Source organism: Prosopis cineraria, unplaced genomic scaffold (assembly GCF_029017545.1).
Source record: "Prosopis cineraria cultivar Desert tree isolate PC_DT_omini unplaced genomic scaffold, ASM2901754v1 PC3, whole genome shotgun sequence".
In the NCBI taxonomy this organism is placed as follows: domain Eukaryota; kingdom Viridiplantae; phylum Streptophyta; class Magnoliopsida; order Fabales; family Fabaceae; genus Prosopis; species Prosopis cineraria.
In genome coordinates this window covers 41,388,702-41,452,559 of record NW_026555334.1, presented here as the reverse complement: position 1 = coordinate 41,452,559, position 63,858 = coordinate 41,388,702, and the positions used below count along the sequence as shown (strand labels likewise).

General features: G+C 34.3%; 9 protein-coding genes across 13 annotated transcripts; 5 read left to right on the top strand and 4 right to left on the bottom strand.

Annotated features, from left to right (window-relative positions):
• Nucleotides 1-3,493: 3,493 nt before the first annotated feature.
• On the top strand, nucleotides 3,494-9,760 carry LOC129304801 (protein PTST homolog 3, chloroplastic). The gene is given in 14 exon segments (XM_054944599.1): nucleotides 3,494-3,818; nucleotides 3,900-4,019; nucleotides 4,670-4,824; nucleotides 4,915-5,295; nucleotides 5,298-5,615; nucleotides 5,999-6,188; nucleotides 6,415-6,475; nucleotides 6,561-6,611; nucleotides 6,714-6,767; nucleotides 6,857-6,976; nucleotides 7,153-7,277; nucleotides 7,688-7,739; nucleotides 8,294-8,433; nucleotides 9,217-9,760. Coding segments are annotated over 13 exon segments (1,878 nt in total). The 5' UTR covers nucleotides 3,494-3,666; the 3' UTR covers nucleotides 8,393-8,433; nucleotides 9,217-9,760.
• Nucleotides 9,761-11,441: 1,681 nt separating this feature from the next.
• LOC129304799 (uncharacterized) lies at nucleotides 11,442-13,188 on the top strand. Its single transcript, XM_054944597.1, has 6 exons — nucleotides 11,442-11,916; nucleotides 12,056-12,153; nucleotides 12,249-12,320; nucleotides 12,434-12,558; nucleotides 12,756-12,828; nucleotides 12,926-13,188. The coding sequence occupies exons 1-6, from the start codon at nucleotides 11,625-11,627 to the stop codon at nucleotides 13,028-13,030; spliced, it is 765 nt and encodes a 254-aa protein (XP_054800572.1). The 5' UTR covers nucleotides 11,442-11,624; the 3' UTR covers nucleotides 13,031-13,188.
• Nucleotides 13,189-13,336: 148 nt separating this feature from the next.
• Nucleotides 13,337-16,367, top strand: LOC129304797 (S-adenosylmethionine synthase 1). 2 transcript variants are annotated; one of them, XM_054944595.1, is made up of 2 exons: nucleotides 13,337-13,713; nucleotides 14,869-16,367. In XM_054944595.1, the coding sequence occupies exons 1-2, from the start codon at nucleotides 13,710-13,712 to the stop codon at nucleotides 16,041-16,043; spliced, it is 1,179 nt and encodes a 392-aa protein (XP_054800570.1). In that variant the 5' UTR covers nucleotides 13,337-13,709; the 3' UTR covers nucleotides 16,044-16,367. The 2 variants fall into 2 exon arrangements, with proteins under 2 accessions (XP_054800570.1, XP_054800571.1); XM_054944596.1 differs by having other exon boundaries at nucleotides 13,337-13,834.
• LOC129304800 (thioredoxin-like 3-3) lies at nucleotides 16,334-17,388 on the bottom strand. The gene is made up of 3 exons (XM_054944598.1): nucleotides 17,171-17,388; nucleotides 17,047-17,072; nucleotides 16,334-16,743 (listed from the first exon to the last, which is right to left on the bottom strand). Exons 1-3 carry the CDS (start codon nucleotides 17,321-17,323, stop codon nucleotides 16,524-16,526), a joined length of 399 nt encoding a protein of 132 aa, XP_054800573.1. The 5' UTR covers nucleotides 17,324-17,388; the 3' UTR covers nucleotides 16,334-16,523.
• A 4,056-nt stretch (nucleotides 17,389-21,444) lies between these two features.
• On the top strand, nucleotides 21,445-22,466 carry LOC129305616 (L10-interacting MYB domain-containing protein-like). Its single transcript, XM_054945601.1, has 2 exons — nucleotides 21,445-21,762; nucleotides 21,843-22,466. Exons 1-2 carry the CDS (start codon nucleotides 21,445-21,447, stop codon nucleotides 22,464-22,466), a joined length of 942 nt encoding a protein of 313 aa, XP_054801576.1.
• A 679-nt stretch (nucleotides 22,467-23,145) lies between these two features.
• On the top strand, nucleotides 23,146-23,963 carry LOC129305615 (uncharacterized). The gene is made up of 2 exons (XM_054945600.1): nucleotides 23,146-23,431; nucleotides 23,506-23,963. The coding sequence occupies exons 1-2, from the start codon at nucleotides 23,302-23,304 to the stop codon at nucleotides 23,961-23,963; spliced, it is 588 nt and encodes a 195-aa protein (XP_054801575.1). The 5' UTR covers nucleotides 23,146-23,301.
• A 1,186-nt stretch (nucleotides 23,964-25,149) lies between these two features.
• LOC129306097 (uncharacterized) lies at nucleotides 25,150-33,161 on the bottom strand. The gene is given in 17 exon segments (XM_054946453.1): nucleotides 25,150-25,532; nucleotides 25,626-25,678; nucleotides 25,759-25,816; nucleotides 26,225-26,377; nucleotides 26,579-26,641; nucleotides 27,101-27,172; nucleotides 27,397-27,477; nucleotides 27,564-27,614; nucleotides 27,791-27,887; nucleotides 28,085-28,330; nucleotides 28,676-28,735; nucleotides 29,600-29,682; nucleotides 29,837-29,954; nucleotides 31,426-31,537; nucleotides 31,540-31,582; nucleotides 31,657-31,702; nucleotides 32,619-33,161. Coding segments are annotated over 17 exon segments (1,515 nt in total). The 5' UTR covers nucleotides 32,720-33,161; the 3' UTR covers nucleotides 25,150-25,454.
• Nucleotides 33,162-35,199: 2,038 nt separating this feature from the next.
• On the bottom strand, nucleotides 35,200-37,674 carry LOC129305062 (pentatricopeptide repeat-containing protein At2g22410, mitochondrial-like). Its single transcript, XM_054944976.1, has one exon. It carries the CDS (start codon nucleotides 37,368-37,370, stop codon nucleotides 35,397-35,399), a length of 1,974 nt encoding a protein of 657 aa, XP_054800951.1. The 5' UTR covers nucleotides 37,371-37,674; the 3' UTR covers nucleotides 35,200-35,396.
• Nucleotides 37,675-39,645: 1,971 nt separating this feature from the next.
• On the bottom strand, nucleotides 39,646-45,431 carry LOC129305998 (uncharacterized). Of its 4 annotated transcripts, XR_008592092.1 has the most exons (6): nucleotides 44,616-45,431; nucleotides 44,320-44,453; nucleotides 43,708-43,795; nucleotides 42,615-42,839; nucleotides 41,644-41,710; nucleotides 39,646-39,841 (listed from the first exon to the last, which is right to left on the bottom strand). XR_008592092.1 is itself a non-coding variant. In XM_054946276.1 (5 exons), exons 1-5 carry the CDS (start codon nucleotides 44,744-44,746, stop codon nucleotides 39,788-39,790), a joined length of 507 nt encoding a protein of 168 aa, XP_054802251.1. In that variant the 5' UTR covers nucleotides 44,747-45,431; the 3' UTR covers nucleotides 39,646-39,787. The 4 variants fall into 4 exon arrangements, 3 of the variants coding, with proteins under 3 accessions (XP_054802251.1, XP_054802252.1, XP_054802253.1); XM_054946276.1 differs by lacking the exon at nucleotides 42,615-42,839 and having other exon boundaries at nucleotides 41,644-41,743; XM_054946277.1 differs by lacking the exon at nucleotides 42,615-42,839 and having other exon boundaries at nucleotides 44,616-45,428.
• Between the last annotated feature and the right edge of the window lie 18,427 nt (nucleotides 45,432-63,858).

The window sequence follows — 63,858 nt, the reverse complement described above, 5'->3', positions numbered from 1 at the left end:
TGGTTTTTTTTTATAAAAGACGAGGACAGAGTCTAAAATTACAGAGAGCTAGACAGAAAGAAAATTTGGGGACTGAAGTCCCATACAATCATTCAGCACAAGGTCCCTCAAAAAATGGGGAGTCAAATCGAAAAGAGAAGTGTTCGAAATTTCTTCTCTAGCTAGAGAGTCAGCAACCAAATTTTGTTCCCTTGGAATAAAAATTACCTGCACACACCAGTTGTATTGTAGTAGGCTTTTGATTTCCATAAAGACCAAGTTACCATTAACTGGGCCTTCATTTTTATTGTTGATCAGCTCTACTAGGTTCTTACAATCAGACTCTATAATCACTTTCTTGAAACCCATGTCCCATGCTAGACGAAGACCACGAAAGATAGCCTATTCCTCAGCTTTAATGGGTTACAACTTCCAATAGAAAAGGAAAAGCCCACGATCCAGGTTCCTTCATGATCTCTAAGAACACCACCACAGCTAGCTCTATTTGATATAGTAGAAACCGCACCATCTGTATTAAATTTGATCCAATCTTTAGGAGGAGGCTTCCAGACTTTGGCAGTCACACAAGGTGTATTAGTATTGATGATCAAAACCTGTCACATGATGTAAGATTCCCAAGAATTCAGCACTTCATCTATAGGATGAGTTGGTTTGAGATAATCATTTTAGAAGGTATAGCAGTTCCTCCATTTCCACAATTTCCAGATTGTAACTCCCTATATCAAGTCCCAATTAGCAGACAAGTCAAAATTAGAGGGAGGTTTCAAATTCTAAATCATCCAATCCTTAAGATTCAAGGAAAAGAAACATCGATGGTGTTTCAAAGATAACAATTTAGACTAAATCTGCTTTGCATATTCACAATCCTGAAGAATATGAAGAGAATCCTCTTCTACTTTCCCACACCAATTACATATAGGAGAACAGTTAGCCCATAGGCTTCTCCAGCTATTGGTAGGTAATCTATTGTGGTAGGTAATCTATAAGAAAACTCGAATTCTCTCTACCCCTTTCCATTTCCAGATCATATTGAAAATAGGGTCAAGTAAGCTTGGTGGGGGGTTTCAATCATAAAGTAAGCACTTTTAATAGTAAAGGAACCATCATTAGTGTCATTCCACAACATAATGTCATTTCCCGCAGATTAGGAAGGGGGTAAGACTGAGATAAGTTTTGTGGTTACCTCATTCGACACTACAAAATCTGACAAAATCCCAACTACCAAAGCGCGTCTAATCAGCAACTTTGGTGTTTTTTTCCTCCTCCAAGAGAGGTCTCAACACTAGATTTTTTATTTTCTTATCAGGAAAGAGCTAAAGATCTTCAAAGAAATTAATGGATTCTCCATTACATAGTTGCCAATGAGTTCCTTCCTCCACATAACTCTTATGCTAATAAATAAATTTCCACAGCCTTGAGTCAGACTGTTTGGTGTTCAAAAGATTATCCTCAGAGCGTAACATGTATTTATTCAGTAATAGATCAGCCCACAGGTCATTATTTCTAGACACAAGATTCCAAGCAAGTTTTGTACCGCAAGCTTTGTTGACAGAGGAGAGCTTCCTAAAACCGAGTCCTCCATATGCTTTTGGCAATGTTATCATTTGTCAGTTGAGAGGATGAAAACCTCTGGATATTAAAGAACCCCAAATAAAGTTTCTCTGAAGTTTCTCAATTTTATTGCAAACTTTATTAGGGATTTTTGACACCTACATTGGGTACAAAGGAATTACACTCAGAACTGATTTAGCAAGCACAATTCGTCTTGCAGTTGACAGACAATTTGATTTCCACCCAGCCAGCTTGGTGTTGATTTTGTCAATTAAGTACTGGAACTTTGTAGTTGACTTTCGTTCATCAGTTAAAGGAAAACCTAGATACCTGCCAATTTCTGAGGAGATGTTCATTCTCGCAATCCTCTTGATTTTTCCTTTTAAATCTGGCCTTACATTCTTGGAGAAGAAGAGTGAAGATTTTGACTTATTCACTTTTTCTCCTGAGGCTTTGCAAAATTTGTTGAGACAATCCATCATGACAAATGCTTGCTGCTCAGACGCTTCTCCAAAGAGTAGGAGGTCATCCGCAAACATTAGATGTGAGATTGAAGGCCCTTGTTTAGTAACATAGATAAGTAGCCAAGATCCAGAATCTACTGCATCACTGATAAGATGAGAAATTCTATCCATACACAAAATAAATAAAAAAGGTGAGATTGGGTCTCCTTAATGGAGACCTCTTTGGGGGGAAAAATTCAGATTGTGACCCATTCCATAAAAAATTATAAGAAGGTGTAGAAATACAATTCATGATTAGTTTTATGAGATCAGAACTCATACCAGTATCAATCAATACATGCTCAAGAAAATCCCACCTAATACGGTCATAGGTTATATCAATTTTCATAGCAAAGAAACCTTTTCCTCTTCTAGCCTTCTTCATGATATGCATAATTTCCTGTCCGATAATAATGTTGTCCTAGATTTGTCATCTCGGGACAAAGCTGGGTTGAAAAGGAGAGATTAGATTATCCATACTCTTCTTCAGTCTACCATTAATAATCTTTGTGATGCTCTTGTAGTGGACAGTACATAATGAGATTGGTCTAAAATGACTGACCAAATCAGGCTTTTCTCTCTTCGGGATAAGTGAAAGAAGAGTTTTGTTAGCTTCAGTAATAGAGATAGAGCCTTCAAAGACATCCTGTACAAATTTGCAAAAAGAGTCACCCATTGTCTCCCAGTTAGATCTAAAGAAGATAGGGGACAAACCATCGTAGCCCGGTGCTTTATAGGGTCCCATAGAGAAAACAGCTTGCTTAATCTCTTCTTTATATGGGGTAGAAGCTAGATCAATAGAAACTTCTTGACTGATGGCAGGGAAGTTTACTTTTGTATTTAGCCTGAACACATTTACATCCTCAACTGAAAAGAGCCGTTTATAGTATTGCGTAATCAGCTCTTTAATCTGTAATTCATCTTCCACAAGCTGGCCAAAATCATCTTTGAGGGCTAAAACTCTATTCCTTCTTCTTCTCATTATGGTTTTTAAGTGATAATATCTTGTATTCCTATCACCACTATTAATCCACTCAGTACGAGCTTTTTGAAACCACTTGGTCTCTTCTAATTTCAAGATTTCCTCTAAGTCACGTTGTAAGGAGACTTCCAAATTACATAAGAACTTGGAAAAGGGGTAGGCACTAGCATTTTGAATACCCTTAAGTCTGGCAATAATATTCCTTTTTTCTTTTCAACCAGCATGGTTGCTTACGTTGGGTCGATAACCTTGTTAACATCAAGAGAGCCGGCCCATGTACAGCCCAACTGGATGAAGGTTTGCAAAAATTAAGATTGCATAAGAACTACGCTTCCCTGGCCCAGAAACGAGAACTGGGCTTCCCTCCAGCTGCCAAAAAAAAAAAGGTTGAGTATCGAGGGAAAATATTAAAATAGTGATGTTATTCTGTTATGTACAATGTTCAAAGGATGGGGGTTATATCCATATTTTCACTCTGTATGTCGTGTGAGTGCACAAAAAATCCGCGAACACTATCATCCTCGCCCCGTTGCTACTCTCTTCCAATTCCAGGCTCCAACGTTCGAGCCTACCACCGCCAGAATTGTTTCTTGAAATTCCTCAGCCAACAATTCTCAATAGTTCTCTCTCATGGCGACCGTCTGCTATTTTCCGAGTTGTGTTTCTGCTTCTTCTCACAACCTCTCCTTAACGCACCATCAACAGCTTCTGCAGCCAATAAGAGATCCGCATCCGCTTCCCAAGCATTTCCAAATACGCGCTTCCGCAAATACGACGTCCAGGTTTTCTCTCAATTTATTGGATCGGTGAATTCCCGTGTTTCTTTCACTTTATGTTCTCAAATGGATGAGTCCGCCGTTCAGGAGAAGTAGAAAGCTAAAAAGCGACGCGGATCTATGCAATGACATCCGCGAATTCGTTGCCGCAGCTGGACTTCCGGAGGATCACGTTCCGTCAACCAAGGAGCTTCTGCAACACGGAAGGTTCTTTAGTCTATTTTTTTCCCACTCGCTTCTAATGGGAACTTATTTTATTTTCTTCTTCGTTGCTATCCTTTTCTTTTAACTTTATCTAGTCGTATCAACGTGTTTGCACATGGGATCTTTCATGGACTAACGGATAAGTAAGAAAAATATATTGCAGCGCTGTGAAACGGCATTTTGCTCAAGATTTTTTTAAGTATCATGAAAATCATATCACAATTACATGAACATCATGTGAAGAACTTTCTTATTTGTAGAAATTGTAAGCGAATGCTTAAAGTATGGTGAAATCAGAAGGTGAACTGGTTTAGTTGCTGAGGGACTGGTTCGATTGTGGAGGGATGAGTGTCGTATTTTTTTTTTTAATACAATTAAAACTGAACTATCAATAATAATGAGTTGGGCATGGTTTGAGTTCAATTATTGCATCATCACGGCAAGAATCTAATTTCAAAGGGAAAAAACTGTTCTATCAGTGATACTTAGGCAGATAAATAGAACACCTGGTTAATAACGATCATTCTCATTTTATTACCATTAGTTTCCTGGTTGCCACAGTGAATTATGACCTTGGTTTTGAAGAAATGCTACTTTTATAAAATATTTTTATCTTGATTTCTCTTTTTCTAACATAATCCTTATGTTTGCAGGAATGACCTAGCTAACATTGTCAGACGGAGAGGACATAAACTGCTTCGAAAGCTTCTGACAAGCTCATTAGATTCTGACATTGATGTATTTCATGCAGATAAAAACTTAGACGGCAATTTGGATGGATCAGATGATTGCAAAGATGTTTTAACAGGTCAACTAATTTTCTTCTCTATTAATGCACATTTGTTTTATAATCTTTTGTAAAACAATACTAATGAACTAGTAGAATATTATTTTATAGGGCAGAATTTGAGAGAGGGCACTACGCCTGATGACATCACAGCATCAACTGAAGTTTCTTCGGGGAACAATTCTTCCTGTTTAAATACTGACTTAGCTCCAAATGCAAGTGACTACACTTGCATCTCTAGCGAATCCTCAACTAATTCATCATCCATGGCAGAAATTGACCTAAATGAGCTCCAACATCATGCTAATGAGGTAAAGTATGTGGCTGAGGGACATTGCTCCTCAACTGAAGCATCTATTGTGGATGATGGTTGCAGTAGTTCAAGAGAAGGTCCTGATCCCACCTTTGAGAATGAAAGTTCAATAGCTGCAGAAACTTCTGGGGAATCATATATTGAGGAAAAGCCCTCTCAAAATTTGGGGTATGGTGATAAATGATGAGCAAAATGACTGGAGATACATTGTCATCCACAATTCGCTTAACAGAAAGCCAGTCCAGCACTTCTTTTGCTGATTCAGATCTTGCCACTCAGTACTGGTGTAAATTGGGATTTCCAGATGATAGCAATAATGATGTTGCTGAAAATGTACCCTCAAGCACAGATATAGAATATATATCTGGAGGCATAGAAATTGATTATTTAACTCATTCTGCTGATAATAGTTGCATAAACGTCAACTGTACATCCAATTTGTCTTTGGAGGAGAAGGTTGCAAAATTTATTCAAAGTGGAGATTTAGATCCTGTTGAAGGTACATCAAAATTTTAGTTTTAAAACACCAACATGAATTCCTAAAGTTATATCTTTGACAAAAGTATCATATGATTTGATTTTCAGTATATTGAGAAAAACAAGGAAAAACGAGAAAGTAGAAGCTGTATTATCCTTCTGTCACGTATCAGAGTAATTTTGCAGTCTTGAGATTACCACAATACCATAAATATATTGAGAAATATTTATGTTGCCTCAACTAAGACTTTTTGCTGGAGTGTTTTTGTTATAGTATCCATACTATCCGAATTAAGCTGGTCTTTGGCTCTTCATCAAATACTTACTATCTACAGAATAATCTTAAAGATCTTTGTCCTTTTGTTACCTTTGGAGATGCTTATAAATGTGACTTTTTCGTTTCAGATCATGCCTTTGGGATATTAAATGGAAATGACGGGGAGGACAGCGAAGAGGATATTGAATCAGGATCTGCTGGGGAGATGAAGAAGCACTTTAAACATGCATGTAAAGAAAATACTGCTATGTCATTTTATGGAAGCTCATCAACATCCAAGCAAGTTGTTCCGTCTGCAACAGCCAATCACCTAGTTTGGTTAGTTTTTTATGGAACTTGACTATTCAATTAATGAAATGAAACTGAGGGACTGGCCACAACTCTCTCAAACAGTAACAAGAGAGTAATACATGACAAAATTACTGATCCCTTGATGCTGCAGCTAACCCAGTTGTTCAGCTCTGAATTTCTGGAAGTTTTGCTGTGTATTATTGGGATTTACGTTTGAACTAACATTTTTCTGTGGTATTAAAATTGCATACAGTGAGGATCATTGGCAAGATGAGGATCAAACTGCTCATTTTGATGAAGTTTTTGATGTTGAGGTCATTATGCATCTTCTTAGAAATTTTGTATTGATCAATTTTTCATGACCGTAACTTTTGTTTCTTGCATATTATCATGATGCAGGCTACTAAAAGGCAAAATGAAAGTGAGATAAATAATCTCAAATTCATGCTGGTAGTTATTTTTAAGTTCCTTTTATGCTTTTGCAAATTCTTCCAATGTTTATTTAGGGCGGTTGTGAAACTTATTATATTTTAAATGCTGTTTCATGCATAGTATCAGAAGGAGTTAGAATTGTCTCAGCTGAAGGAACAGATTGAGAAGGAAAAGGTAGATGGTTTCTCTTCTTTTCTCCCTGTATATAATTTTATACTGTTCTTGGTAACCAATCCCTTATGCAAAATTGTTCTTGCATTCAGCTAGCTTTGTATGCCTTACAAACCAAGGCAGAGGAAGAAATCAACAAAGCCAGAAAACTTATCTCTGAAAAGGATGCAGAGTTACATGTTGCTGAAGAAAGTCTTTCAGGATTAAAGGAGGTACAACATCTACCTTTCTTGTGGACTTTTATTTTACTGGTGCAGTAAGGGCATTTTTCAGTAACTCGGTCATGTGGTTTACCTTTATTACCTTGTGAATGAAAATTAGATTAACTGTCTATGAAACATTTGAATTATATACCTGCTGATGGCACTATATGCCCTTATACTTCCAGGTTGGGATTGAGTTCTTTGGTGATGGTGACAATGTGGAGGTGGCTGGCAGCTTCAATGGTTGGCATCACAGAATCAAAATGGATCCTCAACCATCAACAAGTGTCATGGACTCGACTGCATCAAGGTTCTGGATATTACCTTCATCTGATTGTATGTCTCTTTCCATTGTTTGATTCCCCCTGTCTTTTGCTTGGATAACCATGTGCACAAGTTGCCACATTATTTCTAGATTTAAGAGTTAAAAACTATGCTTGTTGATGATTTTCCGTGGTCCCAAATGGTGGTTGGTCTTGTGCTAATCATAGTACCAATAGAAATTAGGCAATTGGTTAACATAGGTTCAGGGACGAAAGTATCATTTCATTGAGTTGAAACTGATTATCAGAGTTTGCCAATGCCTTTTGGGATGCAGAGCAACCCAGTTCTCTGCATATCATAAAATATGACAACATAACAACGTTAGACTACTATTTGAACCAGTTAACCTGTCTTAAAGATAATGATGATATCTTCTGATCGTTGTAATATGTCCAGGAGATCTAGACTTTGGTCAACAGTGCTGTGGCTTTATCCTGGTGTGTATGAGGTGCGTGTATATTCTACCTGTGAGGTTAAGATGCTGGTATCTTTCATATTCAGAATTGGCTATAATTAATTAGTTCAATGATGGTATAGTTTTGATAAATTTTTAGGAGGTATACTTCTTCATGCCTGAATTTGAGAACATTTCCCATTAAATGGTTGGCTTTTCAATATTCTTAAACAAATGTTAATTTTTCTTTGGCCAATTAAAGGTGCATGTATCAAGAAGCTTGTTGAGTGTGAACGCATGGAATCAAGCTTGCCTATATGCTCTAACGGAGGGTTCATTCTCTTAGCATTGTTTCAAAATGTATCTAATTGCATTCTCCAACACGCAAATCCCTAACTTCTTATCATCTCTAAAAACCCCAGATTTTACGTTTTTCCAATTTGAGCTTCCATTATTCAAATTGGGATTAAACTTTACCTTATAGAACTGGGAATCAGAAATTGAAGTGCGAGTGTGGCATTTTGGAAGTTCACCGATTAAAACGTCAAATTTGAGGTGAAGAGCATGACTATTGGCCGGTTTAAAGTTTTAGTAACTGTTTGTTGCAGATAAAATTTATTGTTGATGGCTACTGGAGAATAGATTCTCAAAGGGAGTCAGTTACAAGAGGTCATATATGCAACAATATACTGAGAGTAGATAGATAACATCTGGCTGTGGTCTCAAATCTGCTCGCAGGATAGAAGAGGTAACATCATTATCGCCATCTTGACTCCTTAAATGCAATTTAGATATTGATTATTGACAATAAACTTTAGGAATTGAGTTGTAGGTTTAAATTACAATCAAAGATCCCAATTCTGTACCACATTTTAATTGATGTATTAGTCTTGTAGATGTAGGGTGTAGTAAATTATCAAAACTGATAGTGAAGCCGTTTTTGACAATTGACAAGGGTTGGATGGGCAACTTTCACATGAACTATAGTTTTTCTTTCACATGAACTCCGCTAATGTTTATAACTGGTTCCAAGCACAAGTAAAGGAGGATGGTTGTGTTAGATCCTGAATAGCTATTGTAAAATTTTGTTGAATCTCACACCTTGTTAAGAGAGGTATAGGAAAGTCAGAGAGAATATTTATGGAAATTGTTGACTGAGACCTCTTTGTTAACGATATTTCAAAAAGCTTGGTAAATAAAAGAGTGCAATGGCATCATACGATCCTTATAGCCGGTCCTACCTGATGGGATAAGGCTTGTTGTTGTTGTTGTTTTAGACAAGAAGGAATGATCTTGATCTCAACTGTGTCTCTAATTTGGTACTAGAATGGTGTCTTAGCTCAGTTATGGATAACTATTGGTGTTATTATAGTTTGTGTTTCTGGACTGATGGAATTTTGTTCCCAAGATAATTCCATCCCTGTATAACGTTAGGTTGAAATGGTTGATATATTCACCTCCTCATTATCCAATCTACGCGAAGGTTGTGTGCTAAAGGTCCGATTAACTTATTTGTTTCGTATTGTTATAGGCTGCAGAAGAGTACAATGGTTGATTGCTGGGAATTTCTACTCAATGCCATTCAATGAACGAGTCATGTTGGACAAAATTGTGGACGGTATTGGAGCATGGAATGCAAGAGCGAGCGTAATCTAGACGAGGATGCCTTCTGGTACTATTCTGTTTGTTGTGCAAAAAATTTACGCAAATGAGATTCAGAGATCGTTGAAGACTGTACAGGTAGCTAGAAAATAGGGTGAAAATGAGTTCCTTTGTTTTTGTTTTTTCATTTTCAGTATTAATTATTATTTATCCGTTTCTTTTTGGCGATTTTAAAAGTCACAACAACCATATCAAAAATAAAGTTCATAATGCTGTGCTATGCAAATTTTTTTTTGTGGGGGCCACTGCTGTGCCATGTAAATTTATGGAGGTGGTATTCTTTCCCAAAATAGTTTCGAGGGGCACTACTCTTGGAATTACTTAATTTTATATTTTTAAGGTGCTTGTAATTAAATTTAAGCATATGTATTTTTATAGATTATTTATTCTATAGCAATTTATTGTTGTTAATATTATTAACACATTTAAATTTTTGATTTGATTGGATAAAAGTATATTATTAAATATATGATGCCAAGGGAAAAAATTTATATACCTAATTTTATATGCTTAAAGTACTTGTTTTCAATCATATCAAGATATGTGAATTTTTTATATATAATTTATTTTATAATAATCTCGTCATTAATAATATTAATATATTAAAATTTATTTGTCTTGATTTAATTGAATAAAAATATATTAAGCTTATGGGGTTAAGTATATCAGTTTTTTTTTTTTTATAATAATTACACAAGTCTTGTCCTGAAAAATATACTTGATCGTTACCGCGAGGTATGTCGGAATCCAATTGTCTATGTAAAATTATGAACATGATTCATTTCGTGCCACCCAGAAAGTATGGAGCTACATTCTCGTTTCTTTGAATAAGGGGGAGAAATAAAAAATAATTAAGCGTAATAGCATATGTAAAAATGCCTTTGATATTTCTCTTTCTTTGAATAAAGGGGAGAGGAAGGAGGGAGGGAGAAGCGGGAAGCTGGAGAAGGGATGAAAATGGTGCAGAGAGAGAGAGAGAGAGAGAGAGAGGTGCTTCAGGTTGAAGAAGAAGATCAAAAGTTGCAATGTCCACGTAGCTTAGGTTGGAAAGAAGGGAAAAGAAAAATTTAATCAATAAAAAATGACATGAACTTACACATGGCAGCTAGGAAACATTTGAATCTGTTAACCTAGGGCAACATTATACTTGAAAAAAAATATGTCAAGGTGCAATTACATCAAAAGAATAGTGTAGGATATGGAGTGTGTTTGGAGAGAAATATCAATGACATTTTTGTATCTTAACCCTACTTATGCCTCTTATACAGCCAACTTCCATGCTCTGGTACATCTCTTAAAATAATTAAAGTTTTACATTCTAAAAGTTTAGGTGAATGATACAGAGTTGAAGGCCTATTATGAGTGTATTTAAATTTCAGTTGAGTATAATTGATTATAAAAAAATTAATTGATATAATTGATTTTAATTTTTAAATATAATTAATTATGTTATGTAGTATATAATTGATTAATAATAAGATAGATTTTAACCAAATTTAAAAAGTAGAATTGGAAATTAGGTAAAACTATAATTTTGTAAAAAATATATCCAAACACCATATTATATGTTAGAATTAATTACGAATTTAAAATTATGTTTCAAAAAAAAAAGTCCAAACACTCATTATATATGCCAAATTCAATTACAAACTCAAAATAATAATTTTTTTAAAAAATATCCAAACACGTCCATACATGCCAACATCAATTATGAACTTAAGATCATCTATATTTCATAAACTACTATTACTTGCTTTTTAATTCAATTGTTCAATTATACATTTCTAAAAATTTATTCAAAAATCATATAAATTATTTTGTAAATAACATTTTTTAATTCATAATTAATTTTAACAAAGTAAAAGGTGATGAGCTATTTTAAAAAAAATTATAATTTTAAATTCATAATTATTTTTAGCATGTATAATAGATATTTAAATATTTTTAAAATATAATTTTGAATTTATAATTAATTTTAATGTATAATATGAATATTTATATATATTTTTATAAAATTATAGTTTTGACCTTCAAGATTGATTCTAAATGTCACCTAAGCACAAAGATTGGGCTGGACCGAGGAGCGTGTTGAAACCACGTGGAAACCTGGAAAGGTGTATTTTGCTTGTAGGCGTGTCTCTTTCCTCACCGCTCCACACTCGTCTTTCTCTATTGCGAGCCTTTCCACCTTCACTAGCTAGGATCCCTTTGCGGTCCTCAACTAAGCTCGGGAACCACCTGCACATATCCTCTTTTTGCTGCATTCTTTGTTCACTCATGGCGATGGTTAGTGCTTCTGCTGCTTGTATTAGTCTAAGAATTCAACATCCTCTATTGCCATCATCATTTCTCAAGGTGCCGTCTCAATCCAATTGTTCCTTGGCATTAGCTCCTGCGACCACAAGAACTAGAAGACCTCTTCACAGCAAGTGTTTTGTGGTAAAGGAGGAATTTCCCGAGCCTGTTGGCCAGGCCGAGGAAGGAGTAGAGTTGAGGGAGAACAGCGAAACTCTTCTCTACTCTTTCTCTCCCCTGCCATTGTTGTACGCCGCTGCACTGCTACCTGGAGGTATTTTGATTGTCTCTGTTATTCTGTAAAATTTAAGTTAATCTGATGCCTGCTTGGTTCAGTTTGGCTGAGAATGCCAAAGATGAGAGTACGGTATAAATATAATATTACTTTGTTATGATAAGTCCAATGTTAACAGCTGGGGCTGTGCGATCTGTATTTGGGCCTTTTGTTGAGCTTGTCAAATCATGGAATCTCCCAGATTGGCTCGTGCATTGGGGTCACCCTGCCAACATGGTATTTCTACAGGCTCTTAACTACTGTAGAAACTTTAAATCTTTCTGATTACCACAAATTTCACAACAATCTTTTCCACGCTAATTCACTTGCAGGCAGTTGTGCTCTTTGCCATGGGTGGCTATGGAACTTATCTAGGTTTCCGTATACGTTATTCTGATGATGTGGTAAGATATCTGATGCCAGTTTTGCCACATCTGAGTTCTGTTTTCCGTCATTGTTGCCGTGTGATCTCAATTAGCTCGAACTATTTGGTTTTTATTTTCTTGAATAATTTCAGGACGAGAAGGCTAAGGCCAAGGACTTACACCCAAAGCTTTTAGGTGGTATGTTTATCTTCTTTGCGCTAGGTGCTACTGGTGGAATAACGTCTTTGCTAACGTCAGATAAACCTATCTTTGAGAGGTAGTCGGCAAATATTGTTTCCTTTACTTTAGTCATGGTTGATATTAATATTACTGATTGTTCGTTGGTTCAAAGTTGTCGTTTCAGATTTTTTTTTTTTTTGAATTCACCTCCACACACACACACACACAAGCTTATCTTTCAAAGTACATAATCATCATGTCATCTCATGTAGTTGTTTATTTTTCCGTATGTAGTCCTCATGCTGTTACAGGCGTCACTGGCCTTGCTCTGTTGACAATACAAACTATATTGCCTTCACTATTTGAGGTAATTGCTATTTTCTGGTATCGCTGTTATCATTTCCAAGAACCAAATCGTCATCCAATGAGAATGTGAGAGCAGCTAACGTGCATCTAATATGCAGGGGAATCCTGCCCTAAGGAATGTTCACGGTATCTTGGGTAGCGGTATCATGACGCTCTTTCTTATTCATGCTGCTCTGGGACTTCAATTAGGCCTTAGTTACTAATTGTAACACGGATTGATCCTGCATTAGTATTCTGAGCGATTATTCTTTTTTTTTTCATTATGGTGTACATTCTTTCCTGGACGTGGCTCTTAACTTCAATCTGAAATGAGACCCCCAAGTACGAGGATGGTTGATTCTCCTCTAACATTTTGTTTAAATTGAAGCCAACCTTGTTTACATATCTATACATTCAATGATAAATAATCATCCTTCATGCGGTTTCGTCTCAGGAATAAAATTCGGGTACATTATATGGTTGAATTAGATTCCGATCGCAGTTTCTGAGTTGTCGGGTCAACTCGTAGTTAAGAACTTATTATTCGTTAATGATCAGGTGAACAACCAATAGAGTCCAGAGATAAAAAATAGTATATATAAATGGTACAAATTTGTTCCTGGCCTGTGCTTTTGTATGCTGCATTGCTCCCGGCATATTTTATGTCGTGTTTGACTATCTGCCGTCATGTAATAGTATAGTAAATGGCGGAGTCATTTGATAATTAACATTAGCAATGCTGCAGATATATAATTATAATAGCCATTATCTTGGATCGGACGTGGAAGGGCATATGTACGAGTTTGAAAAAGAAGACCAGACGGATCGCACGAGATGTCATGTGACTGAGAATAAAGATAAAAGCAGCAAAACACAAACCACAAAAGGCAGAGGGAGCGAGTCATGCGTCGGTTTTCTCTCCCTTCCAAATCTTTTAAGTTATATATATTCACATACAAAACTATTACCCCTCCCTCTTGTTCTAATTCCTCACGTTTCGCACTCTCTGTCTTGATCAAAATCACTCGGTACGTACCTCACCCCCCCACCCCCCTCTTCGCCATATTCTAGTTTCTTAATTCAACCTATCATATCCAAAGTGCATCGTTGTCATGATATTTGGGATTTAGATCTCCATAATTCAATATATCATATCCAAAATGCATCTTTGTCCTGATATTTTGGATTTAGATCTCCATTATCTCTTGTCTGTAAAATCCAATTCTCCGTATTCTATTAACTTGTAGGTCTAGCATTTTTTTTTTTAATTCTTTCGGAATATTCTCTTCTTCCTAGTTCTTGTTTCATCTGCATTGTCGATGTCAATTTGTACATGCCGCTTAGATTTCCTATGCTTGTAGTTAGTTGCAACGTGCAGATCTAGCTTATATCTAGCTTATCTATTATCTACTTGTGTTGTTTGTGAATATCACAATTTTATATGGGGACCCTGAAACCGTGATGACAAATATTAGAGCCTCAATTCATAATTACAAATTGCATAAATAAAACAGTTATTTTTCAGTTTCTTTTTTATATTAATTATAATTCAATTACTTATAAAAGTTTAATAAATACTTCATAACTTTTTCGCTTTTATATTTTATCAATAAAATCTCTAAATTAGAAAATTAGCAATTCTTTTCTGATTTTTTCGCCAAGAGGTTGTATTGACTACTGAATGGAAAGTTGGTAATGTCTAAACTTATCTGTATATTCATCAATCCTTTCATTGTAGCTATTTTTTGTAAAGAGGTAATATTGTTAAAATGTTACAAGTGATTTTTTAAATTTGTTGCAAGTAACGTCTTGTATAAATATAATAATTCGTGTTATCATATTTTGTTGCTTTCATTTTAAAATTCAATTTTACTTGGTTTTATTTCAATATAAATTTAGCTTTTGTGGCCTTTGATTACAAAATCGATTATAGTTGGAGCTGCTGCTTTTGTGATCATTTGATACTTCGATATTCTATGTTCTGTTTTATCGATCATATTATAACCGGATCAAATAGGCGACTGATATAAATTCTGTCCCCTTTTTGTTTTGGCACACTCAGAGATGGACACCTTCCTTTTCACCTCTGAATCAGTAAACGAAGGCCACCCTGACAAGATCTGCGATCAGGTCTCAGATGCCATCCTAGATGCTTGCCTGGAGCAAGACCCGGAGAGCAAAGTTGCATGCGAGACCTGTACAAAAACTAACATGGTAATGGTGTTTGGTGAGATTACAACCAAGGCTAAAGTGGATTATGAGAAAATAGTTCGTGACACTTGCAGAGGCATTGGATTCGTATCAGCTGATGTTGGGCTTGACGCCGATAGATGCAAAGTTCTTGTCAACATCGAGCAGCAGAGCCCTGATATAGCTCAAGGAGTTCATGGTCACATGACCAAAAAACCTGAGGAAATTGGAGCTGGTGACCAAGGTCACATGTTTGGCTACGCCACAGATGAAACACCTGAGCTAATGCCACTTACTCATGTTCTTGCAACCAAACTGGGTGCCAAGCTCACAGAGGTCAGAAAGAACAAAACATGCCCGTGGCTGAGGCCCGATGGTAAAACCCAAGTGACTGTTGAGTACAGGAATGATAATGGAGCCATGGTTCCTATCCGCGTGCACACTGTGCTCATCTCAACTCAACATGATGAGAGTGTCACGAATGAGAAGATCGCTGCAGATTTGAAAGAGCATGTAATCAAACCTGTGATCCCGGCTGAATATCTTGACGACAAAACTATCTTCCACCTCAACCCCTCTGGTCGATTTGTGATAGGTGGCCCTCACGGAGATGCAGGACTCACCGGCAGGAAGATTATCATTGATACCTATGGCGGGTGGGGTGCACATGGTGGAGGTGCCTTCTCCGGCAAGGATCCGACTAAGGTTGATCGGAGTGGTGCATACATAGTTAGGCAGGCAGCGAAGAGTGTGGTGGCTTCTGGGCTTGCCCGACGCTGCATAGTGCAGGTTTCTTATGCAATTGGAGTGCCAGAACCACTGTCTGTTTTTGTGGACACTTACAAAACTGGAAAGATACCAGATCATGATATCTTGGCTCTGATTAAGGAGAATTTTGACTTTAGGCCAGGAATGATTTCCATCAATCTTGACCTCAAACGAGGAGGCAAATTCAGGTTCCAGAAAACTGCTGCTTATGGTCACTTTGGAAGAGACGACCCCGATTTCACTTGGGAGACCGTGAAGCTGCTTAAGCCCGAAGCTTGAGGTAGCCATGGCATTTTCACAGGCGGTTAAAATGGTAGCCATCTTTTGGTTTTGTATTTAGGGGGAAAAGAAATAAAGGAGCTTCAGTGCGTGCATCGATTCATGAAGACACATTACCCAGCTTTGATGAGAAATTGAAGCAGAGACAAATACTTGGCTTTCGCACAATAGGAGCTTGTAGAATTAGTTGGTTTTTGTTTTTACCCCTTTAAAGTTTCTTTGCTGTACCGATCATTTTTATCCTCTTTTAAGCCATTGATTGTTGTGCAAACTTTGAGTGATTCTAGTGATACCATTTATATGACTTTTCCAAATTCCAATTCACCACTTACATGACGCATAATGAGAGAAATTGCCAACAAATTCTCCACTGACAGAAGATTAAAGAATTGTGACAATAATCTTCAGAAAAAGCTGCTTCTTCTAATCACAGTTTAAATGATACAAACAAATATGTTGTAGAACGACTGTCTTATTTTTTTACGAGTGCAACCACAGGCGATCATGCAATCTCTCCTCTCCAGCACCAAACATCTCATCGACCTTTTCACCATCTCGGAAGAATTGGAAGGTCGGGGTGTATCGAATGTGTTGAGTTGTTTCCGGGCATTCATCAATATCCGCGTATATGAAAGAAAGCTTCGGGAAATTATTGCTCAGTCTACAGAAAGCAGGCAGGATTTGACTGCACACGCGACACCTACAAGAAGGGCGTAACTATGAGCATCAGCAATCGTGTTTTTCTGCATCCCATGATGCAAATAATAACATGTTCAAGAAATTATTGCTAGACCCATTTTACTGTAACTTCCTAACATTATGTATCCCCATCTTCAGCAAGAACCGACTAGAGTTCCATGAAACCACCATGGTTCAAATGTTCAAAGAGTTCCAACATCAAACACCTTGTGCTCATTCTTAAACACGCAGAATAAACGGATTCACAAATTGGGAAGATGCAAAGGAAACAAAACGTTGGTAAAAGAAATAATCAGAGACGTACCAAGACGCGCCATAATTGATAACAGCCTGCAAAGAATTTGGCAACAGAGAAATCAATGCCACGCATAAAACTAGAGGTTTTCCTAAAAAATACGAGAAAGGAAGAAAAAGGAGTCGACGGTTACAGGAGTTTTGGAGGATTTGATGTGAAGAAGAAAGTCGGTGAGTTGTTGGTCGGTGGAAGCGATTTTCAAGTTGCCGCGAGGATCGAGGGGTAAATCTGAAGCAGTGCCGTTATTATTCAAACCTTCCTTACTCTCTTCGCTGCCCCTTTCCATTGTTTGGACTTTGGACAACACTAGTAGGATTCCAGGTTCGAGGTTGCTGGCTCAAGCAGCCACATATTCCCTCTAATCCCCCAATAAAGTAAAATAAATTACTTGATTTTAAATTAACATTATTTTTTTAATATTTATTTTTATTTAATAAAATACATTATTTTACAATAAATATAAAATAATTTATTTATTAAAAATATTAAAAATAATATAATGATTATATCTCGAAATATTTAAAATATCTCATATTTTTAATTTCTAAAAAGAATGCATCCTTAGATTCGATTTCAGTGCGAGGGCCCCAAATGGCTAACGCTACGTGGCACAATTATTGGCGTTCGATTAAATTGGCATAGTGATTTGCTGAAATGAAAAAATTACAGAATCAAGCTTTCAGATTGAGGCCTCGATAATGAGAGAGGTCTTTTAGGTTGGAGAGAGATTTCTTCCTCTCGACCACGATATCAAGATCGAGTTGATAAGAACATGTAAAAGTGTACAAAATCAAACTGAAGCATGAACAGAGAAGCAAGAACCTAGGAGCGAAAGTCAAAACTTAATGTCGTCACGATTGGACAAAACAGCTTTGGCATTTCAGCCAAAATTTCATAATACTATTGGAAAAAGCTTCACAAAGCAAGTTCCCTAGGATATTTTGTTTGGATATGTCTGTTGGGATGTATGGTGTGACAAGTGTAAGAAGGCGTCCACTAATGAGGAGGAGGAATGAATAGGCACGGCCATAGCGACTTTGTACAAAGCAAATCATGATCTACAACTAGTTAGATCATCTTTTCCTTCAAAGAAACAAGTAGGTTTTATAAATTATTGATGGAGCAAACCTGATGTTGGATATGTAAGATTAGATGTGGATGGTTCAGTAGTAAATGGAATAGGAAAATGTTGTTTAAGATTGTAATGCTAATTGAGTGAGTGGCTTTAACGTCTGTATTAACTTTTATCTTGTTCTTGTAACTAAGTTGCTTGAAATTATTTATGAGCTTCAATTTTGTTGAGATATGGGTTTGCAGAAAGTTAAAGTGTTTATTGACTATATTGATGCGATGAACCTCATTCTCAAATGTCATTAGGATTATCACCCGTACATGAATATTATCACATAGGCTCATTTTGTGATCTAACAAAACTAGATATATCTTTGAATCTCATGTTTAGGGTGGTTAATTATGATGCTCACTTTTTGACTAAATTTGCCATAAATAAAATAGGTGAGTTTTAACCTTTCAATCAACCTTCACCTTTTTATTTGCTACTTTCATGACTTGCTTTTGTAATTCAAAAAAAAAAAAGAAAAAAGAAAAAAAAAGACGTTGCATTGAAATGGGTACCAGACCCGAGGTGTACGAGAAAAGGACAAGAAAGCAAGGATTGGCCGCAAGCGAAAGCTACCAATTGCTTATGTCGTAAGTCCTAACGACGCATGCACCGTTGATGACATCTCTTGGCTTTGGTATTGCCACGTCGGGAAGACACTGAGGCATGATGAATTAATCCTCGAACGGGACCCACTTTCTAATCGGGTCGGTCATCTACTTTCCAAACATCTCGAATTATTTGCACTTGACATTTTTGGCCTAGCAAACAAAAAAAAAAAAAAGCAGCTTTAGGCACAGACATTTAATTTACAAATTATAAAAATAACTCAAATGTTGATTAATAAATTACCTGTCGAGTAAATAAATCTTTCACATTTAGTTTTTTTTTATATAATCACGTTTAAGCTACAATAATAAATCTATTTTGCAATCTTCTTGACCAAAGCCCAAAACGATTGATTCTAATATGAACTGATTTAATCACAATTATAGAGATGTTCTAATGACAATTTTTTTACTATATATTCAAATGTATTTGACTTTCAAACAAACTCAAGGGCATATTTGGTTGGAGGAGAGATGTCTCACTCCCTCATTTGATTTAAAAAATTTGGAGGAGAGGGGAGTCAAAATGTCCCCTCCCCTTCCCTTCTTTCATTTTGGCCTCCTTCAAATTGAGAATTTTTGAAGAGGAGCCAAAATTTTTAACTATTTTAGCTTCATCCAATTTTTTATATTTCATATATGTCCTAAGCCCAAAAAAAATTGAAAAAAAAAAACTTTTTTTCATTCAAGTGTGTAATTTCTCCTGCTAACTGTTTCCCATTCACAACCCTAATAATTTTCTTTCTTTCTTTTCATTTTTTTTAATATCTCCCTTATATATACATTTTTTAACTTTTCTATCACTCATAACTTTTATAATGTTCCTTATTGAAAGCTTTTTATGATGTGAGTCTGACATAAGAAAAAGACTTTGTTGCCAATGGCCAACATATATAATATTTTTCATTAAAATTTTTCATAAGGCATTACTTTTTTTATATAATTGTTGATGAAGGTTACTTATGTGGGCAGAAAAAGTAAGAAAAAGTTAAAAAAATTAATAAGATGTTTTTTTAAAATAATATACATATAAAATTGATTTGTACAAGAAGAAGTTAAATAAATAAAAATTTTTTGCATAAGAATATAATGATAACTTAATTATTATCTCCCCTCCCCTCATCTCCCTTTCCAAACAAAATAAATGATCATTAAAAATTTCTTTCCTCCTCTTCGTTCCATCCCCTCAAACCACCCACATCCTAAGAGTTAAGACTATCCATCTAATTCAGATAATAATACTGAGTTAACTTCTACCACCCAAAAAAAAAAACCAAGTTACCAACCCACCCAGTGGAGATGTCTATTGTCCAATCTTCCATAGTTTCGCCAAAGGCTGGTTTTCCCAATATCAGGTAAACGTACGATTCTCACAGAGGCAAGGATCTTTCGACTATCTTCCAACTCTGTGCAGATCTTGTCCTCGTCGCGTCACCTCCTCCGTCCACCGTCTCTGAGTTGCTTCCAGTGGTGGTGATCTCCTGCTATGGTCGAGGAAGGCAGTAAGCTTTATCTATACTCTGTTTCCTCGATCTGCTCATGGTCCTCCGTCTGTCGCTGATCTGCTCGTTGTCCTCCGTCCGTCGCTGATCTGCTCGTGGTCCTCCGTCCGTCGCTGATCTGCTCGTGGTCCTCCGTCCGTCGCTGATCTGCTCGTGGTCCTCCGTCGGTCGCTGATCTGCTCGTGGTCCTCCGTCGGTCGCTGATCTGCTCGTGGTCCTCCGTCGGTCGCTGATCTGCTCGTGGTCCTCCGTCGGTCGCTGATCTGCTCGTGGTCCTCCGTCGGTCGCTGATCTGCTCGTGGTCCTCCGTCGGTCGCTGATCTGCTCGTGGTCCTCCGTCGGTCGCTGATCTGCTCGTGGTCCTCCGTCGGTCGCTGATCTGCTCGTGGTCCTCCATCCATCGCTGATCTGCTCGTGGTCCTCCGTCGGTCGCTGATCTGCTCGTGGTCCTCCATCCATCGCTGATCTGCTCGTGGTCCTCCGTCGGTCGCTGATCTGCTCGTGGTCCTCCGTCCATCGCTGATCTGCTCGTGGTCCTCCGTCCATCGCTGCTCTGCTCGTGGTCCTCCGTCCGTCGCTGCTCTACTCGTGGTCTTCTTCAGTCGGTCTAACTCAGAGGTAAGTGATCTTCTCTTTCTGGACGATCTTGTTCAGGTTTGATCTTGGTCAAATTTTGTTTTCCTCTCCACTCTGATCTATGCATGGATGGATTTGTTCTCGGGATTGCTGGCTTAGTTTTGTGTGGCTTGAACCATTTACAACTCTTGAACATTTGCAAATAATAAGATGGGTGAAAGTTGATTTTTTATGCTATTTCTGTGTTAGTTTTGTGCCTAGTTGAACTCTGTGCTGAACATGGGAGATCTGTTAAAAGTTAATTTTGTAGCTATTGAAACTTGATTTTAGTCAAAATCTATGCATTTGCAAATTGTGGGAAAGCTGGTGAAAGTTAATTTTGTGCCAAGTCGAACTCTTTGCTGGTTTTGGTTTGTGATCACTGATTACTGGAGCTTTATTCTCAAACATTATGTTTTGCATATATAGGGGTCATTTAGTCGAATTTTTTGCTGTGTGAGTCTCTGTTGAATTTGGCTCCTCTGAAAATTGCCAAGTTTTTATCATGTAATATTTTAATTATAATTTCTATAATTAATATGTTAGTTTTTTACATAGTATAATGAGTAACAATAAGTCAAAAGCTTCATGGGATCGAAGAAATACTAGAATCTTTATTGACATTTGTTTGGAACAAGCTCGAAAATCGCAAAGAAATGGTGGTAGTTTTACCAAAGCAGGATGGCTCAGCATAATTTCTACCTTCAATGAGAAGACTGGACAGAAATATGACAGACAACAATTCAAGAATAAGTGGGATAATATGAGAAAAAAGTGGGTACTATGGGATAAGTTAGTTTCAAGTGAGACAGGATTGGGTTGGGATTATGCAAACAATACTGTGGATGCTTCAGACGATTGGTGGGAGAAGAAGATATTGGTATGATGTTATTATATGAGGCTTTATATTTATTTTATTTATTTGTGTATTATGTAATATTATTGATAATTTATGTGCAGGAAAATCCTTTATATGAGAAATTCAGACATAAAGGATTACCATTTGCCAATGAATTAACCGAGTTGTTCCAAGGTACTATCGCTAATGGACCTAGAGCATGGGCACCTTCAAGTGGAGTTTTGCCTAACATTTACAATAGGAATGAAGGTGAGGATGAAGAGGTGTATCGGCCTGATATGGCAAATGAGGGTATTAATTTGGAGGAAGGTTCAGGAGATAGTGATGAGATCTTAGGAACTACTGGAGTAAGCGGTGAATTTAATAGAGTAATTCTAAATGCTTCTCAAGGAACCTTAAGTGGAAGCAGTGGTAAGAGGAAGAGGGGCGAAAGCAGTAACGGTAGAAAGAAGAACAAGTTACCTAGTACAAGTCAAATAGCAGATGCAATGAGTGTGATAGCTCAGACAACAAAGGAAGAATCTCAACAGGCCAAGGAAACATCAATTCCCGAAGTCATGTCTATAGTCAAACAATGGGAAGAAGTTGCAACTGATAAACATTGGGTTTCACGATGCATGTCACTCTTCATGTCCCGAGAGGCTAGGGTGATGTTTTTGACGATGAAGGATGATAAAGAAAGCGTTTTGGAGTGGTTGAGATATGAATGTTACAAAAATGGTTGATTATTGGAGTTTTAAAACTTATTATGAGTATATGATCTTACTTAAAAAGTAATCTAACATGTTTGTATTATATTGTAGAATTTAACTTATGTAGCCTCTTGAACTACTTATGTACTTTTTATGTATGGTAATTGAGTATTACAATGTTGTGGAAAAGTCATTGGTATTTCTATAGATGACTTATTTAGATGTATCTATAATTGAAATTAAGTGCACGTATTATTTATGTGTTTGGCTACAGATAGCAAGACATATGGAAGAGTCATCTAAAAAAAGGCTAAATAGAGCCCAAAAAGTTAGTGCTCTCATTGGGTTGTATGCAACAAGACATTTGTGCAAAGAGCCACGAAGAAATAGTGAATATACAGGTCATTTGTGGGTGAATGAAATTTTAGAAGGACACCCAGTTCGTTGCTATGAAATGTTTAGAATGGAACCACATGTGTTCCATCAATTATGTAGTGAATTGACACGACATGGATTGAAGGATACTAGGCGAATGAGAGTACAGGAGATGGTTGCAATTTTTTTAAATACAATTGGATATGGGTTGGGAAATAGGATGGCACAAGAAAGATTTTAACATTCAGGAGAGACTATTCATAGACATTTTCATAAAGTTTTAATGGCTTCCTCGAAACTTGCAATGGAATATATTAAACCACAAGACAAGTCCTTTCGTCATGTATCAAACAAAATAGAAAATGATAAGCGATATTGGCCATTCTTTAAAAATGCCATTGGAGCAATTGATGGCACACATATTCCATGTGTAGTCCCTGCTAGTGAAAAATCAAAATATATTGGAAGAAAAGGAATCCCTACGCAAAATGTAATGGCTGTGTGTGATTGGGACATGTGCTTTACTTTTGTCTTGGCTGGATGGGAGGGCACTGCACATGATGCTCGCATTTTTCAACATGCCCTGACAGCTCGATCCATGAACTTTCCACACCCGCCTTCAGGTATTTTTATTTGTTCAATTTATTTGTGTTAGACTTTCCACCTTACAGGCATTGATAGTAATTTTTTTTACAAGGTAAATATTATTTGGTGGATGCTGGTTATCCAACACCAAATGGATATCTTGGTCCGTATAGACGGGAACGCTACCATCTTCCTGATTTTAGAAGATCAACTGGATTTGCAAATAATAACGAGGTCTTTAATTATTTTCATTCAAGTTTACGGTGCACAATAGAAAGAACATTTGGAGTTTGGAAGAAGAGGTTTGCAATTTTACGCAACATGCCTAGCTATGACTACGATATACAAGTTCAAATCGTTGTTGCATCAATGGCGATACATAATTTTATTAGAAGACACTCTAACTCTGACGCTGATTTTATGCATCATGAGATGGAAGATCAGGAAGATTATGAGGACCAAGAAGACCATGGCGTTGATGGATATTCATCCATGACATCTTCTTCATCAGCTATGACTAGTATTCGTGATATTATTAGGGACCAACTTGTATATTATCATCTTCATTAGTTGTTGTAAAATTACTGTTTTATATTTAAGAATTTAATTTTCTTGTCTTTTATTGAATTTATTTTAAGCAAGATATATTTAGTTATTTATTTACATAAATTTAAATGTTAATATTAATATAATTTAAATTTTTAATTAATTATATATGTAGTTTAAATAATATATTTTGCTTTTTAAATAAAATGTAACAACTTTAATACTATTACATACAAATCTATCATTAATTTAAATTTAAAAAACAATGTCCTTTATGGTAAGTTAAACAGCTAAAATTGATTCTAAAAAAATTATCCAAACATCTTCAGTTCTGTTAAAATCAATTTTAGAAAAACAGCATCCAAACATATTGCGTTCTAACATAATCAATTATGATTAAAATCTACCACTTAATCAATTATTTTCATAATCTATTATGCCCAACTGAAATCCAAACGGAGCCTATAATGTTCCTTATTGAAAGCTTTTTATGATGTGAGTCTGACATAAGAAAAAGACTTTGTTGCCAATGGCCAACATATATAATATTTTTCATTAAAAATTTTTCATAAGGCATTACTTTTTTTATATAATTGTTGATGAAGGTTACTTATGTGGGCATAAAAAGTAAGAAAAAGTTAAAAAAATTGATAAGATGTTTTTTTAAAATAATTATACATATAAAATTGATTTGTACGAGAAGTTAAATAAATAAAAATTTTTCGCATAAGAATATAATGATAACTTAATTATTATCTCCCCTTCCCTCCCCTCATCTCCCCTTCCAAACAAAACAAATAATCATTAAAGATCTCTCCCCTCCTCTTCGTTCCATCCCCTCAAACCACCCACATCCTAAGAGTTAAGACTATCCATCTAATTCAGATAAATAATACTGAGTTAACTTCTACCACCCAAAAAAAAAAAAAAAAAAACCAAGTTACCAACCCACCCAGTGGAGATGTCTATTGTCCAATCTTCCATAGTTTCGCCAAAGGCTGGTTTCCCAATATCAGGTAAACGTACGATCTCAACAAGCAGAGCCATAGACCGTTGAATGTCCCCCACAGTAAACGAGCTTTCTGCTTTTCACGAGGTAGATTATAATAAAACTAAAAATATGCCAATTAGCAAAGCTAATGACTTAATACAAGATGCTACTTAAAAGCATGGATTTCCAACCCCCCCCCCCCCAAAATGAAAGTGTAAATGGAGTTATGAATTAAGCTAATCTTATTCAGTAATGGTCTAGGTTGAAGTCCCCTGAGGAATAAATAATGCTCTGAAATACATTCACTGTTGCCAAAAGAATTGAAGCTTCTGTGATCTTTTGTGCCGGTTTTCCCTTCTCTTCTACCAAGACAAGCAGCCTTGATTTTCTTCCTACGTACTTGGTTCAATGGAGCAAGCATAACCTGTATCTGGATCACTATGATCACGAGATGATCCAACGCCCAAAACCATGATCATTTGGTTCAAATCCATTACAAGGATCAAGAAGAATAGAATATCAACCTAGTTTGTTTCCATGAAAGTATCTGGACGAAACTTTTTGCCTAACGCATTTACAGCCGCTTCAAGGCGTGCTTGGTCCTGCAACAAAATCCCCAGATTAGTCTTACTAGAGATTACATATTACACATGACACAATAAAGAAGTGCTCATAATACCACAGTTAGGCTGTACCTTTCCTTCGAAACTTATTATCAGAGATCCATGTCTGGATTTGCGGTAACAACCTTGATGTTACAAAGAAAAGAAAAAGATGAACATCATGTCATAAACAGCTGGAATTTAAAATAGTTCACTAAATACACACCAATAAAAAGGTCAGGAAATTCAAGACAAAGCTTCGATAGAGGTTGCGCAATTTCAACCTGCAGTTTAGAGTTCCCCAGATGAAAAATTGTAAACAAGACGATCCCGTGAGTGAAGAAAATGAGAAGGCGTACAAAGCACAGATAGCATGTCCATGTCACATGCCATGAAAAATTACATATCTACAAACTTCTGATCTTAAACATACCATATTAAAAGCATTTAGAAAACTACTGTACACATTATCTCTAGTTGCGATAATAAATTTTTATTCAAGCAGGTGAAAAATCAAAAGCTGCCTGGTTTGAGGCCCCGTGTCCCCTCCCCTCTGAAAAAATATCAAAATTTGGTCCTTCAAAACAACAGATAACAAGTAGCTCCTGAATGTGAATATTCATGTTTCTCCTGATTATAATGGATATCAGTTGACCGAAATTCCAGCTGTAGTAAATAGAGTTACCACATACATCTGAAAGATTTGTTGTAATGTGCTTCGATACATATGGTTCCAGCAATGGTAACAGGTCAACAGATTCTCCCAACTCAATCAAACAATCCCACTGCTTTTCCAGCTCCGAAACGTTTGTTACACTAAGAATTATCACATTTTGACACTTGATCTACAAGAAACAAACATCAGATATCAAACATTTAAAACCAGAAAGCACACCATCACATGTTCCGCAGCTAAGAGTTGGTCACAACAGACCAATGTACATTAGACCAATTTCTGCCATCGCTCCTCAATGTGAAATTGAATATCCAGTAAATATGACATGTAAAGAAACATAATCATGGCTAATGAATTTCCCAGAACGTACCAAGGGCACAGACAACTTGTCATGATGCAATAATTCTGTGATGCCTTCAGGCAATTGAGCCATCTGAAAGGTAAATGACTAATGGATCAATTCGTGCTATAAGTATCATCACAAAGAATGGTAATGTGAAATGTCGATCTAAATCTGAGTCCGCAAGTTGGAGCCATATTTGGGAGTAGAGAAGAAAGTTCTTCGGATAAGCCAGAGGTCAAGCCCTCTCACTGACCCTAAAAAATACAAAACACTAGAATGCAGTAACCAGATGAGACCAGTGGGACAAGCTCTTGAATGAAGTGGTAAAGGTTGGGCCTCCAAAGTTCAGCTTTTGGTATTCATGCATCGATAAGGAGAAACTATTGTATACACCACCCATAAGCACCTATTAGTGGGTCCACCTTTGACATGTACACGTGTGTGCAAATGTTTCTCAGAAAAATGCCCTTTCCAATCAGAATAGAATGCATTGAAATATTAAAACACAAACATTAAGATGATCAAGTAACTTCTTGTACGCTAAGCTACCTCATTTCGGTCACCAGTACATTGATAACCAATAATATTCCCAAGATATTCTTCAAATTCTTCGTCAGGAGCCTGCATCACGCTCAAATGACCAAATGATAAGAAGTTAATCTTATTATAAATTAATAAGGAAAGCTATGCTCACACACACTATTTAGTCAATTAAGTCAGGAGAAACTAAAGTCAAATTTATCTTTGCCGCATAGCTTAACAACCAACATAATAAGGCAGCACATCCAGGCAATGATTTAGTGGCCTTTAATGGAAAAACACAACAATCAGATGAAACAACCCACCAAACGAACACTAAAAGCCTTTGCAACTCCTGCTAATGTAACATCTGAATGCAGTGGACCTACACCTCCATATATAAAGACCTACAATAATCAGGTCAGTTTAAACCTAAACTTTCATTTCATCAAGAAAGCCATATGCACAATTTTAGTAGAATTTTTAAATTTACCAAATCATTAGTAGATTTCTGTCGCTCAACTTCTTCAGCCACAGAGTCTATCTGGTATAAAAGATGCATGCCACAAAGCATTAAATTAACAGATGAGGTAACGAATGATTGTATCTGGGATTAGATGTAACGTGTTTTCAACATGCTCATAATAACAAATTCAAGTACAGATACCTGCCAACTAGAACACTAAAATAACTACAGGGAGGATGCAAATATGAACTCACATTGTTGTGAACAACAGAAAGTTCTGACACAGACCAACCAATAGAATACAACTTCCTCAGCAAACAAGGTCCCAAATGATCCTCAATAGTGCCAAACCTGAGCTATGAAACAGAGGGGAAAAAGGAAATTCTATTAAAAAAATTACAAGGATGATAAAAATCATGTGGACTTCATGAATTGATAGATAGCACAATAAATTAGTGAAATCCCCAAGAGGTGAATTAAAAAATAAAGCGTGCAAGTTCATTAAAGATACATTTTTTGATATAACCATGTAATCCACAAGTACTTACAGAATCTCATCTCCCACAGCAATAACGGATGCTGTAAGCATACTGTTTTTATGCAAACCCAAGCCAGTCAAGCCATTGCTATCAGTAGGATGGTTTCCACTAGCAGCAGATGTCTTTCTAACCCTCCCTGCCCTCTCTAATCTTCCATCAGCAAGCAAGTATGCTGGCTTATATTGGTTTGAGGAGTTGCTAACGGATAATAATGCATTGGGAACTGTATCATGAATGCTCCCAATTGAAGTATAACTGCACAAATAAAGAAAATCTCTCACACAAAATTCCTCAACTAAACTTCAACAACTAGAACTTAACTTGAAGCGGTGAACTACAATAGACTAGTTCTAGCACACTGCATCAAAGAGGAAGCAACACAGACCAAATAGCCTGAATAATTCAGCAAAGCTATTTGATCAAATCTTGTTTGAAATTTCAGAAAAAGATGATAAAACTAAATGTAGGTCCTTTATGAAACCTTCGTCAAATAACTCTAGGTTTTGGATCTCAGGAAAGGGTAGATATTAAAAGGTTAAAGCATAGCATGCAATTACATTAAATACAACAATAAAGTCCAGCAAATCAATAGAGTATTACCCTTGATCATAAAGAGTGCAATATTTCACCTTGCAATTTAAAAGGAAGGCCCACACATCTCTGCCATAGAAATATAAACGAGTAAAACCATCAAAATGATAGCAAATTGAAACAAAATAAAGTTGTAAAATAATGAAATGATGACAATTCCCTCAATCAAAAGAAAATAATGTTCTCGCGTCTTAAGAGAAATGAAATAAACAATTATGTGAGAGAACATACAACACATATTTACAAGTAACAACACTTTATAAAGAGAAAACCTAATAAGCATCCCAATTAATTGAGCTATTTCGTTTTTCAAACTCTCAAAAGTTGGCAAGCCTTGAGGAAAACAAGTTAAAAGTGAGGGATCAATAGCAATTTAATCCTTTGAAATTCTGATTATGGAATAAAACATAGAAACAATGAAAAAAGACAATAAAATAAAATATCTCTTCCATATATCAAATAGCATCCAGCTGATAGATATCCTTCATTTTTTACGAATTACTGGTACTACCTAATTATCTTCAAGTATTCAAGTATAACTAGAGCAAAAAGTTAAAAGAAAGCTTGGAAAAAATGTTTTGATATATGTAATTATGAGGAGGCCTACCAATTAGTGGCACCCTGACAGACTGATCTTAATCTCTAGTACATTAGTGTTATTAATTTAGAAACAACATGCATCCTATCCAATAGCATGTATGTTGACAGAGCTTGTCCATGTAGAGCTTATTACAGAAACCAAAGGGTTCCTGGATATGTCAGCAACCACTCACTGAATTAAGGAAGATAAAATTTCTTAAGATTTGATTATGTTTTTATTATAGTTCATCAATCCAAAAGAAATAAAGTGGCACCAAATATAAACAGAAATTATGTTCCATTAAAAAAAAAAAAACGTTGTAATGAGAAACAACATATAGCTGAAGGCAAAACCTGTATGACCAATCTAAAATGGGGTTCACTCTCATAAAAGGTGGCCAACCAGGTGAACTAGGGGAGAACTGTTCTTGGCCAACCTGCAAGGTTGAACAAACGCATTAAGAGAACATCAAAATTTTCAACTTTCATATGACATGGGAATTCTGAAAAAAAGCATGCTAACGTTTATACTTTATATGTTAAGAAAAAAATACACTTTCAGGACTAAAAAAGAAAAAAGAAAAGCTATACCGCAGTTGGATCACCAATACGAACTCCAAGGAAAATAGCTTTAATTGGCTTATCCTTCAGCAAAGCCTCCAAGCCAGACTTAAAATCTAAGCGAATGATGTCAAGCTGCAAACTATACCTGCTTAAGCAACCAACATTTATTATTTGCCGCATGCCTTGGAGGAAAAAGAGGTCAGGTAAAATTAGACAAGAACTATATAAAGAAGGGGGAAATAAATAAGTGGGAAAAGGACAATCAGGGACCTCCCAAGGCCATTAATTACAATTAGGGACCCTAAGGTCTCGTTTGGTATGATAGAAAAGTTTTTGATGGAATCGGAATTGAAATTGAAATTAAAATCAAAATCAGAATTGGAATGGAATTGAGTTTTAAAAGTGTGTTTGGTATGTTAGAAAAAGTAGATGGAATTCTTACACTATTTTTGTTTGGCATGTAAGATATGGAAATAGAATTATACAGAAAAGACAAAAATACCCCTAAAAATTAAAATTAAAATAAATATATATTAAAAGCTTGATTGTGTTTTAATTTCCTCATGTATTTAGTATATAAATAAAATATTATATGTAATAGTAAATATATATAATACAAATATATACTATAAATATACAAATAGTTTATAAAAGAAATATTATAAATGTCCAAATATATATAATACTATATTATATATATATATATATTATAATTTATATAAAGACTTTTATGCCCATAGTAACACCAAAATAAAGAACACAAAAAATAAAGAAATAAAAGTAGTGAGAAAAGAAAAAAGCTAACGAAACAAACTCAGCCACTATCATTTTTTTTTTTTGCCGAACTCAGCCACCACATTTTGAAGACTAAAAGCTTTTGATGCACACAAGACTCACGCTCATGATTTAAGGGGCAAAGTTGTGAATTCAATTTTTTAAGAGGATAAAATTGTCTTGAAAAATAGGATTCTATGGAATTGGTCCAGATTCCATAGCTTTAAGTATGGAATCTAATTCAGGCTTTTTTCATGAAATTAGGATTCATGGGAGTTCTAATTCATATGTACCAAACATCTCTTTGTTAAGATTCCTACCCCAATTCCATTTCCATCCTTAAGATTCAACTCCACCAAACAGGGCCTAAATTATTGAAATCCCAATAATAGATCATGGTCCTTATTTAAAATTAAAAAAAATGCAACTAGTCTAAAAATATTCTTCAGAAATGACTTTGATAAATTTTCAAATGACTATTGTATATTCGCAAGTGCTCTTAGAAAGTTTCAAAAGTGAATTTTAGTTTAACACTAGGAAACAATTCATTCTCAACTATTGTTGCTTGGTTTTCTAATTGAGATTAACAATATTTTCATCCCATGATAGTAATTTTATCAACTATCATTTCTTTGTTCTCCTAGTGGAGGACAATTTTTTAAACTCATGTATGTTTTTAATTCCAAATAAGAACCATGATCCATTATTCGCTATTGTAATTAATGGCCTTAGGGGGTCACTAATTGTCATTTTCCCCAAATAACTTGTCCAAATAAATGTAAACTATAGCTGAAATATAGAATAAAATCACAAACAGAAAAGGAAGAAGAAGCCCCACTCACGTGGCAGCTGTATCATAGGTAAATGAGTTGATTTCTGGGAAAGCACAAGGACTCTCAAAATATATTGTTCGAATTGGAAAGTCTCTTAGATCACCGTTTGCACCATTTTCCCCCTTTTATGCAAGAAATAACCAGCCCTGAGCAGGTGCAACAAAACCTACAAACCAAAGTTCACTGTTGCTATCATAGAGTTCAGAGACACAGACAGGTGCCATACACATGAATACTTACTGTTGAATCTTTTCCACCATTGAAGCTGAAGGCAACCTCCTCAATACTGCAGGAAGAAATATAGTTAGTACGCATTGATATCAGCAAATGCAGATCATGCATTCTTCTATATCATTATTGTTATTATTTTTTTCTTGCTCCCTTTTTCTGATAAAACAAGGACAATAAGTTCAATTATAATCTTTGACGATCATCAAAGTTCATAAGTTAAAATGTATAAAATGTATTTTAACACACCATTTTCAATTATAATCCGACAGTGGTATGGCTCAGTAGCAACAGAACCAGAAAAAGACGTCCTCCTTTCTACAACCACCCAACGAGAAATAATGCTCTTTGGAACAGAAAATTATTAGTCATTACTCATTTCTAATAGCTCTTGTAAAAACAATAACAAACGAAGGTCACATGGTTTTTTTTTTAATTAAAAAGTAATGCACAAGTCCACACAAAATAGCAATTTTCTCGCTCCAACAAGCCAACAGTCCACCACTACTAAGACATCTGGATAATAGCAAGGATTGATTTTAATCATGTTATTTATCTTTAATATTTAGTATTTCAGTAAGCTAAGCCAAGTGGAGCTCCATCTGCAAGTCATTTTCTGTTGCATCTTTCAGTATTTGTTTCAATGGAATTCCAGTAACACATGGCTTAGATAATGCAATAAATAGTTAAGGTTCAAAGCCACCAACAAAAGGATTAACTTCAGCATAGAAGAATCAATGTTTTCACCAGAAAACCAACAAAAGGCTCTGAGATAACTAATATCAATCAAAACTATATGCCTACTTGACTGACTAGTCGAAACAGTTACGGGCCTGGAGTCAACAATATTAAATGTTTTAAGCAAACTAACAGAAAACGGGCAAATCTAACCCATCTCATAAAAAGGACTAAGACAAAGACCCAGTAAATTGCATATAATATAGCAATCTCATAGAAGGAATTAAAGAACTTACGAATACAAAGCTAATGCTCTCTGAATAACATAGATAGCGTTGTTGTACTTGGTCTGGAGCCTTCGATCGTTGCACTCTCTGATTGATTTATCGATCTCCATTGACCGTGGCGCACAATAAAAATCTGAACAGCACAAATAAACATATAATCAAAGCAAGCAAGGATTTCAAAGATTGCGGGTTTTTGGCATTTTCCCTGCATCAAACCTGGGTTTCCCCAAAAAAAATTCCCTTTTCGCGGTGAATGGTTACAGAAGAATTTGAAAACGACCTACTGCTCTGAGCAAGCTAAGTGAATAACTGTAATGGAACTCGAGTCAGTCAACAAGGACAGGGATATCCGGAATGGCTGCTTAATATAGTTTCTTTCCACAAATGAAAAGAATCAGGAAGAGATATTGTGGAAGCTGAGTCATGTAAATTGGATGGCACGGATTGGCTATGGGAAAGAGAAGCTGAACGGAAATGGTCCTTCCCCCGTTATCGTATTGCGGAGCCGTGCAAGCAGCCAAAAGAGCTTGAAACTGAAATTCAAGAACCGGATCGAGAGGGATATTCAACAAGATGTCACTGTGACATGAAAAAAAAAAAAAAGCACATTCGCACATAATTCCGAATAATAATTACAAGAGGCCTTTTGTTTTCTACTTAATAAACTTCCTTATTTCGTGAATTGAATTCGATGATAAGGATTAATCCTGAAAGTGGGAAATCTTTTTTTTTTTTTTTGCCAATGACAGCAGGAAATCGTATGCGTGTATTGTCCAACATTTTTCTTTAATTTTTTTTTGGCCAACCAACATTTTTCTGTAATTCAAGGAATCAAAATAGTATTTTTATCTAAATGTATTAGAAGGGAATTATTTTAGTTCTAAATTTAAAATCTCAATTTATATTTTTATTATTTCTTCTCAAACTATCCCATTAACTGTATTTATTCAAGGAATCAAAGGAGTAGCTTCCGAGATAAATAATTAAAATGAATATTTAAAATAATTGAGACACATTTTTATAAATAATTAATAACTTAACTAATTTTTTAATCTCTATAAATTGCTATTTAATGTTAACATTTAATTGAGGAAGTATCGAAAATAGTTTCGTGCCGGCAGCAGAAGACATTAAATTAGTTCTTGTCGGCCGTGGGTAATTTTGTATTTCAAGTCCAATAAAAAACCAGGGATTCAAATTAATAAATCTTTTAGAAGTTAAAGAAACTAATAAATCTTTGAGTTTTCTTTGCAAGCAAAAACTTCCGAGTTATTGCTCTTGCTCAAGGGCGCCACATTTACATGGGTGTGCTACATTTATGTAATTTTTATACCCAAGGAATAATCGTAGATCACTTTTATAACTCCATCCCAGTCACATTTAAAATCAACGCTAGGAAAACGAATGCTAATTGATCAAGTTTACCCAAAATCAAGACAGAGAGTTAAGTTGGGCCCTCAAGAAACATGTTCCATGCCTTACTAGTTTGAAGTTTGAACCAGACAGTCATTCCTTGTGTTTCTTTCTCCTGCCTGAAGTCTTCTCTACTTATTAGTGGTCTGGTAAACAAAACGTCAAAAGTTAAAGACAAACCTTATTGCATTCATCAAAAAATGACAATGTGTGTTGGAACATTAGAGTGTTGGCGTTATTAGTGCTAGACATATTAGTTAATTGGTGACTCTAAATTCTATATGAATGGTATGAATCATATTATGTTATAGGTTGGGTAGGTTGTATTCTATTTCAAGAGAAAAGTTAACATGATTTTCATGGCTGGTAATTCTTTAAAGAAAGGTTATATTATTTATTTGTAAATCACCTAAACAGGGTTCATTATCTTTATTATCATTTGTCGAGTTGATTAATGAAAGATTTCTATTATCATCTTTGTTGTTCGTTTTCTTCTCCTTAATTTTCCCAACAACGTATACAAATTTCAAGCGTAATGGATGAATTAGAAAATGAAAAGGTTAGGGGAAAGTGGAATCTGACCGAAACCGACAAGCACTTCACGCGGTGGTTTGGCGGATTCGAATGACTTTTCCAAGTTCAACCAACTCTCACAGGGTCAACAATTAAAAATTAGGCCACAGCAGAAAAATCAAAGTACAAATATTCACCACAGCATTTCTAGAGTTGAAATTGAGGTCTGTATCTGTATGCACGTCACAAAGGATTCTGAATGTTTGATCCTTTCTACTTTTTAGTGAATATATGCGCAGTAATTTTCTTTCAACTAGAGACGACAAAGTTATATATGATGAATTCTTGTCTTCTTGATTTATTATCTCTCTTCTTTTTAACCTCCTTTATTCGGGGAATGGGAGGGTATGCAGTATTTCCGTATTTGTATTATCTTGACTAACAAAAGTATGAAAGGAGCATTATTGCATCGACTGACTGCTTTGGCACTTCGAAGAAAGTGGCAACGCTAGCTTCCTCGATTGCATGATACCTGGCAAGGCCTCTCGAACAAGCACCCTGCAATGTCCAAGCATTTGGTTCAGACACCAAGGCCTACAAGATCCGGAATTGGATCCCCTGCAGCAGAGCTTTCTTTGTGCACTGCGGATTATTAGGAAAAAGATATATCTATTATAACTAGTGTGTGTGTGTGTGTGTGTGTGAAGAATGTTACTTTCACAGTCGCACTTCAACATTGTACGATTCAAAGCACCACAGGAGACATATCCATTAGTTAGGAATATGTTGACAGGACTCAGGAGCATTATGGATTCGAAGATCCGATCCAATTCATCAAATAAAGAAGTTGCTAATCTCCTATCAATCTATATCAAACACCATTTTTGATGCACTGAAAATATACCCAATAGATTTCAGTCCCATGTACACATCCCTGAGCATCAACTCCGTCGCTCTGTCTTCGAGGTGGGACCTCTTGCTTGCCAGAAACTTATGAATTGCTCCATTCAGTTCCACATAGCTCCAACCAGGTGGCTTCTGGATGGCAACATCGTCTATTGGTTCCCTCACACGAGTAGCTTCTTCATGCTGATCCATATCGGCTAGCATGTTAGATAACATCACATAACGGGCTCCATGGTAAGGTTCCATCGCAAGAAGCTCTTGGCCAGCAATTTTAGCCAGTTCCACGTCTCCATAGATCTTGCAAGCACCTAAAAGTGCTCTCCAGATCACGGAATTGGCCTTGCATGGCATGATCTTAATCATATCATATGCTTCATTCAAGCAACCAGCCCTCCCAAAAAGATCTACCATACAGCCATAATGCTCTATTTTTGGGTGGATACCGTAGATTGTCATCATAGATTCAAACAACTTCTCACCTTCCTCAACTAAACCACTATGGCCACAGGCACTCAAGATTGCTACAAATGTTATTTCATTTGGCCTTAATCCTATCAACTTCATTTCTTGGAAAATTGTAATAGCAGTTTTACCGAGTCCATGATGAGCAAGACCAGAGATAATGGAATTATATAGGAGAGTAGTTTTCAGATTGTCAGGTGTTTTACGGAAAATATCCATTGCAGTATCTATGTCACCGCACTTTGCATACATATCAACAGCAGCAGAAGTGAAGTCCCCGTGTTCACCAAATGACCAACTTTTAGCATATTTAAGGTGAATTCTTCTTCCCAACTCCAGAGCACCAAGTCGTGTACATGCAGAAAGAGCAGCAACTACAGATTTCACATCCAGTTGTCTCCCCATATCCTCCAGCTGTACAAACAATTCTAATGCTTCCTGAAAATATCCAGCACGAGAGTAACTGCTAATCATAACTGTACAAGAAACTACATCTTGTTCACCCATTTGGTCAAAAACCCGCCTAGCGACCTCAATTTCTCCGCACAGAGCATATCCACCGACCACAGAAGTCCACGCTGCAATACTTTTGCTAGTTCCCATCGTGTTTAAAACTCTTTCTGCTATTTTTAGGCACCCACATTTTGCATACATATCGACAAGCGTATTCACCAGTAAAATATTTTTACCTATAGAACCCAAGATTATATATGCTAAACAATGTATCTGCTTCCCAGCAATAGGATCAGCAAGTGATGAGCAAGCAGATAATAAAGCAACAATGGTATACTCATCAGGAGAGATGTATAGTTCCCGCATTTTTTTGAAAAGTTTAAGAGAAGAACGAGCTAAACCAGCTTGTGCGTACCCAGTAATCATAGTGTTATATGAAACAGAGTCTCTAACAGGACTTTCCTCAAATACATGGCAGGCATTCCTTGTATCTCTGAAAGCACAATACAGATGCAACAAGGCATTCGCAATATAGATATCTGATCCGAACCCATTCTTTAAAATGTGGCAATGAACCTGACGGCCTATTTGCAGCCGTGACAACCTGACACAGGACTTCAGTAGGAAAGGGAAGGTAAATTCATTAGGCGATTCAACTGCTTCATCAAGCATTGACTGGTAGAGAAATATCGCATCTTCAGGTGCATCACTGAGAGAGTAACCCCTGATCATGGCATTCCATATGAATACATCTGGAAAATTAATTTGGGAAAAAAGAACTCGAGAATGATGCAGGCCATTTCTAGATCCTGACAAAGCGAAGAATGAGATCAGCCCGCTCAAGACGAACAAATCGTCATGACGGCCATTGACGATGACCTGTGCTTGAATTTGGAGTGCTTCACTGATGGTTTTGCATGATCTTAACAAAGCGTTGATCGACTGATTCCAAATCCAAATTGACGCAACATTCTCGTGAAAGAAACACTGGGTCATGTATCGCTGACAATGCATTCGCGCCAGACTTATGCATGTCCATAACTCCACTCTGGAACAAGGGTTCTCTTCGTTTTATGCACGCACTTCGAATTCATGGGCTTAAGATCATGCACCGCAGACGATTTTCCGAGAAAATTTGAATAGAATCTTCTTTTTTTACCCTGAGGGTGATATCCGAAAACCACAATAAATAAATGACACTTCGCAGAGGAGCTCTAATGTAAAGCGAGCATGTGAGAGTCGTATGTAACGAGGTAAATTAAAACAGAAGCAAGTTTTTTTTTGGGCCAGAAAACAGAAGCAAGTTGAGGGAACGCAAATTTAAACATTCCCATGAAGTGACTCGTTAAGCAAATTTCAGGATAAAAAAAAGTCAGAAACTCCCTTCTCAGACTGTCAGACATCAACTAACAGCACCACACTAGAAGCCGCTGCCAGCTAAACAGCAGAATGTTTACTGGAATTTTAATTTTATGTTTAAAGTGTTTTCTACTGTTTTTCATTTCCTAATAGTCTTATTATAAATTGTATTATATGTCAATTTTTTATGAGAAATATTATATATTAATCTTGATTATAATAATTATAAATTATAAAGACATTATTAACTTAAACTCCATATCTTGAACAGAAAATTTATCGATTCGTCAAAATATAGATGGCAATAATCTTTTTTAATTACAATATTAATTTATTTTATTGATCTTTTAATATATCAGTCAATCTATCCATATTCTGGCGGCTACCCTCTCTCAAACTCGACCACGGAATATGAACACTGGCACGTGAAATGAAATGAATTAAAAATATAGAATAAAAATTTATTTTATAATTTAAATAAGGATAAGACTTATGGACTCAATATACTTATATTTAATCAAATTATGATAAGTAAATGTTAATATGTTAATAAAATTAATAACAAGATTTATTATGAAATAAATAATTTATAAAAGATTCACATATATTGAGTTAACGAAAAGCATAACTTTAAATTCTTACACTCTGTTCAAATTTTATTATAGGTCCTTATGCTCTTTTTTAATGTTCTAAATTCCTATATTTTTATTTTTAATCTTTTAAGTCCTTATAACACTAATTATGGAGGAACTCAGAATATTAAAAAATAAAAGTATGATAATCTAAAATATCACAAAAAAAAAGTAAGAACTCATACTAAAACTTGAACAAAATATAAGACTAATTTAATTAAAATAAATAATTTTTTTTTTTTTGTATAGGAAAGAGGGACTAGCCCAAATTACACGGAAAAGGAAGCGGGGGATTGTAATCCCAGTTGTTCTCTCTACAAAATGTCTCCCAAAAATAAAGACTCAGCTTCTCTCTACTTTTCTCCTCTCCTTTTCTTCTTCACTTCTCATCTCAACTATTGAATCCATTTTTAAATAATTAAAATTTAATATTTTATAAAAGTATTATTAAAATGTGAAATTTTATAAAAGAATAAATATAATAATAATTTTGTGAAACATTAAATCTTAATCATTTAAAAATGAATCTAATAATTGAGATGAAAAGTGAAGAGGAAATGAGGAAAGAAAATGGAGAGAAGTCAAATCCAATAAGGAGCAGCATCAAAAAATGCTGAGGCAGGAATACCCACTTTCCCCAGTAAATCTGCAGCCATGTTTTGCTCTCTCGGAACAAAAGTCACTCTAACGCGCTCCAGCTATACTGAAGAAGATTCTGTATTTCCACAAAAACTAAGCTTCCATAGTGGCAATCGTCGTGTCTCCCGGAGAACAAATCCACTCAATTCTTGCAATCAGACTCAATAATAACGTTCTTTAAACCTATATCCCAAGCTAGGCGGAGGCTCCTTAAGACAGCCCACTCTTCTGCTTCGAAAGGTGAACAGTTACCGAGTGAGCTGGAGCGTTATACCCTGTATATTATATTTTCAGTACAATAAAAAGTATTTCTCCATAGTCGTTACCATATACCCCTAAGTACATCCCCACAAGCACTGAGGTTCCCCACAAACTAAAATGCCCCAATACTGGATGAGCTGAGCACACAAATGCAAGCTCAAATATTTTATTTTGTCATAAGCGACAGCCACCATTTTCAACTGACTTGTGGTCCGTCAAATTCGTCATTTATCCACAGCTTTATCAAGGAACTACCCGCCGGGGGGGGGGGGGACCATTTGACCACTCCTCAACATTAAGAACGCATTTTACTTCAAACAATTTTGTTAGACATAAAAGCTTTGCGGCTGCAGCTACAATACGTGACAAATCTAAAATATGTTGCAGGTGAACAGCAATTAAGAGCACCAAAGATATCATCATTCATTCAATTCTAATGAAAAGGGTTTGTAACATCAATATGCTTGCTCAGTCATCAATCTGCACAAACAAAACCGTGTAAGATTCTTACTAAGTCTCCACCAGAATTCCCTATCATATCTAATCATAGAGGCCTTCCTCGTGCCAAATGTCAACTAAAAAATCCACCATCTCCTGCAGAATTGGCCGCACCATCAGTTAATAATCCCCATAAGTATCAATCAATAGATAATTACTGAGAAAAAAACAGTGAATACAATCCCTACAATGCACAGGTTAATTTTGTGGATTCATTTTAGTATTTGTAATGAATCTTGAACAACCGATATACTCCCTCATATCCTATTTATAAGACACTTTTTAGAAGTAATTTTTGATCCAAAATATAGAATATCTTGTAATAATTAAACCACTTTTTTTAATTTTACCCCTTCTTGATTAGCGAAAAGGTACGTAGTTGCATTATTATTTAAAGTCAAGAGTAAAAATGAAAGTACCTCTCACTTTTTTATAATAATAAAAACAAAAACTAACTCTTATTAATAAGTGTAAAACGATTGAAAATATCCTATAATAAGAACCGGAAGGAGTATCCCAGAAAACAAAATGCAATTATATTTAACAAATCTCAATCTCCCAAACAACTCAGGGCATCCTTATGGCTTCATCTTAGATTTTTTTTTTCCCCTTTCAATTTTCAACTTTATGAGGATACAAATCAAATACTACAATACCCTAACTTTTCTAAATTCATTTTTAATTAAATAACAGATATCCACACTCCAGCAACAAAACATACATATCATAGTTAAATTTTAAAAAGACAATTAAATTTTTTAATTTAAATTTTCATTATTATTAAGATAAATCCATGCATTTGAAGGGAAACAAATCTAAAATGTATAGTCTTTATTTTCCCCCTATCTATCTTTTGATAGCCTCTCAGTAATATTAACAATGATGAGTTCAATAGGCGGTTCAAGAATAAATAGAGTAAACTATTCATATCCAATGTGAATGATTTGAATTTTAGTTCTTTCTAACTATTCTAGAACAACTCCTGCATCACTGTTGCATTTTTATTTAGCTTCATTTTTTTAAATTTTTCTAAATTTAAATCATTGTCTTTTCAATTTTCAATTTCATTAGGATACTAACCAAATATGGTTGTTAAAAATACATACGGATAATGAAATTTTTAATCCCTCAAATTTGCCTTAGTTGTCAATTTGACCCTTCAAATTTAATTTTTATCGATTTCATCCTTTAAATTTGCCCAAGGTATCAATTTCGTCCTTATTATTTAAATAGGAGGTAAGATTGTTAAAATCTACTGACATAAAAAACAAAATATTAATGGCAGCCATGCATATTAGTAAAAACAAATGTAATTATTTAGGAAGAGAGAAAAAATAGACTCAAAAATTTTAATAAACAAAAAAACAAAACATAACATAAGAACATTAATAAAAATTAAACTAATCTGAGAATTAATTTTCCAAGTTATCAAAATACTTTACACATTAGATTAATTTGGGAGTAGATTTATGTTTTAGAACTTAAAGGACTAACATGATAATTTGGGAGTAAATACTTTACATATTAGATTAATTTGGGAGTAAATTTATGTTTTAGAACTTAAAGGACTAACGTGATAATTTGGGAGTAAATACTTTACATATTAGATTAATTTGGGAGTAAATTTATGTTTTAGAACTTAAAGGACTAACGTGATAATTTAAAAAAAAAATGCAAGAGACCAAGTCGATAAGAATCAAATATGAAGGACCAAATTGATAATTGAGACAAACTTGAGGGACTAAAAGTTACATGATTGCATCATCCTGAAATAAATAAATAAATTATATTTTAGTTTTTTGTAATTATTATGAAACAACCCGTGAATAGAAAGGGTGGGGTATCTGCCTAGTTTGTCTCCAACTTTGAAAGGAAAGAGGAGTGCAACTTCAACTTACAGCTAATGGTATTGGCTGCTGAAAAGGTTCCGTAGATAAAAGTAGGTCCTCGTAGCTTGTTGTCAAGCTGCAAGACACGTTCCAGATGCTTTTCAGGAAACTTGAAATGTATACGATATTTCAGAACCATTGAGAAGCATAAACTAGATACAGAAGCATATTACAAGCAGGGCTTGATGTAGATAACAGAAACCAGATACAGATGTAAATTACAAGGCAGAAATTATGAAAGGTAACTGGGATCAAGAGGTTTCACCTTGCATAAGTAAAAATTTTCAGCAGCAATATTGCCAACCGAGAAACTTCAAAAATATATATATAGAAATCCAAATCCAATTATGTCTTATGCTTTTCCCAAAACAGTAAAAGGACATGAATTTCACACGTCAAAATGTGAGAATGACTCACCAAAGAAGTTATAAATTTGTTCCCACAAAACTCTTGATAGTTGTTCAATTTATTTGTTGCCGATAAACAACAGAAGATGTGGTCATATAAGAATATACAAAGTAGACATAAAATATCAACCCTAGATCAGATAATTCAAGAAAGCCATGCTACATACGTTTGAACCAAGGAAGCAAACAAACTTGTAGAAAGTATTCAAGTCATCATTTAACTTGAGACCAAGTCCATGCCAATAAGGTAAATCACCCTTTTGCAGGGGTCTATTTGAATGGCAATACCATTTCTCCCTTTTGCTTATGATGTCTCACAATTTTAATTGCATTGTTAGGGCCTACAGAAATCCCCTATTCCTTACCCACAGGCTACTCCCACAGCTCAATCACACTGAACTGTTTGGAGTAGACTTTTAAGGGCTGATTAAAAGGGTGTTGCATGACTCTTTATGTCAAAATATTACACTCTTTTCTTGGGAGCTGATGTCAAAATATTATACTCCAAATGGAAATTTCCAAGCTGGGGAAATTGTCTGCACACTAACAATGGCGATCAGCCAAGTGGCATACCTAATCAGAATGAAGCCAGAAAGTTGCATTATTACAAAGACTATTAGTCACTTCAAGATCCTCTCATCTACTCCCTTGCATAAAAGGGCTGATAAGAAAATGGAGCTAGTCACCAGTCTTCACTTGTCCTGACATTATTCATGGAGTGAGCCTAGCCTAAGAAATGGTTATTCCTTTGTCCTTGTCTCCTTGAGACTCGTGACACTTTCTGCCCCATTCCTTTCACTGCACATTCAATATGATGCTAATTGTTTCTCATAACTTCATTAACTGAAACAAAAAGGGCAATTACATCTTGCAGACATTCATCAGCAGTTATCGACCAGCTTAAAAACACAGCATACATAAAGCTTTTGCCTGAATGAACTGACAAGAGGTTCATATATATGATTAAAACTGACAATGATATCAAAATATATTTATGCCTTCTCTAATTTTGAGACAAGGATAGATATCGGTGCTCTTTCATCACGACTGCAGGTTGGGAGGTTTGAGAAATTGTCCTATAAACCCACTCCTTTCACGCTTCACAGTCATCAAACAAAATACAATTCAGTCACAGTTTTCTTCAACATTTTGGATTTCACTTCATTGTCCAAGTGTTTAATGCATTTTTCTTATTGTACCATTCCCCCCAGTTCGATTAGCAAGTTTTTCCACATGTCTACGATCAAGACATCTGCTGGAAATGACAACCACTTTTCATGGGTTTCATCACCATTAAAGAAGATTATAAATGTTCCCCATTATTTAGGAGCATGATTATACGACACCTTGGAACTCCTAATCAACATAGTTACTACTTTACTGGAAGGTTTAAAACATAAGAAGAGAAGACAAACTCATAATCAATAAAATCACATCAACTCTAGGAAATGATTCTCCCTTCCTTCCACCACCACTTTTTTCCTTCAATGCATAGACAGCACAACTTCCCAATTCAATAATTACCCAGAAAACTTGTAGTGTAAGAAACTCAATGCAAGTTTATGACTGCTATTTTTCAAGGAAAAACAAAAGGGAATTGTTGCACTTGATTTTTTTTTGTAGTTGTCATGCCATCAAAGTTGCTGAATTGCAAGTATGCATGTACCTCATAATTGATTCTCTAGGTGGTCTCAGCAATCTTTTAGACCGATCACCAACCCACTCTTTCCTCTCCTGATGCCAAGCAATCTCAGCTGCATCATTAGGTTGTAAGATTCATGGGGCTAAAAAAAAAGAAGAAGTTACAGTATGTAGCATGAAATGACAACAATTATGTTTGAATTAATTTTTCAATAGCTTCATTTACCAGAAAGGTCATATCATAACAGTAACAAATTTATGATGTTCAAATAGGAAAGGGGACCACAAAATTTGTGACACACACAGGCCTATTTATTTAAATCTAGAGATAAAACACGCTAGACTCGTCAAAAGGTTAGCTATGGGAAGGCAAATCAGACACATTTAAACAGATGTTAGCTATGCCTTAGCTAAGATCTGCGTTTCAATACCAACTACATAAAAGAATTACTCTTTGCATCAACGTCTGAATGTGGTGATCAGATAATTGAAAAGATAAAAGCTTGTTCTTCATTAATGTCAGGTCACCACTTCATGATAGAGTGCCATTAATGAGAGAGTTTGTGAGAAAATCGAAAATACATGCAAGCGTTTGTGTTTGCTGCATCAGAACTACAGGTATAGTAACAGAATTTACCATGATTTACAAAACCTTCTTTCCCAGCGGATATCTCTTTTCTGGCATCATGTGAACCCTCTGAAGAGTGACTCTGATGGTTGTTTAAACCGCTATCATTGAGTTCCATTTTTTCTAAAGCAGAGAACCATTGCCTTCAACAACAGATATGCATATAAAATAAGTACAAGGAAGACCGGCCATTTGGCCATAGCTGTAAATCACTACTTATGCACAGCAAAATCTCTTCTCCAGGCAATTCCAAAGGCAGAAACTTGGGCCCTTATACTTAAAATAAAGTGTTCATATGTACTAACCGAAAACCTAAAGTTACTGATAAGTTGTGGCGCCAATCATACACCCCCACCTTTCTAATATAGCTACTGATGGTTTGCATCAAATGTTTGGGGTTATGAACAATATCCCTTCCGATCTTCCTTCTCGTCATGGAAAAAGGATAACCAACTAACAAGAGATAATATGAGGATTCGTAATGCTTATCTGGCTGTTGTTCGAAACCATATGATTGAGATGATAAATTGCTAACAAATTACCATACTATGCGTGTGCCAACTGTCAATTTCAATCACACACGATCATAGCGTGCAATACTTCAAAAGCATTAAAACAACAAGAAGTTCTATCCCACTAGGTGGAATCCGCTGCATGGATTGAACGACGACACTGTGATATCATTCAAAAGTATTAAAACATGAAGGAGAAAATATAGGGAGATTGGAAAAGCCATCCCAAACGATTCCCTTGCTTCCTTCCTCAACACGATTCACGACAATCCTTCTCTACTAACAGAAGTTACATTAATCTTAACTACAATCAGTAGAATCCAGTTTCTATACCCCCATTTTGGTAATACCTGGTGTTATCAGCTATTTCGATAGAACAGTAACAGTAATATCCATAATTAGTGTCGAAACTAAATAGGGAAGTTTAAACAGAAGAGATGCTCAAAACACTGCAGGTTTAGCATTAAAAACTCTATCGACAAGACAGGAGTGCCATTAAATTTCAAAAAATTACATTATGCTCGTTGATTATAGAAAAAGTGACATCGCAGCTTCTGGATAAGGAGAAAGAAGAATAGTAATGGAAAGCAACGGTGAGCAGAGGAAAAGAAAAACCTGGGCAAACCTGTCCGTCGCACGGTAACCAGCACCGAAGAAGAAAACAGTGATTAGAGTTGGTGGGTGTATGTAGCTTATGAAGAAAGAGATATTTTTTTTTTCCGGGTTTTTTTTTTTTTTAGGATTCCGTTTCTATGTTGCAGGGCGCAGGCTCAAGAAGACAGACTCATACGATCGCTCGATCAAAACACGTCATCAAATCGAACGGCCCTATGACAGTGGCCAAGGACTTGTGGGTTTAGCCTTAATTCTGCACCACTCTTCGATGATAGTGTTTTCTTTATTGATCCTCTTTTTTTTTTTTTTGTTGGTATACTGTTTTTCTCCTTGATCCTTATTTAGGTTACAGGAGATTAATAGATATAGACAAAGAGTGCGTGTTTGGAAGCTCTTGATCAAAACGTGCTCGTGACCAGAGTAGTTTAAAAATAATTTAATCTCGACAGTTGTAAGAACTCTTTATTTAGACTGTCTTGTTTGGTCTTTCATACAAATTTTACGAAGGATGGAAAATAAGTAGGGCGGAGTGTGTCCCTAAATGTTATGATATTCACTTATTTATACAAATATTTGGGGTTGGAAATGGGAGTGATTAGAAAATTAGAAGATAACGTCTAAGAAATTGTATCGAAGTAATGGCTCCTGATAATTATATTTCACATAATTTGTATTACTTAGCTTTTCGACGTGTATAACCTCTTGTATGAAAAATATTAATGCTAAATTGTTCTCCATATATTTTTTTACTTATAATCATAGTATGAAAATATTGGTCAATCTATCTAATTGAATTAGTAAACTATTCATCAGTATTTTAATAAATTTAATAAAATATTTTATTTATAATTAATTTGATCAGAGCCTGACTACAATTTTGACTGTGTACTTTTGCACCATTGCCTTTGTTCAATAACTGATCTGATTCAATCATGCAGTTATAGCCAAGAAATACTCACGGATTAGTTTAGACCTTTGGATATATTCCTGGTCTTGGGTCAATGGGACAAGGCATGGATTTAGTTTTTGGGCTACCAAATGTTCAACATAGTTTAATGTTGCCTTACCTTTTCTATTGGGCCTACACACGACCCAACAAGTGGTGGAATACCTGGCCTTTCTGCCGTCAAATAATTCGGTCTCGTTTGTTCATGATAAAATATTTCGGTCACCCTACAAACATAAAAGTTTGGGCCCTCCGGGGGGTGGGGGACTTCATCGTACATGATGAAACGTGAGTTGATGCTGATTTTTTGTTTTGGCAGATTTATAATTCTTAACTAATTTTTTATGAAATTAAAACACGCTTTTCTTACTCGTGTGACGCACACAGGTAGTTATTGTAAGAACAACCACTATTTACCTTAAAATGAAAAGGATTAGATGTCAATTTTGCTTATTAACTTTACTTTAAGGGTTTATGGACATTCAAAACTTAATTATAAGTTAATTTTATTTCTCAACATTAGAGGTTCGCTACGTCGTACCTTTAACATTAATTATTCAATAATGGAGCCTACATTTTGTTGAGTTGGCATTTAATAATAACAAATTATGGTGGGATCCACTCTATATTTATTTTTTTATACATCACCTCTTTCCTTCTCATTTGGTTCCACTTCTATCATCTCTCTCCTTCTCTCTCTCTCTCTTCAAACTCTGGCAGGCAGTGCAAGCTTTCAACAAGGGCCTTCTCTTCTCCTGCATCGAAACCATGGTTGTCAAGGTTTCAAGCTGTTGCAAATGAGTATGGGTCCTTATAGCAACTATTTAAGAAGGAAGAAAACCACAACCTCTAATGTCATTATTATTCATCAAATTAGACCTTATCATGGCTCTCCCTATTATTCACAAAGGACACGCTATTGTTTTTCACAAACAAGGTACTAAAAAGTAAAGAGAAAGAGAGATGCCCACAAGTTGCATTCAATGAGAAGTCATACGATGTTCTTAATTCCTGGCATGTATATGCAACTAGAACCCCAATCTTCATCTTTGGAATAATGAAAATCCTATATTATATTGCCTATGGCGATTGAGCTGCAAACGCACAAAGATCTCCCCCCTCTCTTTATATATATATGTATATATCTTGTTTGGAAAGAAGGAGCTGCAGACGCTCAAAGCCCTCTCTCTCTCTCTCTCTCTCTCTCTCTCACATTTTGAGCCATTTTAAAAGTACAAGGACCCTTTCTTTTATCACACTATTAGCCTTTTTTTCAAGGGTCATATTTTGACTTTATTTATCTTTATCTTTTGAACATAAAACAGAGGTAGAATACATTTAGAACATGCTTGTTAATGTGGTGCAAGGTGTTCTTCTTCATGGCTTGATCCTAGTGCTCATATTTAATCTTAACCAACTCATCTATAGATTATCCTCCCTTAACCTCTCCCTTAAAGATTTGGTTCTCTCTCCAGTGTATATTGTTCTTAACATCTTCATAAATTTCCTTGTTAGTTTCTTTTAACTATATATATAAGTGGGCACACAATTGGATAAGTGAGGTACACCACTTTTAAAGTGCCACATATACACAAAGTGATCCATTATATATATAGGTTAGCCTAAAGGTTTTTCGACCTTGTAAAGGAGACCATTAGCAAAGGCAAGCCTGATTGTTGGCCACATGAAAGAGAGTGTGTAACATCTCAAAAAATTTAACTTATAATTAATTGGATAATTAAGGATAAATCAGACAATTGAAAGTTAACTTAGATTAATATGTAATGTACAGATGGCTAATAGGTTTGTCAAACCCTGATTAAGGCTTAAAATTGGACATAAGTGGTATTGGGCTACATTTGAGTCTAATTGGATGGACCGGTTTAAAACTTTTATTTTTTATTTTTAACCGAGCTAAAAGTTCCTTGGCTACATCTAACGATAGATTTTTAAGCCTCTAGATTTGCATTTCAGCTTAAAAAAGTAGATAGTTAAGTGGGCGTCTAAAGATGAACGAGGAAAGCTCTGCTAGTGTTTGATGTGGATATCAAATTGAATATGTTTGGATCTTTAAATCATTTGGGTAAGTACTGACAACATCTTCTCTTCCTCTCTTATACATTTTCATCACTATTTTAGGTAGTTTTTTATAAATTCAAAAATGAGTGGTGGGCTTGCTTAGAGTTCTAACTTCAATGGGATTAATGAGTATTTATTTAAGTGCCTAACCTTTGAGTTATAATGCTAATGATGTTTTAGGATTTGAAAGTGGGGTTTGAAGTAAATCCTAAAGTAATTAGTTGAGCTAAGAAGCTTATGAGTTATCAATGGCGTCGATTAGACTAATAATGCTAATGATGTTTTACGATTTGAAAGTGGGGTTTAAAGTAAATCCTAAAGTAATTAGTTGAGCTAAGAAGGTTATGAGTTATCAATAGCGTCGATTAGACTAATAGGAGTCTAGGTGAACTAACGGAACCTAAAAATAATTTTGGTTATGGGTAGATGACCACAATGATATTTTTGAGTTTAGGTTTTGATTAGAGTTAATTAAAGATAATTAGTCATTGATAATTATTCATGTGTTTGATTGTATATTGACTGTTGTTGGTGTTATTGAGCTTATTAGAGGCTCCATTTGATATTTACGAGTGCTCTTGGTAAACCAAGAGTCAAAATAATCGAGAATTTAATTATAACATATTATTGTGTCTACAATTGCAGTTTATGCATTATTATGGATGGCTTGAAATAAGTAAACTAAGCTTGTAGATAAATATGTTGATTTTGAACTATTACCCAAATATGAACCATGCCTTATTGTGATGAATTGCTTGGTGATTATATTTATATAGATGCTATGTGATATTGGAACATGTATTAAGCCTGGAATGGTTATAAAATGAATGTGTTAACATGATGAGTAGTTCTAATAAATGTTGTTGGAAGAGTTGTAATAAGCATGCATATTTTTTATGAAATGCTTGATAACTGTGTTTATATAGATGTTATATAGTATTTAAAATATGAGTTGTGGGCTTGGATTAGTTATGAGTTAATTATATAACGAGCTGTTGTAAACTATGTTATGGTATGAATTGTGATAAGCATATAAGTCCTAAAAATTATGAAGATGAGGATTATTATGATATGCGTGAGTTTAGATTCACATATGTTGATTGAACTTGCATAATCAAAATAGGTGAGAGTTCACCTTAATATAGTAGAGGGATCATGATAGAAAATTTACGTAATATGGCCTTCACTGAGTTTGTGCATAGTGGTTGGTATGTTTTATTACTATATGTGTTTAGTATTACCAACAACCTATAGATTGGGCATGATACTCAATACCACCGATCTTGGATTAGATAGTGTAGGTCGGGAACTTATGATACCCTGAAATTTGAGTAGGAAAAATTCATGGTTCAAGAATAAGTGTGGGAGCTTTTGGTCGAGTGACCTCTCACAATTAGAAAGCAAGACTAGTGCAGTCACATAGTGTAAAGTCCCCCATATAATCCAAACTTTACCCATCCTAACATATATTAACACAATAATAATAAAATATCATAATAGTAGCCTTTTATTTGTTTTTAAAATGGGGGATTTTGACTTCGTAAAACCAATATTCAAATAAAAGGGCTAATGGAAGCATTCATATAATTTGATGATTCAAAGAAATATAACCAATTTCTCTTTCAAAAAAAGGTCATACGCCATGGCTCATACTAATGTGGCATAAAACAGTGAGCGTTAGTTCTATGACATGCTCCGCAACTCGAACACCATGCACTGTAGCGCATGTATCAGATTCTGCTATCATAGCAACTTTTTGATACGAGCTTTCACCGTGTGCCATTTTTACACCTAACGTCTAATTGGAGTGATTTAAGCGCCTACACGAAACTTAAAACATATTTTATCTAACGGAATAAATTTAGACACAATCCAATAGTTCAATATGAAATTAGACACTCCGATGTAAAAAGTTACTTTTTCTTTCAAAAATGACACCTTAAGCGTTCAATTTTCATCTATTGTCTCATTAGACTATTTTGGGCCTTAAATTAAGTTCAATAGGACTAAATACACTTGATTGACATATCACATCATATATATCACATCAAATACTTATTTTGATCTCTCAATGCCACATTACACAGTTATGGGCTTATATGAGGCACGAACATGTAACTACATACACACATATACTTGTTCCAACTTCAATCATCTGACTTATACATATGGAATCAAGCCTCACCATATGGTCTATAATCATAAATATACTTGATTTATACAAATGGGGCCAAGCCTCACCATTTGGTCAAGTTTTCTGCAAATACACAATTTTACATAACAAATTTATATACAATACAAGTGGAACAAATTATACAACAAATTATAAACTTGATTAGATAGCATCTAAGCTACCCACGTACTCACCACTATGATAAACTTGGCAAGATGCAATATTATATATAGAAGCAGGTTCTCAAAAACAAGTTTAAATATACATATTCACATATATTCATGCATATTAATTGGCAACTCAAACCTCTTTATCTACTTCATTATACATTCATTACAGAAACTGACAAAAGTGGTCATACCACTATTAAAAAGAAGCTAATCCTTCTTCGTTTGCTTTCCCAGTCTTCTTATACTATCTTCACTTGTATACAAAGGTAACAGAATCAAACATACGTCCTAATAACTTGGATAAACCCTAAATACCAATTAGTAAGTAAAATCATAAATAAGAGATAAAGCAGCACTATTTCAATAAAATAATATAAGCATGCATTCAGAAACATCCTTCACAATCACAACTATGCTCATGTACTCCCAATTCCTTTTAGCGAAGCAAGTTCTATACTTGAATTAAAACTTTTAGCCTTATACGAAATAGGGCCTACCAAACCATTGTCTCAGTTTGAGAATCATAAGTATGGGTAGTCTCTTGATTCCTCACTAGCGGAGCATTCTTAATGCTTAAACTATCAGGACTCCTTAATCTTACGTAAAGTAGGACCATGACCCCCTATTCTAATCCAAGGTACACTCATGGATCATTCTTCTAAGTTCTTCTTGGTGGAGCAAGCTCTATGCTTAAGACCTTTAAAACTTTCTAGCCTTACACAAAGTATGGCCGTGACCCCCTACCCTAGTTTAGAGTATAATTATGGATGTAAATGCACATGCCTCTTCTTATATATTTCAAGCATTACTCACACACCCACGTGTATGACTCTTTTACAAAACTGCTATTCTATCAATTCATAAAGCACAATACATATAATTATGTAAAATACTTATAAATAATTTCATAAATTAATAAATAAAAGGATTACTCCAGTTACCTTTTACCCTTATTACTAAAGGTTACCATTCTTGTTTAACTTTCCAACTTATATCAGCTTCCTCTAAGAATCCTTGAATATTCAATCTACATAATGAACACCCTTGCTCAATTCTCCACACTTAGAACAAGCACCAATTTGGATAAACCAAACTCCTAAATGCATAAAACAACTTAATAAATACCCTTTAAGTTCATATAATACTTTCTCCATAATTATTTGCCCTTAGGCTACTCAAATGACCAAAACACCCTTATAAAACATTTATTTACAAATTTTCCTCCATTTTTAACCTATCAAATTAAAGTAATTAAGCTTATATCCTTAGAGATCAACTATTAAACTTCAAACCAGTCGCAAAACCTTAGCTTTGCTCTTGAAAGTCCTTTTTAAACCTTTTCCTTAGATTTTAACTCCTTAAAACTTCTTGATTCAATTTCTCTACCGATCAAACTTAAATCAATTTAGATAGAAATTTAGCGTAGGGCTATATAATACTTAACTAATAAGTCACTAGCTAAGGCAAACTCTCAAACTTTAGATATTGGATGCCCTAATAGAAAAACCTTCTTCTCACCCCCTCAAACACATTTTCCTTTACTTCCTTTGCTGATTTTATGAGCTAGAAATGTTAGCTTTAAGTGAATTATGTGTTATGCGCCATGGCGTATGCAACACATACTGCAATACGTGACACAATAACACAATTCTCACTGTTGCTCATGCATTAAGTTTGGAATTGTCATTCTACCATCCAATTTCGTAACCACACCAATTAATCAACATAAAGCATCAACCCATCATCCAAAACTATAATCAATCCACAAATTATTAATTTACCCTTAATTAGTAACTAGTTCCTTTGATTGAAATTCAGCATGTTACACATAGGTTAAACCTATATTAGATAATAGCCTATAGATTCCATAATATGATATAAGGAATGGTATAAAGTGATTGTATTTGATCATATGAAATACATTATAATGATGCATTGTGAATAATGTTAGTTTACCTTATGTGATACTAAATGCTTATTTCTTATAAATGCCATACTTTAATATACTTGATTAAATTACTTGATTACTTATATCTTTATCTCACTCTCATAGCTTAATGTTTACAAGTGAGGATCAATCTAAGGGCAAAGTGGAGGCCTTTAAAAGCAAGAGATTAAATAGTTAATTGTAATGTCTCTAATTTTATATGTAATTTAAATACAATATTTGTCAATTAAGAGTCTTGCATATTGACTCATGTTTATATGAAGTTCACTTGCATTTATAGCCTTATTTAGTTATTGTTGGATTATCTTAGCCATAGTAAGGTCCAGACCCCTAATCTAACTATCGTAGTGTGATAAGATAGTTTGAACAAGTATATTTTGGCAAGTTAAATAAGTTTTTCATGATTTGGTTGATTATTTAACTTGAATGTAAATAGTTGCATTTATATTAGGACTTGTTAAGTGTGGTTTAAGTCTTTTTGTGTGTAATATTCTCCCTATTATCCCGACACTTAGCCAAAACCTTCATAACAACTATGGATTAAACCATACGATTATCAAACCATACCTGTCGACTTTAACTCATTATTAAAAGAATAACCATAATAGAAAGAAAAAGACAAACCAAAGGTCTATTATAGTTAAAAAGTTTAAAAATAAGTATTAGAATACTCACTTCACAATCCAACAACAATTTCATTTAAAAATATAAATCTTTCAAACTTGGGATCCCAAGTTTAATAACTTAAGCTTTAAAATCAAATATAAACTAATTTAAAATAGAGTAAAAACACATACAAAAGCATGAAAATCATACAAGATAAGGTAATAAATCAATTAAGGGTCAAAAGAGCCAAAACAACATTTCCAGCACAATACGCCACGACATAAGGCACAACAAGCACACTTCAGCAATTTTGGCAATACACCATGACATAATGTAAGGTCACTCCTACTAACCCATAATTAATATAAAAATCAAGACAATTATTGGAATAATCTAATTAGATTATCAAGTTTGTAATTTTATGAAAATAGAATCTTAAATTTTCATCTTTAGAAATGCTTAAACATCATTTAATAAATGTCAAATCCGAGTAAAATATTATAGCGAAAGCATGGGGTACCCTTTGGGAGTTAAAGGGACTCAAAATCGATTGAAAAATGTTGAGGAATGAAAACACGGCTATCCTTCTCTGTACCACAATTCCAACATGCCTTCGCTTCTCCATCCAATGTCCGAATGAGGTATTCTAGGTGTATATAGAAAGCTCTTTCCATAGATTAGATAATGGCACGTGTTTTACTTTTAAATTATTTCATACAAGGAAAATGAACACCCAAACATATTTTTACAATATTTCACATTTTTCATAACTCAAGAATGTCTAAAACCTCACACTTATGCCAAAAGCCATCCTTAGCACTCAGACCACATTTAATGAATTTAAGACTACATGTACAGCACATGCACATAATCTTAACAATTCTAAATTTTCATTCTTTAACCTCTTTTTAATATCAAAAACAGGAAGAGGGAGGTTTGACATTGCATAAATCATTTAATTTCAAATATAATAATATAACAATATTCTCTACACTTACACTAATATTTTGACTCTATTTGAGTCATACAATCGCTTTCACAATAATCTCAGGACCTAAAATACACCATCTAATTATCTATAAAAATATAGTACAAGTGTAACAAAAGAATGCAATCCTTAATTGGAAATACCCTATCTATTACACAAAATAAAAAAGAGGTTAGGAAGCTTTACAGTAGGAATACAAAATTCTTAAACTTCCAGAGCCTTTCCTTTATCTACACCCGAACTAGAGCCTATAAAATATTGAAAGAAAGGGGTGAGTACAATCACTTAGTAATCAATATACGTCTATCCTATACAATTCTATATTAATTGACAAAAACATAAAGATGAGAGTTAAATAACCAAATGTATACCATTATACATAACACATGCTATTGTCACTTAGTTGTTATTACACAACTATCACAACTTGTTGCAAACTTATCAACCATATGAGATGTCAGATAAAAATATGTATGATCAATTTTTCCTTATATTTTTCTTATTTCTTCCAACTAAAACCATAGGCTAATAATCAATTAGGGCTCTATCTATGTGAATAGAACACCTAAGCTCACTAATTTTAAGAGGCGATCTAAGCAAAGATCATTATATTCGCTCTCAGACTATGGCTTTCCCTATTCTTGAATCCTTATGGTGTCATAAATCTTAAGCTAGTCTCTTCAACAAAAATATGGAGATAGTTAAGTTTAAGTTTCTCGATAAACTATGGGAGAGTCTCTCAATAAATAATGGGATAAGGCTAACTTTCATGCATCAAAAGGCAGTCGTGTAATACCATATGGATTTATTTACTCCTCTCCCTAAGCAAATTGCTGCCAACTATCATGCAATGTCTCATGCTCACACACACATTTACACATGCTTGTAATTCACAATGACAAGCTAATTATTTTCAAACATGTGATCAGCTTAAACATATAGGCATAACAATCATTATCACTTATCATATATAACTTCCATTTTACTCAAACACAAATTTCTTTACAACTCACAATCATCATATCACCTATAACATAATTTCCCCATATTACATAATCATCATATCACCTTGTTAACGTCTCATTTCAACATATAATTGTGGTTTATAAATCATTTTGAATTCAAGTTCACATTTTTAATAAGAGTAAGGTTAATAAATTTTCATATAATTTGGCATACATTAGCAAATCATAAATTCAATAATTTATGTCAAGCTATCTCATTTAAAAAAATACATCAATTAATAAATAACTATCTAAAATATATTTCCCCTGATTACCTCAAATTGAGATGTCAAAAGTTTATCCTTCAATAAATTTGCTTCCAAGCCAAATATGATGTACGAGGTAATTAATCTATAATTAATCAAACCCACAGTTATCAACATTTCTATATACACACTTCAAGCTTTCATTTTCCTAGTTGACAATATCATGATACTTACACATAAATCAAAAATATCTAAGGCATTATAGTAGGAAATTCAATTCCTAAACCTCATATGTCTTTCCCTTGTATTGATAAGAGTTAGTACCTGTGGGTTATTGTACAACGGGTTTGTCCCTTATATCTTCTTTATGCCTCTAATATGAATTTGTGGGCTATTGTACAACGGGTTTGTCCATATGATGAGACTACCCTAACCTTTCATGTGTGAAAAGCTACTCAGCTAAGGTTATTTAACTTACTTGTGACTTATAATTTCTCCTAAATCTCACACTGTGGGGTGTCATTCTCCCTAAATTTGCTAACTTATCAAACAAGTAGAAACTATATTAAGTTTAAGTCTCTCGATAAACCATGAGATAGTTCCTTATCGAACAAGTATGACAAATAATATATATATATATATATATTAAGATAAGCCATTGAGCTTTGAATGGCGGCCATACCATGTAAATTTTAACTCGACACTCATCTTCTTAGGTGAACTCCTGCCTTACATAATCATGCAATGCATAAGTATAATATTTCATAGCATGCATAAGTATTCATAATATAGGCATGCTTAGCATCATCGTTATACTCATCATTTTATAATCATCACATTTTCACATCACAATATATCATTAAATTCCATATCACATATTGTCATAAGACTCCACATCACAATATATCATTAAACTCCATGTCACAGATTGTCATAGGACTCCACATCATAATATATGATTAAACTCCATGTCGCACATTATCATAAGACTCCACATCACAATTTATCACAGAACTCTATGTTGTCATATGCTCATACATTATCCTATCATCATAAATATCCTCAATTTAATATCTCTCTCATTATTCATAGTGTGTGTGCATATACCGTTTGCGAATTTGCCACAGCAATAAGTTATTCATTGTACCATAACAGCTCACCCCATATCACATATTTCATTCATACAGCCAACTTTAAACAAATTCATAAGCCAATATCATTATATAATTATGTAAATATCACATGCCACATTTGCAGTAAACAATTTCACACATTTTAAAATAGTGGATAAGACTATATAATTAATCAACATACAAAAGTACAAGAAAGATTTATCTCGATTACCTCAAATCTTTGAGAGGTCAAAGACTTATCCCTATTACCACTTGTTTTCAAGCTAAACTCAAGTTCTTTGATGCTTCACGAGGTTAGTCTATAGTTAACATTAACACCCCTCATTAATAATCATCAAAATCACCATTTTCAATACTTAATTTCATGCTTTAATAACCAAATTTATCAACTACAAGATCAACCTTTCATCCAATAAGTTCATTAATTCCCATTAACTTCATTTAGCTCTCAACAACTTAAATAATCACTAATATATCATCCAAAAATCTAAAATCATCATCAATGCCACAAATCACTCACTTCTAACTCTCAAATTTTAATACTTTAATCACCAAAAAGTCTCAACTTTTAAGTTTAAGATTAGATTTATTAACTCTCATTAGGTCCAACTAATTTTATTAAACCTATCTACTACTATTAATGGCTTTTAACAACCCAACCTTCATCACTAATGGCATTTTAATACATAAATTCATCTACAATTAAGAGTCCACTATTATGGACACATAAAATCATTATCTCTAGGCTTAAATAACTCAAATAACTGTCATTAACTCTATTCAAGTTAATGAATTTAAACCCAAAGCTCTCAATGTTCAAAAATCATCCTTCAAATACAAACCATAACTTAAAATGATATAGGAAAGAATGATAAGAGAGGCTTACTTTTGTGATTAAAAGCTCTAAATCTCCTCAAAGCACAAGTAAAATCATGCATATGCTCTCTTAAGTCTAATTTTTGACATATGCATAGGCTTAAGGCTTACCTTTGTGGCTTAATGTGCTCTAGTCGCTACTAAATACCCCTATTAAGTGAAAATGATATTTTATTTTGACTCATTTTCAAATCTAAATGTTTTCTATGCTTCCAAAATACTTTTTACTCTAATTTATAATGATTAGTGACCTTTTAAACTTGATTTTGAAATTAAATGATTTATGAAATCTCATCTTTACAAGGTTTTTTTACCTAACTTAATGAGTTTTCAAATACCCAAGGTTGGCCCTTTTTAAGCTATGATATATTTTATTGTTGATTAAATTGGTTGAAATTACCAAGGTAATTTTACCTTAAGATTAAATGTGTGCTAATTATGTATTGAAGCATTAGAGGTTTTACAAAGTGACTTGGCCAATCCATAATAGAGAAAAACAAGCACGCTTCAATCTATTCATCTTTTTCTTGGATGGCAATCCATAGTAGATAGGGGGAGAGGGCGAGGGCTGGTAAAGAAGAAGAAAAAGAAGGGGGAGAGAAAGTGGTAAGGGGAGAGAGTATGATGATAAGATGATTTAGAAATGTGGAGCCCAATTTTTATAATATTTTATTATAAAACTATTTTAAAAAAAGCCAACTCAGCAAATTATAGGACCCGCTAATGGATTTTTGATGTTAGCGTGATGAAACATCCAGTTTTTAACATTGAGGGATATAATTGAGTTTAAAGTGTTCAATAATTCTCCTGGTGAAGTCGAGGCACACAAATGATCTTTAACCCAAGAGAAAAAATATAAATAGAGAAGCTTTGTTGAACCCTGTCATAGTCTAGTTCTTGTTAATTAGTTGAAAGTCCCCAGCCGACATCATCTTATTTTACATTAAAAAAGGAAGAATATCATTGAAGGACCCTTAAAAAATTTTAATATGTGACAAAAACTTTAAATAAATAAATATTTACAATTAACAAGTGAAATTCAAATTTTAATAAATATCTAATCTTTTCAAGCTCCTATCATATATTAAATTATTTCAAGGGTTGTTCAATGATATTCTTCCTTTCTTCTAACAAGTAAACATTCATGATTAACAAGTGAAATTCAAGTTCTAATAAATATTCAATCCATCCAAATACTTATAAAATATTAAATTCTTTTAGAGATTCTTAATAGATATTCCTTTAAAAAAAATCCCTCAAAATGCAATAGAAACCTTCAATTCTTACACGCTTTCAGCGTGTTAATGGGACAAAATTGATGAAGAAAATTTAATAATTTTTCATACTCTTTCTATTTTTTATTATTAGAAAAACTATCACTTTTAACTTACATTTTTTATAAGTAAAATCACTTATTTCAATAAGCATTTATTATGTATTTTTAAATCACCTCTCATAATTGATATAAATGAAAAACAATTAATATATAAGTATATTGATTAACACAAAGTATTTTAGTTTATTTATTTTTATTTTTAGATATAATTATTATCATTAATTAGCTTTTTAAAATTATGTGATGAAGTTTATATATATATATATAAACGGAGGGAGTATTCCTGGGCAGCAAGATGCGCCGGAACGATGTGGGGAGGGAGAGGGAGAGGGAGGAGAAGGCTATGCATGGAGACCAATTAGGGGAATGCGAGATTAGGGGCAAGTGTTGGTTCCAAGACCGAACCAAGAAGCTTTTAATAAATTGGATGCAAGCAGCGGCAAGGGGGTAATAATTGGAGGGCATGAGCAATTAACGAGTGATAGTGTCGGTGAATACGAATGCCACCAAAATCAATCATTGCTCTCCCGTTTTACCAAACCCCCATATCATTTTTCTGTCTCCCATTACCCCTGTCTACCCTCCTCCTTTCTTAATCATAGCCTAAAGTTTTTGAAAATAAAATCAGTTTAAAGTTGAAATTCCTTGGTCGCTGTAAAAAGAATTTATATTTTCTATTTTTTTATTTTTTTATCAAACATAAATCTCTCTAATGAAATCCATGTTTTCTCAACGAATGCAGGGTAAAGATGTGGCTGCTCTCTCTCTCTCTCTTTCTAATGAAATCCATGTTTTCTCAACGAATGCAGGGTAAAGGTGTGGTTGCTATTTTTTTTCTCTCAACATTACCCGTCCTTTATTATAATGATTTATTGATATGATTTTAATTTGAAAAAATGATAATTAAAGACTTTCTAAGAACATTAATCACAATTCAAGATCATAATATTTTGAAATCTTAATTAAGGATCATGATCCTTAATTGAGATAAAAAATATCATTTGTGAAATGCGATTCACAACGCTGCATGAAGATTCACTAACCCAACTTGAAAAATTGCTAACGTATATTGTGAAAATATAAAACTTTACTTAAGAATTGATTGTTTAATAAAAAACGCTGTTTGAGAATTCACTAATCCGATTTGAAAAAAATTTTAACGTATATTGTGAAAACATGAAATCCTACTGAAAAATTGACAAAAAATCTTAATTTGAACAAGTTACTTTTTGTTAAATAATTAATTTTTAAGTGAATTTTTATTTTTTCATAATATACGTTAAAAATTTTTCTCCAAGTCTAATTAGTAAATTCTCAAGTAGCACTTTTCATTAAATAATCAATTTTCAAGTGGAGTTTTATCTTTTCACAATATGCATTAAAAAATTTTTAAGTCAGGTTAGTAAATTTACAAGTGGTGTTTTTTATTAAACAATTGATTTCCAAATAAGGTTTTATATTTTCACAATATACGTTAGCAATTTTTTCAAGTTGAGTTATTGAATCCTCAAGTGACATTAATGAATCCCACCTCAAAAACTATATTTTTTTTTATCTCAATCAAGAGCCATGGTCTTTAACTGAAATTTTAAAATATTATGATCTGTAATTGAAATTAATATTCTTATAGAGTCCTTAATTGTCATTTTTCCTTTTTATTTCTATATAATACTCCATCCATCTTAAATTATACTCCCTCCATCTTAAATTATAAGACACTTTTAGATAAAATTTTACATATCAATAAACCTCATTAAATACACTTAACAACTTTATCTTTTCAAAATAAAAATATAAACTTTTTAAAATACCCATCATTTAATATATTGAAAAGATAAGTGATAGAAATTAATTATAAAAAAATAAAGGATAATATTGAAATTGATATATTTAATGAAATCTTAATATATTTTATATTTTAATATAAAATTTTTTTAAAAAATATTTTATAATTTAAAATAAAGAGAGTAAACAATAGACGTGATGGCTCAGGGCCAATGTGATGTCTCCCAATCAAACTCTTCTTCATGGTAATAATAATCAACACCAGGACGGTGGGCAAAGTAACTCAGGTGATATTATTTATCTATATTTATCTTGAGTCTAATCCAACACATTATTTTTTTATTAATGAGGTATGGCCGCATGGCATATTTTAAGTACTGATAATACCTATATACAGCGTGGCTCTTGTGCATTGATCATACATATATAGAGGTTCAATAATTAAAATAATTAAAATTCATGTTTTCTCGTTCAATTTATCCCTTTTATAAGTTTTCAAGCTATGCTTGATGACTACGAATACAGGGTAAAGTTGCGGTTGCTATTTTTTTTTTTCAACATTACCTCTCCTTTATTATAATGATTTATTGATATGATTTTAATTTTTATATAATACTTCATACATCTTAAAGTATAATATGCTTTTAAGTAAAATTACACACTTTACAATTTTATTTTTTCAAAATAAAAATATTTTTAAAAAATACTCTCAATTCTATACTCTATAAAAAAATATTAAAGAGAGATAATATATGAAAAGTATAACATTAAAAGAAAATTATTAATAAAATCTTATTTTTATCAAAATTTTTTATATTTAAGGACGCCGAATCTTTTTAAAAAGTATTTTATAATTTGAGATGGAGATATTGCTTTATTATGATTATTAATTTTAGTAAAAATTAACATTGAATAGTCACACATTTTTCCATAAGTTCAAAGTATTAACTATCTATCCTTGAGAATCATGTAACTAGTTAACCTTGTCATGTAATTAAAACTAAATAAAACAATCAACAAAAGTTGATTCTCAATTAATAATAAGGATTTGATTCATAACTTATAAGATAATTGTGAGATCAAACTCTATTATTGATATAAGAATTTTATTAATGAGTGATTTATAAATGATTTTTAAACTGCTAAATTTTTAGAACTCAATTTATTTAAACTTTTTTTTAATATAAAAAATTCAAACTAAATGAAAGATGGATCTATAATCTGTCTCCCCATGACATAATTAGCATCCTAAGGGTTAGAATATGCTCCCTTCTATCATTTCACTTCCTCCTTTCTCTTTCCTTTTCCCATGACTCTTGTCCATATGGTCCCCTCCATCTATTTCCTTTCGCCCCTCGCTTTCTTTTTTAAGAAAGTCACCTTTTCATACCATCAAGCACCTGCTTTTTTGTGCCGTACGCGCGCAAAATCACACGCTACTTCAACATCATTTAATTACAGGCACAAACAAAGTAACTAACTTATATTTTAAATTTGGCACGAATGCAAGAGTCTGTTGCCGTTGTGCGTGTGTAAAAGACTTTTACTAGAGATATATGGCAAACCTCTTGTAATTCCATTTTGGGTCTCATATATAAGACATTGCCGACGTCTTTTAAGATTGCTTTCTGTTTTCTTTTCGTCTGAGTTTGGCAAAGAAAAAGATGACATGGATCATATTCTTGCACGAAAAACCATTCTAGCAAGAGGAGGTCTTATTATTATAGAGCATATGGTTAATCAATGCACAATAATATCAGGAAACATATCCCGACAACATGGTGTCAATTAGGCCATAATAATGACATCCAACGTCAAAATAACGACGACAAGCAAGAAATGGAAATTCAATGCCATCAACCTTTACTGTGACGTTTAAATTATATGAATCAACATAATTGGATATGGATGATATATATATTATCGATCAGGTCATTGTAGTGTACTCTATAATTGAACAGGATCTTTATCTTAACCTGGCACAATGGATAAGTACAAGATAGAAAGAGAAAGTTATGAGTAAAATGCAATGAGCACTCAGTGCTCTGCCAGGCCTCACTGTATTGAATAAATAATAGAAATGGTTACAGAGTCTCAAATGAATGAGTGACACGTATAAGTACACTAAGAACAGGACACATAGCCCTAAACAATAATCTATACCCAACTAAGATAATTACAATATTAACATAATAAATAACATAATAAATGTTATGACTTAACATTTCCCCTCAAACGAGAGGGTGTGATTGACAGACCGAGTTTGCTTCTTAATTCAGAAAAGAGATCATAGGCCAAGGCTTTGGTCAAACAATCAGCTATTTGACTGGATAATGGAACATATTTCACAACCAATTTACCAGCAATCACTTGATCACGCACAAAATGAAGATCAATTTCTATGTGTTTGCATCGAGTATGCTGAACAGGATTAGCAGCTAAAGTACTTGCACTAAGATTATCACACCATATAACAGGAGGTCTCCTTAGGAACAAACCGAGTTCAAACATCAAAGAAGAAATCCAATTCAATTCAGCAGTTTCATCAGCTAAAGCTCTATATTCAGACTCAGTACTAGAGCGAGAAACTACTTGTTGCTTTCTGGATGCCCATGAAATTAATGTACCACCCAAATAAACACAAAAACCAGCTACAGATTCTCTATCATCAAGATTAGTAGCCCAATCAACATCAGTAAAAGCCATCAAACTAATAGATGTAGCTGGTTTAATATGTAATCCATAATGATAAGTTCCCTTTAGATACCTTAAAACACGTTTAACAGCTTGGAAATGAACATTTATTGGTTGAGACATAAATTGACTCAATTTGTTAACAGAATAAGCAATGTTAGGTCAGGTTGTGGTAAGATATTAAAGAGCTCCTATAGCTCTCCTATAGACAGTGGGATCAGATAAAATATCTCCATCTGCTGCAGTCAATTGACGACCAGTAACTATAGGAGTAAATACAGGAGCACAGTCAAGCATATGAAATCTTTTTAAAAGATCTAACGTATACTTTCCTTGGTTTAAAAATAAGCCAATATGATCTCGAAACACCTCTATACCTAGAAAGTAATGCAATGGACCAAGATCTTTTAAAGAGAATAATGAATTCAGCTTGTGAATAAAATTCTTCAAGTAAGCAGAGTTGTTGCCAGTGACAAT

Bases quoted from the DNA above. Each gene is read 5' to 3' on its own strand.
- LOC129304799 (XM_054944597.1), top strand. From the start codon at position 11,625: ATGGCGATGGTTAGTGCTTCTGCTGCTTGTATTAGTCTAAGAATTCAA. The intron at 11,917-12,055 runs GTATTTTGATTG...CAATGTTAACAG, and splicing joins CGCTGCACTGCTACCTGGAG to CTGGGGCTGTGCGATCTGTA. The intron at 12,154-12,248 runs GTATTTCTACAG...ATTCACTTGCAG, and splicing joins GGGGTCACCCTGCCAACATG to GCAGTTGTGCTCTTTGCCAT.
- LOC129304800 (XM_054944598.1), bottom strand. From the start codon at position 17,323: ATGGAAAGGGGCAGCGAAGAGAGTAAGGAAGGTTTGAATAATAACGGC. The intron at 17,073-17,170 runs GTAACCGTCGAC...AATTCTTTGCAG, and splicing joins TCAAATCCTCCAAAACTCCT to GCTGTTATCAATTATGGCGC. The intron at 16,744-17,046 runs GTACGTCTCTGA...CCCTTCTTGTAG, and splicing joins ATCAATTATGGCGCGTCTTG to GTGTCGCGTGTGCAGTCAAA.
- LOC129305616 (XM_054945601.1), top strand. From the start codon at position 21,445: ATGAGTAACAATAAGTCAAAAGCTTCATGGGATCGAAGAAATACTAGA. The intron at 21,763-21,842 runs GTATGATGTTAT...ATTTATGTGCAG, and splicing joins GGTGGGAGAAGAAGATATTG to GAAAATCCTTTATATGAGAA.
- LOC129305615 (XM_054945600.1), top strand. From the start codon at position 23,302: ATGGCTGTGTGTGATTGGGACATGTGCTTTACTTTTGTCTTGGCTGGA. The intron at 23,432-23,505 runs GTATTTTTATTT...TTTTTTTACAAG, and splicing joins CTTTCCACACCCGCCTTCAG to GTAAATATTATTTGGTGGAT.
- LOC129305062 (XM_054944976.1), bottom strand. From the start codon at position 37,370: ATGCATTGTCAGCGATACATGACCCAGTGTTTCTTTCACGAGAATGTT.
- LOC129305998 (XM_054946276.1), bottom strand. From the start codon at position 44,746: ATGACGAGAAGGAAGATCGGAAGGGATATTGTTCATAACCCCAAACAT. The intron at 43,796-44,319 runs GTAAATTCTGTT...CTAATGATGCAG, and splicing joins AGAAGGTTTTGTAAATCATG to CTGAGATTGCTTGGCATCAG. The intron at 39,842-41,643 runs GTAAGTTGAAGT...CCAATTCTGCAG, and splicing joins AGCAGCCAATACCATTAGCT to GAGATGGTGGATTTTTTAGT.